We start from the raw sequence: 72,089 nt of genomic DNA, 5'->3' as shown, positions 1-72,089 counted from the left end.
CTCCGGTGACAAAGGATCAGCAGTGCAGTCGGTCCAACAAGTCAGATGCAACCGCTCCGGCCGCCACTCACAAGCCAGACATGTCAGCACTGACCAGTACAGAAGATCTCATCCGAGATCGACCTCCTGTTTCAGGTAACCCTCGGAACAGAAACTCTACAAGGAAGAAATCGATGATGCTCGAGCTCGGCTTCTCCAGAGAAAGATTGAAGTCCTAAAACTAAGGACTCGACTTCAAAAGGAAGACCACACTCGAGCAGGGGCACTGTTCATACCCTGGGTCGAGATGTTCGACCCGGGATGATTGACGACAAGCCAACCGACCTCTTCAGGTCAGGAACATCTGACCTCTTCTCCAAGAGCTCGGCCAAATCACTACAGAGGCCCAAGAAGGCCCAAACAGAGGAACACGACCCAAATCTAAAGGCAGCCCAGGCCTATAGAGATAAGGGCGGTTCCCTTGAAGATAAGATGACTTCACTCAAAAGATAAGATAAGATAAGATAAGATAACTATCTTATCTCCAATGAAGTTGCTCCGCACCATTATAAATACACTGGAGCACCCAGGTATAACTCATACTCTGATTCTACTAAAAACCTGCTTAATACCCTTGCTAACTTAAACATCGGAGTCCCTTGCAGGTACCACCACCCTCCGATTACAAAGGATTAGCATCACCACCAGTCCAACAAATCAGACGCGATAGCTCCAGCCACCACTTACAAGTCAGACACGTCAGCGCCGATTAGCACAGAAGATCTCGTTTGAGATCGACCTACAGTTTCAGGTAACCCTCAGAACAAATTGTCTTTGGCATCCTGGGGTCTTATATTCTACATCACTGGGCACTGTTACCATCTTGAGAACCTCTGATTCTCACACCATATCTTTGTTGTGTTTTTCAGAAGCAGGTCACAACTCACCTCGGTGAGTTGCTTTGGATGGTGACAGAAGTGGAGGATCTTGGATTCTTTTGGAGTCTTTTTGGTTTATCTTGTTTATACACCTCTCTTTTATATTTTGTCTTTGCCTAGAGGCTTGTTTTAGGAGAGAAAAACTTGTATAAGCTGTTTTCACTGTATGGTTCTGTATACCTGTATATGGCTAGCCGGCTTAAACTCCGCGAGTCGAGGCTAGTTTCCTATGATATTATATACTTATATTTTTTTGTATCTTATCTGTTTCTTGTGCCTTAAGCTAGTAGTTTCCTTAGTACGTTTTGCGCTTTTCAAATCCAAAATTTAAGCTATATCCTTCATCGGGCTTCTAGATTATACTATTCTTTCTATATATATAATATGTATGAGTTTAGAACTGTCGTAATCTCTGATTAACCTTTGCTTTACGATGCGAGGTAAAGCTTAGGCTAATTAGGGTGTTACACAGTGCAATGAGTGAATCCATGTTTATGGCTGCTACGTTTAACCCTCCTAAAACCCCTTTCAAAATCAACCTCACACCCACTCTTCCACCTCCCCCAACCTCCTGCGCGCTCACTTTCAAACCAAACAACAACTTCCCACACTCTCCGCCGCCGCACAACCACAACAACAAGAACACGCCGCTCTGCTCGACACTCTTCTCAATAGCACACGCAAGAACCAAGTGCTCCAATCCATCAGAACCACCTCCCCCTTTAACTGCCTCTCCGAAACAAATCTTCACCATACGGTTCCTGCCAACACCTCCAAAACCAGGGGAAAGGTGCATATTTCCTTCTTTAATCCCTCTCTAATTTATCTACTCATTAATACAAATGAATGGAAGTCGAGATTTCTAGTAAAATTGCAACAGTAATATAAAAGCAGAAAACATTGTACTAAAAAAATCATTTGAAAAATTGATGAATTTGGTTACTTGTGGTCTTATGACAGAGTGCATTTGATAGAGTCCTTGCCTCAATTCCCTTCAAGGGACAGGTTTTGTGTTCTTATTCTCTATCCTTGTTCTCTGTATGAACTGTTTACTTGGTGCTTAACCAGACAAGCTTGTGATGATTTGAGAGAACCCAGTATATAACTGCTAATGTCGTTGTGTCCACTCCTGATCCTAATGTTACCATAGCAAAGAAATGTTATGTTTTTCATGTTGAGTTTGTTGGTGAGTGTTTTGTTAATTGGTATTTCGGATTAGTGCTTGCATCCACATTTTATCAAATGATTTCAATGGTTATGAATTGGCATATATATTTGGTATAGGTTGTGGAGGAGGAGTTAGTTTGCTGGAAATCATAGCTTGAAAAGTACGATAAAAATAGAATATATTTTTTCGGAGTAACTGGGATAAAAGTAAATATTGCAGTTATCATTAAGTGCTCTAAGTTTATTCATGCTACCCAAACTTCAACATGCTATGCTCATTCTTTATTCATATTGTTCTCAATATTATCAAAATATTTTCTTTACAAAAGCAGATATGAGGATTCTAGAAACTGTTTGTTGCCACCTTATTACTGCTGTAGCTAGAGGGTTTATGATCGAAAGTACTATACTTCATTATGGACAGTCTACAATAAAGGCATCTGGAACTATTGTGGCAATGCCCTCCCGGATGGTGAGGTCCTTATATTTTTTGTTTTGCATTCTTACAATTGTTTGTCTCTTTATTTAATAGGCTATAATGTTATATAACACATCCCAGTTTTGGTAAAAAACCAAAAGCTGGCTGATGAGGTATTATTCCTTGTACTCTCATCTGCATCTATCTTTTTAATACAATTAAAGTTACAGTAAAAGACTAGATTTAGATACCCAAGGAATGAATAGACAGATCAAATAATGTTGCAGGAATAAGAAACAATAGGCAAATCTATCTTATTATGCTGTTTTTTTCTTTTTTTTTTTTAAGGCAGCGTCAATGTTTTTCTTCTTCAGGTGGATAATATTATTTTCTTAAGAGCCTAGTTCATATCATACCGTACAGTTGCTTCTTGATACTAGCGAGGATATGATTAATGGTGGATAATGTTTTTACTATTTTTTTATAGTTTTCTTTTATCTAGCTTTCTCAATTCTTTTTATGATCAATTTCCCTTGTAGATTATAGAAAGGGAATTAATGATAAGAGTTGATTATGAGGAAGTCAACAAAAAAGTTTTAAGTCTATTTAAATACGGTAAGGTAATTAAGCATTTTATATGTCATTTATAAATTTTGTGAAATGAAAAAAGTAATGATATGCCTTCTCAATGTATCCCAAGACGATAACAACACGCTCTCAGTGTATGTGCTATCTGTTATTTGGATTATAGAGATGAATAGATGGTGTAGACTTATTTTTTAGAATTGTCGGCCTGTTGCACTGGATCACTTCTAGTTCAATGAAAATCTCAAACTTGTCCTTGTATTCTTTTCAATAATGCCTTACTGGAACAAAAGTATAAATACCTGTGATGAGTAGGAAACTTATCGTTATTATTGTTGTGATGCAATTTGACTCTTTGACATTGGCTTGCTTTGATGAAATTCGAATTTCTCGCGTGTGGCTTCAGAACATGGCTTTATATTGGTTGACACAAAGTATGAATTTGGGAAGGCAGATGACGGTTCAATTATGTTGATTGATGAGGTTTATTAGAATCCTTTATGTTTATTAGATTCTGTTCATACCCTGGGTCGAGCTGTCCGACCCGGGATGTTTAGCGACAAGGCAACCGACCTCTTCAGGTCAAACTATCCGACCTCTTCTCAAAGAGCTCGGCCAAATTGCCAGGAAAGCCCAATAACGGGCCCAAATAGAGGAACATGACCCCAATCCAAAGGCAGCCCGAGCCTACAAAGATAAGGGCGGTTCCCTTAAAGATAAGATGACCTCACTCAAAGATAAGATAAGATAAGATAACTAACTTATCTTATCTAAAAGGTCACTCCACACCATTATAAATACACTAGAGCATCCAGGTATAACTCATACTCTGATTCTATAAAAAACCTGCTAATACCCTTGCTAACTTAAGCATCGGAGTCCCTTGCAGGTACCCCCACCCTCCGGTGATGAAGGATCAGTAGTGCAGCCAGTCCCACAAGTCGGACACGACAGCTCCGGCCACCATCCACCAGCCGGACACGTCATCTCCGACCAGTACAGAAGATCTCGTCCGAGATCGACCTATAGTTTCAGGTAACCCTCGGAACATTGGCGCCGTTGCCGGGGACCTGGAAGTCATCCCACCACCATGGCGGACGACCATGACAACGATCATGACTCGGATCTAGAAGATAGAACGCCGCACAAAAACACAGACTCTACACCAAAAGATACCCCACAACCTAACAAAGATAAAAATCCGCCAAACACGGAAGCCATGGAGGCACTTCAAAATCGCCTAAAATAACTCGAAAAAGAGGTGGAGCATCAACGAGAAGCTGAGAGAGACCTACAAAGGGAAGTTAAGCGACGCCGCGAGTTAGAAGACAAATTCCTAAAACTCGAAGTAGATCTCAAGGCCAAAAATACTCGATCCAAACATGAAGGCGACTCCCGTAAGGACCAAGACCCATTCACCAAAGAGATCATGAGGACCAAAATCCCAAAGGACTTCAAACTTCCCAACATGACTTTATACGATGGCACAGCAGATCCCGGCCATCATCTCAGTAATTTCAGAAGTAGAATATACCTCTCCGACGCGTCAGATGTAGTTCGCTGCAAAGCCTTCCTGACTACTTTAACAAAGACCGCAATTAAATGGTTCGACAATCTACCCCCTAGGTCTATCTCAAGTTTCGACGACTTAGCCAAGAAGTTTCTGGCCAGACTCTCCATCCAAAAATACAAAGCTAAGCACGCCCCAAGTCTATTAGGAATCAAGCAAGGAAATCAGGAAAGTCTCCGCAGCTACATGGAAAGATTCAACAAAGCTTGTCTAGACATACAAAGCCTACCAACAGAGGCCGCCATTATGGGTCTCATCAATGGCTTGCGAGAAGGACCTTTTAGCCAATCTATATCGAAAAAACATCCCACATCTCTGAACAAAGTGCAAGAACGAGCAGAGAAGTACATTAACATGGAGGAGAACTCTCGACTAGGAGAGACCTCAAAATCCGGATTTTCCTACTCCTCCCGAGATAAGGATAAAGAGTCCAAAAAGAAAGAAGATCAACATGGGGAAAAAATTAAAAAATACCACAATTACACCCCTCTTCGGGTGTTCCCTGTGGATGTCTACAGAGAAGTTTTTCATACTGAAAAAATACCCCCGGCTCGACCACTCAAAAGCAAGAAAGGGGGAGAAAATCGGACCGAATATTGTGAATACCATCGACTCCGTGCACATTCCACCAACAAATTCTTTGATTTAAAAAATGTTATAGAAAAACTGGTAAGAGAAGGAAAATTAGATCGGTACCTAGCCAGCCGAGTCGATGAGTAAAGAAAAAGAAGACGGGACGAAGATGTCGGACGAACTGAGCAATCACCTCGTACACCAGAGAGACACGTCCACATGATACACGAAGGATTTGTGGGAGGAGGAATCTCCAAATAATCTCGCAAAAGATATCTTAAAGAAGTATATCATGTCGAGGGAAAAGAGGAAGCACCCGACATCCCCACAATTACTTTTACCAAAGAGGACGCATCTGGTATCATCTCAAGACACGACGATCCCATGCTCATCACTATCATACTGGCAAACGCAAACCTCCACCGTACGCTGGTAGACCAAGGAAGCTCCACCGACATCTTGTTCAAAACTGCCTTCGACAAACTCAGCCTGGAAGAAAAAGAACTCAGAGCATATCCGAATAGCCTGTTCGGACTGAGAGACACTCCAGTTCAGCCACTTGGATACATCTCACTACACACGACCTTCGAAAAAGGAAACCAGTCAAGAATACTCAAGATAGACTACATCGTGGTCGACATGAGTTCAGCCTACAATGCCTTAATAGGTCAGACAACATTAAATGTGAAGTTCCCAACATCAGAGGGGATAGCTACAATAAAAGCAGACCAGAAGACGGTGCGCCGCTGTTACAACAAAAGTCTAAACCTCAGAGGCAGAGGAGAAGAATTCCACACCATCGAACTCGGTGAAGTTCAGAGGCGGGAAGAACTCCGCCTGCAACCGGAAGGTGAAGTAAAAAAATGTTCAGATTGGAGACATCCCGGACAAAACAACCAATATCGGTACAATCCTAAAAGGAGACACAAAAGAATCACTCGTATAGTTCTTATGAGATAACGTCGACCTCTTTGCATGGAAGGCTGCAGACATGCCAGGCATAGACCCCAAGTTAATATGCCACAAGCTAGCAATCTACCCAGGATCTCGGCCAGTACAACAGAGATGTAGAAAGCTTGGACCAGAACGATCCCAAGTTGTGAAGGAGCAGGTACAAGCTCTACTGGAGGCAGGATTTATAAGAGAAGTCAAGTACCCACTATGGCTAGCTAACGTCGTCTTGGTGAAGAAATCAAATGGGAAGTGGCGGATGTGCACCGACTACACTGATCTCAACAAAGCTTGCCCAAAAGATCCTTACCCACTCCCAAGTATCGACGCTCTAGTGGATGCCTCCTCCGAATATAAATACCTCTCGTTTATGGACGCATATTCAGGATACAATCAAATCCCAATGTACCCACCCGACCAAGAAAAAACTTCATTCTTAACCCCAAAAGCAAACTACTGCTACATCGTCATGCCTTTTGGACTTAAAAATGCAGGAGCTACTTACCAGAGGTTAATGAATAAGGTCTTTATGGATTACATCAGAAAAATCATGGAAGTCTATGTGGAAAATATGTTAATAAAGACACAAAGTAAAGAGACGTTATTGTCCGACCTCACCCAAGTATTCAACACTATAAGAAGGCATGGCATGCGACTTAATCCTGCAAAATGCACCTTCGCAGTAGAAGCTGGCAAATTCTTGGGTTTTATGCTTACATAAAGAGGAATCGAGGCGAATCCGGATAAATGCCAGGCCATACTCGATATGAAGAGCCCAACTTGCGTCAAAGAGGTACAACAGCTCAATGGAAGATTGGCAGCCTTGTCCAGATTTCTAGCGGGATCAGCGATAAGATCTCTCCCCTTCTATGCTACTCTAAGGAAGGGAAAGAGGTTTGAATGGACAACGGAGTGCGAACAGGCCTTCCAAGATTTCAAAAAATTCTTGGGACAACCTCCTATCCTAACTCGGCCACGGGAAGGAGAACCCCTTGTATTATACCTCGCAGTAGGAAGTCGGGCAGTGGCCTCAGTATTGGTCCGAGAAAATGACAGTGGGCAACAACCCGTATACTTCATCAGCAAGGCACTACAAGGATCCGAGCTGAACTACCAAAAAATAGAAAAATTCGCCTATGCTTTCATCTTAACATCTCGACGACTTCGCCCATATTTCCAAGCCCACACTATTAGGGTTCAGACCAACCAACCCATGAAAGGAATTTTACAGAAAACAGACTTAGCAGGCAGAATCTTGTAATGGGCAATCGAGTTGTCCGTATTCGACCTTCAATACGAAGCTCGGACAGCCATCAAATCGCAATATCTGGCCGACTTCATTGCAGAATTTACAGACACCCCGAAAATCCCTACAGAATAGAATCTCTATGTAGACGGTTCCTCAAATAAAACTGGAAGCGGTGCGAGTGTGATAATTGAAAGCGACCAGGGAACCCAAATCGAACTTTCCCTCAAATTTGGGTTCCCTGCCTCAAACAACCAAGCTGAATATGAGGCGCTACTAGCTGGTTTGAAGCTGGCTAGGGAGGTTGGAGCTCAAAAGCTTATCATCTTCAGCGATTCACAAGTAGTCACTTCACAAATAGCAGGGAGCTACCAAGCCAAGGATCCCACCATGAAAAAGTACTTGGACAAAACCAGGGAACAGCTCGCACAACTCGGGGAATACGAGGTCCACCACATACCCCGAGAACAGAACGCCAGAGCTGATGCACTCTCAAAACTAGCCAGCACCAAACCAGGGGGCAACAATAGAAGCCTTATCCAAGAAATGCTGCAGAACCCGTCAATCTCGGATGAAGAAAAAGTCCTAGCCATAACAGGTCTGGATCAAGGATGGATGACTCCCATAATTAACTACCTCAAAACAGAAACACTCCCCACAGATGAAAAGGAGGCAAAGAGGTTAAAACGGGAGGCACAGTACTACACTATCATAAACAATACTCTATACAAAAGAGGAATTTCAATACCATTGTTAAAATGTGTACCGACTTCCAACACAAAGGAAGTTTTAGAAGAAGTACACAGTGGCGTCTGTGGCAATCATCTCGGAGCACAAACACTTACCAAAAAAGTACTCCGAGCCAGATTTTATTGGCCAACTCTACAAAAAGAAGCCACAGAGTTCGTAAAGACGTGTCCACCATGTCAGAAACATGCCAGCTTTCACATCGCCCCGCCAGAGGAGCTCATCAGCGTAACCTCACCTTGGCCATTCACAAAATGGGGACTCGACCTTCTCGGACCTTTCCCTCAGGGATCAGGACAAGTCAAATTCCTCATAGTAGGGGTAGACTACTTCACAAAATGGATCGAGGCAGAACCTCTAGCTAAAGCCACTGCTCAAAGAAGTCAAAAATTCCTATATAGAAATATTATCACAAGGTTCGGGGTTCCATACTCCATCACCACAGACAATGGTACCCAATTCACAGATGCAGGCTTCAGAAAGTTAGTGGCCGACTTAAACATAAAACACCAATTCACTTCCGTAGAACATCCCCAAGCCAATGGACAAGCTGAAGCTGCCAACAAAGTCATATTGGCTGCGCTAAAATGGAGATTACAAGACGCAAAGGGAGCCTGGGTGGAAGAGCTCCCACAAGTCCTATGCGCATACCAAACAACGCCACATTCTACCACAAAGGAATCACCCTTCCGATTAGCGTATGGAATGGAGGCAATGATCCCAGTGGAGATTGAAGAAGGGTCGCCCAGAGTAATCCACTATAATGAAGAAGCCAACTCCCAACTTCAAAGGAAAGAACTCGACCTACTTCCAGAAATCCAAGAAAGAGCTCGGATCAGGGAAGAGGCATTGAAACGTCGAATGGCTTCGAGATACAATCAAAAGGTAGTACCGCAAAGTTTTGCCGAGAACGACCTCATCCTAATCCGAAATGATATCGGAAAAACTAGACCTGGAGAAGGAAAGATGGCAACAAATTGGAAAGGACCCTACCGAGTCATAGAAGTACTTGGAAAGGGCTACTACAGACTGTCCAAACTCGAAGGGCGAGAGCTCCCTAGGTCATGGCACGCCTGCAACCTAAGAAGGTATTATAGTTAGGGGTGATAAAGGATCTTAGGATAAGGCGCACTCTTTTTCCTGAAAAGGTTTTTTAATGAGGTGCCAAGCCAAGACCTACAAATTGCCCGACTTAGAAAAAAACTCCCACATGTATATATCTGCATTTTCTTTTGAATAAAAATTGTTTAGATTTTCTACAAATTCTCAAGACGCATTAAACTGAAATGCTAAAAATTCATCGCCCGATTATAAAGCTACAGATCGGTAGAAAGTGAAAATCAAATTCACTGCACGATCACGATAAAGACCAACAAAGATGAAAACCAAATTCATCAAAAGGTCGACCAAACGGGGGTTAAACCCAATTTCTACAAAATCAACAAAGATGAAAACAGAATAATGCAAGAAGTTATCGAAAGTGATCCATAGAAAGGACCTGACGAGGTCTTAATAAAATGGATTGCTAAAAAATAACTTAAAGACTGGCCGACGTAAAAGAAGTCGGACCAGTCACAATAACCAAAATTATAAAAAGTAAATCCCTGGAAAGAGGTCTGGCCAGCCCTATAAAAGAGGATTACTAAAATAACTTAGAAGGGCCCGACCTGTTGAAGTCGGCCCAGAACATAAAGTTATAAAAGTAATCCCTGAAAGAGACCTGAACAAGGTCCAAAAAAGAGGATTACTAAAATAACTTAGAAGGGCCCGACTGGATGAAGTCGGCCCAGAACATAAAGTTATAAAAGTAATCCCTGAAAGAGACCTGAACAAGGTCCAAAAAAGAGGATTACTAAAATAACTTAGAAGGGCCCGACCGGATGAAGTCGGCCCAGAACATAAAGTTATAAAAGTAATCCCTGAAAGAGACCTGAACAAGGTCCAAAAAAGAGGATTACTAAAATAATTTTGAAGGGCCCGACCGGATGAAGTCGGCCCAGAACATAAAGTTATAAAAGTAATCCCTGAAAAAGACCTGAACAAGGTCCAAAAAAGAGGATTACTAAAATAACTTAGAAGGGCCCGACCGGATGAAGTCGGCCCAGAACATAAAGTTATAAAAGTAATCCCTGAAAGAGACCTGAACAAGGTCCAAAAAAGAGGATTACTAAAATAACTAAGAAGGGCCCGACCGGATGAAGTCAGCCCAGAACATAAAGTTATAAAAGTAATCCCTGAAAGAGACCTGAACAAGGTCCAAAAAAAAGGAATACTAAAATAACTTAGAAAGGCCCGACATGATGAAGTCGGCCCAGAACATAAAGTTATAAAAAGAAATTCCTAACAGAGACCTAACAAAGGTCCACACAAAACGGATTACTAGAAATAACTTTAGGCCGAAGTGAGGAAGTCGACATACAAGTTGGACTCAAACATCCACAACCCCAAAAGAATCGAGCCACAAGTATGAAAATACAAAGGCAATCCAAAGAGGTCGGACAATAAGACTCCAACACTCCCAAACAGACGCAGACAGATGCAGACAAACATGTTATGAAAAAGCACAAGTTATAATAATAACAAACTCAAGAGGCTATCAAAAGTCAGCCCCAAGAGCTTGAGAAACCACTTTGTTTTTCAAAATAAAGTTTCTAAACAAGCAACTAAGAGAGTATCAAAAAGTCAGAGCTACCAATTACAAAATATAAAAGGTTCAAAACTCACAAGCCGGGCTATTTACACAAACATCCAGAATAATCATTGAGGATCTGAAGGCTTCTCAGCAGCATCAACATGGGGTGAAGGAGGGCGAGTCTGAAGAGGCACCGCATCCACTGTCCCACCATCCCAGTTCAAGATTTGGCAATCAGGGTCATCATCATCAGGGTCATCAGGGACAATCTTATTGTCCTTCACAACATTGTCCAAGCTGAAGAGAGTAAGGTCGAGCTCGGGTGTAAGAACCCGAACCTGCTCCTTCAGGTTTTCATAAGCAGCATTTACGCTGCCTACAAGGTGACCCTGGAGCTCAGCATAATCAGCTCGGGCAGACTCCAGATCATCCCTGAGACGCATCATTTCTCTATAGGTCGTGACATAACTCTCCTTGTGCCTCAACGCCGTGTCTTCAGCCAACTTCACAGGAGCCGCCAAGGCAACAGAACTAGTCTTCTCACCCTCCAACTCCTTCTCTAGCTTGGTCACCTTCACCTCGAGCTCCTCCTTCAAACCCTTCATCCGATCGAACTCCAACTTGGCCTCCTCCATAAAGGCCTTTGTAGCATGAAGGGGAAGATATTGGGCAGTCTGATATAAGGCCGCCCCCATGTGTGCCATCTTGATTTTGCTTCGAGTAATAAAATCCAGATGGCGAAGAAGAGTTACATCGTCAGTAAGGACGATACCATAAGGACCGATTTGCTGGTCCACAAACTCGACAGCATCGAAATCAGGGGCATCAAGGTTAAAAGGCTCGGCTGTTTTTTGCTTTTTTGGAGGAGGAGCGCCGGTAAGAGAAGAGTTAGCAGCAGAAGACTGAGGAGGATCAACTAAACGAGTTGGAGGGGTAGGGATTATTCTTCCCGGCCCTGAAGCAACTGAGACCGGTTTCTTAGGAAGAACCTGGGAAGATCCCTCGCCAGCAGCCTTGGACGAAGCAAGCTGAGCTGCGGTAGCCTTCTTGGCCTTCTTAAAGGCCTTCATGGAATCTGAAGTCTTGGCCATCTCTGAAACAAACAGAAGACCAACAAAGCCAAGTTACAAATCAGAAAAGAAGACAAATTAGAAAAGAAGTAAAAACAGATAGAAGAAAGAAGTCGACCACTACCCAGCTTGGTTCGGAGAAGCGAGGGGTCCCCTAGAAACCTCTTAGTGTCAAGATAAGGAGGTTGCCCCCAATTCTCCTCTAATACACTCACAAAGGCCTGCTCGACCTCATCCAATATCTCCCACGAATACCTCGACACAACAACATTCTTTTGCCACTCTAAAAGAAAGGTAGGTTCATCATTCTCATCCAGAAAAAAGGGCTGAGCTCCTTCAATAGCTCGGACCTTGAAAAAGTAGTTCTTAAAATCACAGAAAGATTCATCGTACATGGAAAAAACTTTCTTTCCCTGAGAAGCTCGGAAAGAAACCCAGGCGGCCTTCTTCTTAACCACCCCAGGTTTTGTTAAAACAAAAAGGTAAAAGAAGAGGGATTGGGAAGGATGGACACCTAGCTCACGACACAGCAATTGAAAGATCTTTATAAAGCCCCAGGAGTTGGGGTGGAGTTGGGATGGAGCTACATTACAAGACCATAACAGGTTGGTCTCAAAAGGAGTGAAATGAAGAGTAATATTCATCTGACTAAAAAAGAAGTCATACGCATAGAAAAGGGGACGGTCTCCAACGACCCGAGTAGAAAAGCAAACTCTCTCTTCAGAAGTAGGAGATACAAGCTCATAATTCTTTTCATCACTACTATTACTACAAACCCTGTGAAACTTCCTAAGCTGCTCACAAAATTCAGAATCAACCAGCGAAATACACAGAAGAACCATAGGATCCACCCAGTCGGCCATGCCATCAGGGACTTGGGAGGATGTCTCGACAATATTTTTACGAGAAGACATGAGGTCAACTAGTCCTACAAACAAGAAAAGAAAATGGATTACTAAAAAAACATCTCAGACGAAATCAGAACAGCTCAGACAAGCATGACACAAGGCAATACAAGCAACAAAAGGAAACCCCAGGACCCACACTAAAGATCCAGGGGCATCCTTTGGAGGCAAGTTATGGAACAAAGACTCAGAAAAACCTACAAGTCTACATATCTACACATCCTAACAGGAAGATAACACTCTGAAAAGAAAGCCACGAGCTACAAATCAAATAAAGTCATCAAAATAACTACCTCCTGTTCCGAGGGTTACCTGAAACTGTAGGTCGACCTCGGACGAGATCTTCTGTACTGGTCAGAGATGACGTGTCTGGCTGGTGGGTGGCGGCCAGAGCGGTCGTGTCCGACTTGTTGGACTGGCTGCACTGCTGATCCTTTGTCACTAGAGAGTGGTGGTACCTGCAAGGGACTCCGATGCTTAAGTTAGCAAGGGTATTAAGCAAGTTTTTTAGTAGAATCAGAGTATGAGTTATACCTGGGTGCTCCAGTGTATTTATAATGGTGTAGAGTGACCTTCTTAGATAAGATAAGTTAGTTATCTTATCTTATCTTATCTTATCTTTGAGTGAGGTCATCTTATCTTCAAGGGAACCGCCCTTATCTCTATAGGCTTGGGCTGCCTTTGGATTTGGGTCGTGGTCCTCCATTTGGACCCTTTTTGGGCTTTCCTGGTGATTTGGCCGATCTCTTTGAGAAGAAGTTAGATTGTCCTGACCTGAAGAGGTCGGTCGTCTTGTCGGTAGAACATCCCGGGTCGGACAGCTCGACCCAGGGTATGAACAGTGCCCCTGCTCGAGCTCATTCTTTCTTTTTGGAGGTCGAGTCTTAGTTTTAGGACTTTGATCCTTCTCTGGTGAAGCCAAACTCGAGCATTTTGTCGACTTCTTCTTTGTAGAGTCTTCTTCTTTTTTGAATGTGGAATGTTTTTCCTTTTCGTTTTTTTAAAAATGCGCGCTTTTGCATTAGCGCTCTAGCCTTGGGAATGTGCGAGGGTTTAATACCCTCATTAATTGGTTTTTAATGCTCCCTTTCTCTTGACCCTTTTATTTTGAATTTTACACAAAAAACGGTTTTCCTTTTCTCTGTAACTTCCCCTCCTTTTTCTCTCTGTCTTCTTGTTTCGCGTTTCCTTTGCGACGTTGTTGGTGCTTTCTTTGTTCTAAAAGGTGATTCCAGATTCTATCTTCTGTTTTCAACTTCTTTGAAGCTTTCTTCTTTTTCCAGGTTGGTTCTACTTTCTGCTTCTTTACTTCTTTCGTCGCTTTGCCTTCGGTTCTTTGGTAAAGCTTTGATTTTTCGTCTGAATGCATGCTGGAAAGTTTGAATCTTTTCGCGTTGTTATGCTCAATTGTTTGCTATGATGCATGTTTCTGGCATTTCTCATGATGATTGAGGTTTTTTAGGGCTTTGCATGTTTTGCTGCCTTTTTATTTGATTTTGTAGCTTTCCGGGGTAATGGCTTCATTTGATTCTTTTGAAAAAATGTTGCGTCTTTGATGTCCTTCGCTTGGCGTGTTTTGTTGTTTGCTTTCTGATTGAGCTGCTATTTTTGTTGCTCCTTTTTTACTTTGTTTTGACTTTATCTCTTTTTTCTCGGGATGTTGCCTTTTGAAAAAGGGTTTTTCTTTGCTGAGAGTTTTGTTGGGATGTTAGTTTTGTAAATTTTTCTGAGTCTTTACTTTGTTACTTCCTCCAAAGGATGCCCCTGGACCTTTTCTTGGGGTTTTCCTTTTATTTGTTTGTATGATTGAGTCATGCTCTGCTATGAGTTGATTTTGACTTTGCCCGAGATATTTTGGTTAGTAATCTATTTTCTTCTTTCTTACTGTAGGATTAGTTGACCTCATGTCTTCTCGCAAAAATATTGTTGAGACATCTTCCCAAGTCCCTGAGGGCATGGCTGATTGGGTGGATTCTATGGTTCTTCTGTGTGTTTCGTTGGTTGACTCCGAGTTTTGTCAGCAGCTTAGGAAATTTCATAGGATTTGTAGTAATGGTAGTGATAAAAAGAATTATGAGCTTGTATATCCCAATTCTGAAGAAAGGGTTTGTTTCTCTACCCGAATTGTTGGAGAACGTCCCTTTTTCTATGCATACGACTTCTTTTTAGTCAAATGAATATTACTCTTCCTTTTACCCCCTTTGAGACCAACCTATTGTGGTTTTGTAATGTAGCTCCATCCCAGCTTCACCCCAACTCCTGGGGTTTTATAAAAAATTTTCAGTTGTTGTGTCACGAACTAGGTATCCCTGCTTCGCAATCCCTCTTCTTTTATCTCTTTGTTTTGACAAAGCCTGGGGTGGTTAAGAAGAAGGCCGCCTGGGTTTCTTTTAGAGCTTCCCAGGGAAAGAAGGTTTTTTCCATGTTTGATGAATCTTTTCGCGACTTTAAGAATTACTTTTTCAGGGTCCGAACTGTTGAAGGAGCTCGACCCCTTTTTTCTGGATGAGAATGACGAGCCTGCCTTTCTTTTGGAATGGCAAAAGAATGTAGTGGTGTCTAAATATACGTGGGAGATGTTAGATGAGGCTGAGCAGGCCTTTGTGACTGTGCTGGAAGAAAACTGGGGGCAGCCTCCCCATCTTGATACGAAGAAATTCTTAGGAAATCCCTCTCTCCTCCGAGCAGAGCTGGGTAGTGGTTGATTTCTCTTTTGTTTTTTGCTTATTTTGTCGAGTTTATTTCTTTTTCTCTTAATTTGTAATAATATTTGTGTTTTTTCCAGAGATGGTGAAAAATAATGAATCTATGAAGGCCTTTAAGAAGGCAAGGAAAGCTACTGCAGCTCAGAACATCTCGGCCAAGATGGCCGGGGAGGGGTCCTCTCAGGTTCAATCGAAGCCATCCATACCGAGCTCTCCTGGACCGAGGAGGATGATCCCTACTCCTCGGGTTCGTTTGGTTGATCCTCCACAGGCTTCTGTCGCTACCTCTGGCGCTCCTCCACCGAAAAAGCAAAAAACAGCTAAGCTCTTTAACCTTGATGCCCCTGACTTCGATGCTGTCGAGTTTTTGGACCAGCAAATCGGTCCTCATGGTACCCTTCCTACTGATGATGTTTCTCTTCTTCGCCATCTGGATTTTATTACTCGAAGCAGCATCAAGATGGCACACATGGGGGTGGCCTTATATCGGACTGCCCAAGATCTTCCCCTTCATGCTACAAAGGCCTTTATGGAGGAGGCCAAGTTGGAGTTCGATCAGATGAAGGGTTTGAAGGAGGAGCTCGAGGTGAAGGTGACCAAGTTAAAGAAAGAGTTGCAGGGTGAAAAGGCTAGTTTTGTTGCCTTGGCGGCTTTTGTGAAGTTGGCTGAAGACACAGCGTTGAGGCACAAGGAGAGTTATGTCACGACCTATAAAGAGATGATGCGTCTCAGGGATGATTTGGAGTCTGCCCGGGCTGATTATGCCAAACTCCAGGGTCACCTTGTAGGCAGCATAACTGCTGCTTATGAGAACCTGAAGGAGCAGGTTCTGGTTCTTGCACCCGAGCTTGACCTTACTCTCTTCAGTTTGGACAACGTTGTGAAGGACGGTAAGATTGTCCCTGATGACCTTGATGATGATGATGATGTCAACCCTCCTTCAGTGCCTACCATCAAAGCCTTTGTTGTGCCAACTTCTTCAGCTACTTCAACTGAGGTTGGTCATCCCGAGTCAGAACCTGATTGTCAAATCTTGAACCAGGATGATGGGACAGTGGATGCGGTGCCTCTTCAGACTCGTCCTCCTTCACCCCGTGTTGATGCTACTGAGAAGTCTTCGGATCCTCAATGATTTATTATATATTTTTGTGTAGATAGCCCGGCTTGTGGGCTTTTGAACTTTTTATATTTTGTAAATGGTGGTTCTGATTTTTTGCTACTTTCTTAGTTGCTTGTTTAGCAACTTTATTTTGAAAAACAAAGTAGTTTTCAAGCTCTTGGGACTGATTTTGGTAGCCTCTTGAGTTTGTTATTATTATATTTTGTGCTTTTTATGACACGTTTGTCTGCATCTGTATGGTACCTTTTAGGTTTTTTGGGAGTGTTGGAGCCTTATTATTCGACCTCTTTGGATTGCCTTTGTATTTTCATACTTGCGGCTTGATTTGGGTCCAACTTGTATGTCGACTTCCTTACTTCGGCCTAAAGTTATTTCTAGTGATCCGTTTTGTTTGGACTTTTGTTAGGTCTCTGTTTAGGGATCACTTTTTATAACGTTTTGGTTTTTTGGGCCGACTTCTTATGCGGCGTTCTATCTTCTAGGTCCGAATCATGGTCGTTGTCATGGTCATCCGCCATGGTGATGGGATGACTTCCAGGTTCCCCGGCAACGGCGCCAATGTTCCGAGGGTTACCTGAAACTGTAGGTCGATCTCAGACGAGATCTTCTGTACTGGTCGGAGATGATGTGTCCGGCTGGTGGGTGGCGGCCGGAGCGGTCGTGTCTGACTTGTTGGACTGGCTGTGCTGCTGATCCTTTGTCACCGGAGGGTGGTGGTACCTGCAAGGGACTCCGATGCTTAAGTTAGCAAGGGTATTAAGCAGGTTTTTTAGTAGAATCAGAGTATGAGTTATACCTGGGTGCTCTAGTGTATTTATAATGGTGTAGAGTGACCTTCTTAGATAAGATAAGTTAGTTATCTTATCTTATCTTATCTTATCTTTGAGTGAGGTCATCTTATCTTCAAGGGAACCGCCCTTATCTCTATAGGCTTGGGCTGCCTTTGGATTTGGGTCGTGTTCTTCCATTTGGACCCTTTTTTGGGCTTTCCTGGTGATTTGGCCGATCTCTTTGAGAAGAGGTCGAATTGTCCTGACCTGAAGAGGTCGGTCGTCCTGTCGGTAGAACATCCCGGGTCGGACAGCTCGACCCAGGGTATGAACACCTCCCAAATTCACAGTCGCAGACGGAACTACCAAGCAACGAAAGTATCAAGAAGAAGTCATCAAAGACGCCACCTTTTTCAAAAAATAAACACCCAAACAAACAAACGACACGAAGAAAATCAAAACGAGCCACTAGAAAAAATCGTTACTTTCTACAAAGGTTCATCAGTAAAATCATCAACAATCAAAAGGAGCAACCTTTTGGGTAAAGTAAACAGGTTCATAAAAACCAGAAAAACATGCAGCACAGCGACAATCGAGCACGACGACGCAAAAAGGTTCAAGCTTTCCAAACATGCATTCAAGCAAAACCAAAACTTTACCAAGAACCGAAGGCAAAGCAAAAGAAATAAAAAAGCAAAAAGAAGAACCAACCTGGAAAAAGGAGAAAGCTTCGAAGGAAATCGAGGATGGAAAGATAGAATTCGGAATCGCCTTTTAGAACAAAGAAAGCACCAACAATCACCAAGCGACGTCACAGGGAGAAACGCGAAAATACAAATTTCAGACGAAAACAGAAAGTGAGAAAGAAAAGGAGGAAGTTACAGCAAAGAAATAGAGAAGAGAAACCGTTTTTGTGAAAAGTTCAAAATGAACGAAGAAACGGAGCATTAAAAAGAATTAATGAGGTTATTAACCCTCGCGCATTCCCAAAGCAAGGTGACTCGCGTTTTCAAAAGAATAAAAATTCAAAAGAAAACGTTCCGCATTCAAAGGAGAACTCTACAAAGAAGAAGTCGACAAAATGCTCAAGTTTGACTTCACCAGAGAAGGATCGAAGTCCTAAAACCAAGACTCGACCTCAAAAGAAAGACCGAGCTCGAGCAGGGGCACTGTTCATACCCTGGGTCGAGCTGTCCGACCCGGGATGTTTAGCAACAAGACGACCGACCTCTTCAGGTCAGACTATCCGACCTCTTCTCAAAGAGCTCCGCCAAATTGCCAAGAAAGCCCAATAAAGGGCCCAAATAGAGGAACACGACCCAAACCCAAAGGCAGCCCGAGCCTACAAAGATAAGGACGGTTCCCTTAAAGATAAGATGACCTCACTCAAAGATAAGATAAGATAAGATAAGATAACTAACTTATCTTATCTAAAAAGGTCACTCCACACCATTATAAATACACTGGAGCACCCAGGTATAACTTATACTCTGATTCTACAAAAAACCTGCTAATACCCTTGCTAACTTAAGCATCGGAGTCCCTTGCAGGTACCCCCCACCCTCCGGTAATGAAGGATCAGCAGTGCAGCCAGTCTCACAAGTCGGACACGACAGCTCCGGCCGCCACCCACCTGCTGGACACGTCATCTCCAACCAGTACAGAAGATCTCATCCGAGATCGACCTACAGTTTCAGATAACCCTCGGAACAGATTCTGAAATGTACTCTGCACAATTTAAGAATATAGAATAAAGTTTAGTTTTTGAAAATTGCAGGTGCACATTCCTGATTCAAGTAGAGGATTGCCAATTCTTATCTTGAGCACTTTCAAAATGGTTTAGAGCCAGAAAATGTTGATAAAGTGCTCTATATATATCAGTAACTTTATTTCCTATGTAGAGTGCATTATATTTTTTTTTTTGCTTAAAGGTTTAGGGATATGTTATTTTATTCCGAATAAGCTAACATATCCCTAAATCTTTAAGCAAAAAATAAAATATAATGCACTCTACATAGGAAATAAAGTTATTGATACAGATATAGCACATTATCAACATTTTCAGACTCCAAACCATTTTGAAAGCGCTCAAGATAAGAATTGGCAACCCAATATCTTCTAAAACGAAACTCTATTCTATATTCATAAATTGTGTGGAGTGCATTTTAGAATCTAATAAGCATCAGGGATTCCAATGAACTTTATCAATCAACATAATTGAACCATCTTCTGCCTTCCCAAATTCATACTTTGTGTCAACCAATATAAGGCTATGTTCTGAAGCCACTGGAAATTCAAATTTCATCAAAGCAACCCAAATTCATACTTTGTGTCAACCAATATAAGGCTATGTTATGAAGCCACTGGAAATTCAAATTTCATCAAAGCAAGCCAATGTCAAAAGTCAAATTGCATCATAGCAATAATAACGATAAGCTTTCCATTCATCATAGAGAAATGCTATTTATACTTTTGTTCCAGTAAGGCATTATTGAAAAGAATACATGGACAAGTTCGAGATTTTCATTGAACTAGAAGTGATCCAGTGCAACAGACCGACAAATCTGAAGAATAAGTCTACACCATCTATTCATCTCTTTAATCCAAATAACAGATAACACATACATTGAGAGTGTGTCGTTACTATCTCGGGATACATTGAGAAGGCATGCCATTACTTTTTTCATTTCACCAAATTTATAAATGACATGATAAAATGCTTAATTACCTGACGGTATTCAAAAGACTTAAAGCATTTCTGCTGACTTCCTCATAATCAGCTCTTGTCATTAATCCCCATTCTATAATCTGCAAGGGAAACAGATTATAAAAAGAATTGAAAAGGTTAGATAAAAGAAAACTTTTAAAAAATAGTAAAAATATTATCCATCATTAATCATATCCTCACTAGTATCAAGAAGCAATTGTACTGTATGATATGAACTAGGCTCTTAAGAAAATAATATTATCCAGAAAAACATTGACGCTGCCTTAAAAAAAGAAGAAGAAAAAACAGCATAATAAGATGAATCTGCCTATTGTTTCTTATTCTTGCAACATTATTTGATCTGCCTATTCATTCCTTGGGTCTCTAAATCTAGTCCTCTACTATAACTTCAATTGTATTGAAAAGATAGATGCAGATGAGAGTACAAGGAATAATACCTCATCTGGAAGTACAGGAACATCATGATCTGCAACTTTGGTTCTAGGCGTGAATATATTTTCAACCAGCTTTTGGTTTTTTACCGAACTTATTATGTGTTATATAACATTATAGCCTATAAAATAAAGAGACAAACAATTGTAAGAATGCAAAACAAAAAATATAGGGACCTCACCATCGGGAGGACATTGCCACAATAGTTCCGAATGCCTTTATTATAGACTGTTCATAGTGAAGTATCAGTCATTCTGGTCACAAACCCTCTAGCTACAAACCAGCCATAATAAGGTGTCAACAAATAGTTTCTAGAATCCTAATCTACACTTTTGTAAAGAAAATATTTTGATAATATTGACGGCAACATGAATAAAGAATGAGCATCGCATGTTGAAATTTGGGTAGCATGAATAAACTTAGAGCACTTAATGATGCAATGTTTACTTTTATCCTAGTTCCGGGGAAATATATTCTATTTCTATCATACTTTTCAAGCTATCATTTCTAGCAAACTAACTCCTCCTCCACAACCTATACCAAACATATATGCCAATTCATAACCATTGAAATCATTTGATAAAATGTGTATGCAAGCACCAATCCGAAATACCAATTAATAAAATACTCACCAACAAACTCAACAGAAAAATAGAACATTTCTTTGCTATGATAACATTAGGATCAGGAGTGGACACAACGGCATTAGCAGTTATATGTTGGGTTCTCTCAAACCACCACAAGCTTGTCTGGTTAACCACCTGCAAGTGGGAATAAAGAACATTGAGTGTGATCCATGATGAACCAAGTAAACAGTTCATACAGAGAACAAGGATAGAGAATAAGAACACAAAACCTGTCCCTTGAAGGGAATTGAGGCAAGGACTCTATCAACAATAGTAACTAGAACAAGGTACTCTCCATTATCATACGTTTCTAACCTGTACCATAAGACCACAAGTAAGCAAATTCATTAATTTTTCAGATGATTTTTTTAGTCAATGTTTTCTGCTTTTATATTACTGTTGCAATTTTACCAGAAATCTCGACTTCCATTCATTTGTATTAATGAGTAGATAAATTGGAGAGGGATCAAAGAGGGAAATATGCACCTTTTCCCTGGTTTTGGAGGTGAGGGCGGGAACTGTATGGTGAAGATTTGTTTCGGATAGGCAGTTGAAGGGGGAGGTGGTTCTAATGGATTGGAGCACTTGATTTTTGCGTGTGCTGTTGAGAAGAGTGTCAAGTAGAGCGGCATGTTTTTGTGGTTGTATGGTGGTGGAGAGTGTGGGGAAGTTGTTGTTTGGTTTAAAAGTGAGTGCGGTGGAGGTTGGGGGAGGCGGAAAAGCAGGTGTGAGGTTGAGTTTGAAAGGGGGTTTTGGGAGGGTTTAACACAGCAGCCATAAACATGGATTCACTCATCGCATTGCAAACTTTTTAAGAGTATTGACCTACTTTCCAAGATTGCAAGAACCGAACCGGTTATTGAACTGATCGAGTGATAGGTTCAATGGTTCAACTGGGATCGAACCGTGATTGAACTGATTTACTTAAATATACAATAAATTATTAAAAATTCAATATATAATTTCAGTTATTCAAATTTAATAATTTCTAAACTAATTTCAAAATGTCCATAATTTATCATTAAAAGTTCACAAAATAAATCTTTTTAATTAATTTCTAAGTTTCAATCAAGTAATCAACAATAACTTCTAATAATCAAGTAATCAATAACTTTTAATAAGAGTATCATTTCCATCTCACATAAAAGAACTGAACAGTAAAAATCCTCTAATCAAGAATCATACATTCGTAACACAAAATAAAGTTCAATTCAATTACAAATTCTTAAATCTGTTGAATATAACAGAGCCAAAGCATATAATCATATTTAGTTTTTGGGATTCTAATCCATTAATCAGCAACATGGTTCTGACTTCTAAATCCAAACTAAACAGCAACAAAAACTAAATTGAATCTAATTCCAAACTCAGAATTCAAATTAAATTAAATTCAGAATCACTCCAGCATTCAACAAATTCAATAAATTAACCATTAATAAAATTAACTCACGAAATCATAAAATCAAAATCCAGCAACAATATTATTTCAGGAAATTAGCAACATTATTTCAAAAAAATCAGCAACACAGAATAAGCAAAAATTAACAAAATCAATAATGCAGTGTTTGCCGGCGGCGATGGAGGAATGGAAGTGGCGGCGGCGGAGGAATGAGAAGTGACGGCGACGGATTTGAGCTCGAACAAAGAGAGCGAGAGAGAGCTCGAAGAGGGACGTTGAGCTCGGACAGAGAGTGAGAGAGAACGATGAGACCTCAACACAGAGAGAGAGAGAGAGCACAATGAGACCTCAACGCGACGAGCTCAATACGGAGTCGCAGACCTTCGTGCGACGGCGATGAGACTACAAGAAAAATATCCATTCAGCCACATTTTTTTAAGCTACATTTGAAAAGCATAGCTTATTTATAGAATAGGCTACGCTTTTCTCCGTGTTGCCTTTTTATAAGAGAAAAGGAAACACAATTGTGGCATCGTTTAGAAAGTGTAGCCTTAGGTATTATAGAAATCACTTATAAAACGTAGTCGTATGTTGATATCTTTGGGTACACTTTTCGTATCAAATAGTGCGCTTTTAGAGAGTAATTTATTTGTTAAATTTTGGGTGTACTTCAAAAGTAATGCCTAGTGTATCTAGGGACGCGATTAGGTACTCCAAAGATAAATGGAATTTTAAAACTCCATGAATAAAAGAAGGAGTAAAGTTTGCATTTAATTTTAAAAGCTCTTAAATGCGAAGAGAGAGAAACAAATTTTTTATTGGTTTTTGTTTTATTTTAAACTAAATTCAGTTATGTTTTAATATTGGGTCACTAAAATTTATTTTACGTTTATTTTTGTCTCAAATTCATTTTAAGTTATAATTAATTTTTTTATTTAAAATTGTAGTGAGTTAAAATTAAAAACTATAGCAATAAAAAAATAATTTTATAATTTTTTATTTAAAATTTGTTTGGATTAAAATTTTTTTATTTTATTATTTTTGTTTTGGGCTATATTATTTTGAAATGATATTGAACTATCATAATAAAAACAAAAATAAAAGGTAAAAAAAACTAATAAAATAAGAATATCTTTTTACTGTTAATTTTAAAAAATTAAAATATAATTTAAAATTAAAATGATTTAATTTGAATTAAAAATATGATTTAATTTTAAAAAAGTAACCTATAATATTAGTTAATTTTTAAAATACAAAAATGTTCTTTTAAAATTAAAGTTGTTTGATTATTTTAAATATAAAAAATTTATATTTGAATTTAGAATGTTAAAATTACTACTTTTGAGGATTAATTTTAAAATATATATTTAAAGATTAATTAAAAACACGCGTCTTTCTCTTTTTTGTTTTATTTTTTTATTATTTGAACTAAAATACAAAAGTTGAATTTTTATTTTTATTTATTTTAATTTTTTTATATTTTATTTGAATCTAAATGTGAGTATGTTTTATTGATATTTATGTTTTAAAATTAATAATAAATAAATAAATAATTAACTTAAGAGTAAGAAATGTCAATAATCTATACCAATAATAAATTAAATTAGGCTTATTCAATTTACTATTGGTACAGTATATACATAGTAAATCAAATAAAATTACACCAATATCCTAAACTGAATTGGAATATATAGTATAAATTTAACAGAAAAACTATAAGCTGTTGTAAAATAAATAAAACATATACTACATATAAAATAGAGATGTGTAAATAGAAGACTCTAGTATTAATATATTTAGCTCAATAAAATTATTCTTATATTTATATGCAGTAATAAAAGAAAGAGAAAGAAAACTATTAGTAGTGACTCAAGAGAGAAAAGAGTGTTTTATTATTTCTGTGTATATTCCCTTTGCCTCAGTACATGTATTTATAGGCACATAAAGTTTACGTTTCAAACTTCTTCATTCTAAGAATTTATTTCCTTAACATAGGGAAAATGTGCTTCTCATAAATGGGCATCCATCATCCTTATCTATCCATGTCACAACACTCCCCCTTGGATGACCATTTAGGGTTATTGCCTCATTAAAACCTTTCTAAAGAAAAATCCAACGGGAAAAAAACTTTAGTGAAGGAAAAAGAGTACAATATCCTTTGTGATGGAGACTGCCTCATTAAAAACCTTGTCAAAAAAAACCTAATGGGAAAAAAAATCTGACCAAGGAAAAAAGAGTACAGTCTCCCCCTCTTGCCGACATCATTTAATGTCTCGAAATCGGCGCATCCCAATCTCATGTACCAATCTTTTAAAGGAGAATTTTGGGAGTGACTTTGTAAATAAATCTACCAGATTGTCACTTGAATGGATCTGTTGGACATCAATTGTCCCTTGAGTTTGAAGATAATGAGTGAAGAAGAATTTGGGAGAAATATGCTTTGTTCTATCACCTTTGATGTATCCGCCTTTAAGTTGAGCAATGCATGCTATATTATCTTCAAACAAGACAGTTGGAGCTATCTTATGATCAATCAGTCTACATGATGACAGAATATATTGGATCAAATTCCTGAGCCAAAAACACTCGCGACTTGCTTCATGAATCGCTATTATTTCGGCATGATTAGAAGATGTTGCAGTAATCGTCTGTTTCGTGGATCACCAAGATATAGCCATTCCACCATATGTGAACAGGTATCCTATTTGAGATCTCCCTTTATGTGGATCAGACAAGTATCAAGTATCTGCATAGCCAACTAATTGTGACTTGGATCCATAGGGATAAAACAATCCCCTATCAACTGTTCCATGAAGATATCAAAATATTTGCTTGATTCCACTCCAATGTCTTCTGGTTGGAGAGGAACTATACCTTACTAGTAAATTCACAGCAAATGATATATCGGGACGTGTATTAATAGCAAGATACATTAGTGCTCCAATTGCACTAAGATATGGTACTTCAGGACCAAGAATATCTTCATTCTCTTCTTTAGGACGGAATTGATCATTTTTCACATCCAAAGATCTTACGATCATTAGAGTACTTAATAGATGTGACTTATCCATATAAAATCTCTTCAAGATCTTCTCTGTGTATGTCGCTTGATGAATAAAGATCCCATTTTTTGTATGCTCGATCTGCAGGCCTAGACAAAATTTAGTTCTTCCAAGATCTTTCATCTCAAACTCTTCTTTTAGAGCTTTTATAATTGTTGGAATCTCTTCAGGAGTCCCAATGATATTTAAATCATCAACGTACACAGCAATTATAATGAATCCAGATGCAGTTTTCTTTATGAAAACACATGGACAGATATCATCATTCTTGAATCCATTTTTGGCCAGATACTCAGTAAGACAATTATACCACATTCGTCCAGATTGCTTCAGACCATATAAAGATCTTTGCAATTTGATTGAGTATAACCCTTGTGAATATTCATTGGATGGTTTAGATATCTTTAGTCCTTCAGGGACTTTCATATAGATATCCCGATCTAATGAGCCGTATAAATAGGCTGTTACCACATCCATTAAATGCATATGCAGTTTATGATATGCAGATAAACTGACCAAATAACGCAATATTATCGCATCCACTACAGGAGAATACGTTTCTTCATAATCTATACCGGGCCTTTGTGAAAACCCTTGTGCCACGAGTCGGGATTTGTAGCGTACAACTTCATTTTTCTTATTTCGTTTTCTTACAAATACCCATCGGTACCCAACAGGTTTTACATCTTTTGGTGTACGGACTACAGGTCCAAAAACTTCACGTTTTGCAAGTGAGTCTAATTCAGCCTTCATGGCTTCTTTCTATTTTGGCCAATCATTTCTTTGTTGACATTCTTCGACTGATCTTGGCTCCAGATCCTTACTTTCATGCATGATATTTAATGCCACATTATATGCAAATATTTCATTGACAATTGTCTTATTTCGGTCTCATTTTTTTCCTGTAAAGACATAATTTATCGAGATCTCGTCATTTTCACAATTTTCAGGTACCTAAACGTCTTCTGGCGTTAAAATTATATTAGAATTTTGGACAACTGTAGGTGTCTTTACTATGTCTTTTTCTACAAGAATAGTATTAACCTCTTTTCTCTTTCGAAGATTTTTGTCTTTGGAACCGACATGCCTACCACGCTTCTGGCATGAATTTGCTTCAGTGGCTACTTGTCCTACTGGGACATCAATTCGAATTGGGGCATTTTCCGCTGGTATATAAGATTTGGTTATCCTCTTTGTATCGAAAAATGAATCAGGCAATTCATTTGCTATTCTTTGCAAATGTATAATCTTTTGAACTTCTAGTTCATATTGCCCTGATCGAGGATCTAAATGCATCAACGATGATGCATTCCAATTAAGTTTCTTTTCAGGAAGCTTATTCTCTCCCCCTAATGTTGGAAATTTTGATTCATCAAAATGACAATCCTCAAATCGAACTTTAAATACATCTCCCATTTGTATCTCAAGATACCTCACTATAGAGGGAGAATCATATCCAACATATATCCCCAATTTTCTTTGGGGTCCCATTTTGGTGCGATTAGGTGGTGCAATGGGAACATATATTGCACACCCAAATATTCTTAAATAGGAAACATTTGGCTGGTGGCCAAATGCTAATTGCATAGGAGAGAACTGATGGTAACTCGTTGGCCTCAAACGAATAAGTGCTGCGGCATGTAAAATAGCATGCCCCCAAACCGAGGTTGGGAGATTTGTTCTCATAAGCAAGGGTCTATGATAAACCCATATTTTATGAGATATTTTGTGCTTAGTTTGAGTGATTTATTCAATCCTTCACCCACTTATTCATATTAATTGCATGGTTTTACTTTCCATTCCTTATTATGTGATATATGTGAAAAACATGTTTCCTATGCTTTAAAATTAATTATTTTAATTACCTTTAATTCCATTCGATGTCGTGATTAGTGTGTTGAGTCGTTTCAGATTCTCTAAGGCAGAATGACTTAAAGGATGGAAAAGGAAACGTACAAGAATGGAAGGAAAGTGCGAAACGGAGTTCTGAAGAAACGGCACCCACGCGATCGCATGGACGACGCGATCGCGTGCCAAGAGCGAAGAAGCAACGATGCGGCCGCATGACTGACGCGACCGCGCGACTTGAGCGAATCGCATACGACACGGACGTGTGACCGACGCGACTGTGTCACAAGGAAAACTCCAAGACGACGCGACCGCGTGACCCACGCGGACGCGTGACAGGGGCCACGCACCAGAAATTGCAGAAAACATTTGCAGCGTATTCTGAAGCCCTTTTGGCCTAGATCCAAGTACAGACAGCGCAGATTAGAGGTTATAAACTGGAGGAATGCATCCATTCAGGGAGAGCTCGCCCATTTAGTTTAGTTTTCATAATTTAGATTTAGTTTAGAGAGAGATTCTCTCTCTCTTTAGGATTAGGATTTAGAACTTCTCTCTTTAGGAGTAACTCTCGATCCCAGGTTTTAATATTCCTCTACTTTAAATTTCCCTTTTTCTTTTATTCATTACTTCAGTTGATTGTTTACTTTTATAATTTAATTTATGAATACTCCCATGTTACAGATTTCTATTTTGAATTTATGTTATTTGAGGTATTTCAGTTTAATATTGCTTTCTTTTATTTATGTTATTGTCATTCCCAATCTGAAGATATTTTTATTCCGGTAGATTTATTTTTCCCCTTTTTGGTCTTGGTTAAGAATTCAGTAACTCAGGAGTTATCAACCTCAAACGTGCTTGACAATTATTATCTTGGTTAATTTGAGCTTCAATAATCCCAATCTTTTCTTAGAAAACAAATAGGATTCGAAGATCAATTAATTAATCCCTTGACCTTCCTTCACTTTAGTAAAGGTTAACAAAGCGGAGTTAAGATTCAATTATCATCATCTTTGATAAGGATAGCTAGGATAGGACCTCTAATTTCTCATACCTTGCCAAAAGCCCATTTACAGTCATTTATTTAATTTACTTGCTATTTAAATTACTTGTTCTTCATTTAATTTATTTGTCATTTAAATCACTTGCTTCTCATCTTCTAAACCCCAATTTACAATCTCTATAGCCAATAATAAGAACATACTTCCCTGCAGTTCCTTGAGAAGACGACCCGAGGTTTGAATACTTCGGTTATCAATTTATTTAGGGGTTTGTTACTTGTGACAACCAAAACGTTTGTACGAAGGGATTTCTGTCGGTTTAGAGACTATATCTACAACGCGACTGTTTTTATGAACTTCTTTACTGGCAAAAACCACAACGTCAAAATGGCGCCGTTGCCGGGGAATTGCTAACGTGTGCCTTATTATTGGTTATTGTAAATATTTTTCTTTTGCTTGTTTATTTATTTTTGTTTTTCCTTTTTATTTTTATTTGCTACCATGAACTCTCACCCCTCTCGCTTTGAGTTTTGTTCTAACTTTGTTGAAGGAAATAAAAGTTACAGCAGGAATATGCATCAAGGTCAAACCAATCAAGGATGGATGGAGCCAAGAGGATCTAATCAACCCTTTAGGCAATAACACCCTCCGAGATATCATGGACAAGGACCATTCTACAATGCATACCCGGCTGTAAGATATGGTGGACAACCTTGTAACTACCAACAAGCCCACGCCGTGCATATAGACCATCCTTTCAACATAACCTCGAACCACTACACTCACAAGCTTCTCTTCGCCATTCGCCACCATATGATCCTTCCTTACCCCAGTACCAATCCAATCACTCCCAATCACCACCACTTTCCTATGTATCATGTCCAAATCCAGCACCCCGAGAATCAGAGGTTCACCTAAAGGAAACAGTAAATAAACTTCAAACAACCATTCGACAACTGGAGCAAGCAGTAATGCAATGGGTTTCTAGACGCTCAAACATTCAAGGACCAACCACAGCCCCATGTGGACAATCTAACGAAGAGCGTAGCATGAAAGAAATACTAGAGACTCCAGTGGACAAGACAGAGTATGAATTCGTACTAGAACAAGTAGAAGAAGCTGCCATTGTTCAAGAAGAAGAGTTGGTTGAAGATCTAGGAGATGCTGAACCTCCATGGGAATCCAGAGTTAAGGAGAACTCCGTCAGGGACGTTACAGTTGATGCTAAGGAGGATAGTGCACAATCCCCAAGGCAAGTCGTTTATGAAGAATCAGACGGAATAACCCAGGACACAAATTCCCTTGATGATGATAGTCACAAGTCTAGTTCTCTTAGTAATGAACTTGCATCCGCAAGTGAATTCTCAGAGATTGAAGAATCTTCCCCAAGTGAATACGAAGATGATGCAGAGGTAGATTTCTCTCAACCTCTAATCTATGATTCGAGTGATGAGGAAGACATAGAAGATTTTGACCAGGATGATGATGCATTTGAAGACCCTTGCAAAGAAGTGGAGGAATTCACAGAAGATTACCAGGGAGTAGAACTTACAGAACCATTGGAATCACCTACCCCAAGGCCATTACCACCTAATACAAGCTTCAAGTGGGTACAATCTTTGACCTATAGCTTTACTTATTCACTTGAATATGGTTTGCTTGAAACAGATGGCCAGCTTAGAGCTCTCTGCGGCTTTAAGAGTAAAAGGGAAATGGCTCATGCTCAGAGCTGGTGCACAAGGTTCAATAAGGTTCCACACTTCAACTTGAAGTGCACGGATTGGTCTCATGTTCAATTGAAGGGATCACAGAGAACGTTTGGTCACCATGGTGAGAATTTACTTTTTAAACCGCCCGGAAGGAAATGTGTAAATCAAGACGGAGGCGGATTTAAAAGCAAGGCTTGGGATTATAGATTCCATTCTGACATTTGTCACCCCGGGAGCCTAACAATCTGTTTGAAGCTGCTCAAAAGCTTTACATGCCTAGTTTGGGACTCCGGAGGCTATTGGCATTCCAAGCATTGGTGGAGATTTTTGGACGAATTTAAACATAAGCCGCCATAGCAGGAAGCTCCTCCAATGTCCAACTTAAGGACTTTAACTAAAAGTGCTAGGTGGGAGACAACCCACCATGGTATGATCGTTCATTTTTCAATTTTTATTTCGTTTTATTTGTTTTCAAGTTTTATTTTAGTTTATTATATTGAACCTGGAATTTTGCATCTCATTCATCATTGCATTCTGCATTTCTCATGCATATAAAAAAAAGAAAAAAAAAGGGTGCACGACGCGACCGCATACCCTAGGCGATCGCGTCATATTGCAAAAACACAACCCACGCGACCGCGTGCCCCACGCGGCCGCGTGACCTGGAGATCGGCGTAAATATCCAACGTCTAGAAAGTTAGGCTGGAATCGCGCGGCCCTTGTGCGTTTTGCACAAATTGGCCCACGCGATCGCATGCCCCAGGCGATCGCGTCACTTGCACAATACCAATCCCACGCGACCGCATCGCATGGATTGCACATCATCCCAGAAGGAGACAGAGAGTTGCGCTGAAACGGTGCTGGAATCGTGCGTTTAGCACAATTTCCAGCGACGCGATCGCGCAACGCACGCGATCACGTCATCCCCTCTTCTACCCCTTTTATGCGATCGCGCGACCCACGCGATCGCGTCATCCCCTCTTCCACCCCTTTTATGCAATCGCACGACCCACGTGATCGCGTCACCCCATTATCACCCCCACCACGCGACCGCGTCCCCCACGCGATCGGGTGGATTTGAAAATATAACCCCCCAGCCACGCGAACCCTATCAGTCACGCAGCCCCCCAACCCCCTTCTCCCTCTCTTCTTCTTCTCCTCTCAACCACATGCCCACCACCGCCAACCGCCGCGTCGACCACCGGAGGCCACCATCACCACCACCCAACCACCTTCTTGCCTACTTTCATTATTCAGCCTTCCAGGTTCCACAACACGCAACCCCTTTTATCCGTTCGTAGTTATTCTTATTTTTTCTGTTTCTGTTCATAATTAGGATAGATAGATATGCATGCTGTAGTAGATTTTTAGGTTGTTAGGTAGCCTAGGATGTGGTTAGTGGCTCTAGGTCTGTTTATTTGCACTGTTCTTGTTTCTGTTTTATCCAATTCGCAAATCTGCTGTTACTGTAATCTTATTCATATGCTGTGTTTCTTGTGTATTGCTGCTATTTACATTGAATTTTCATGTTTATATTATCTATATGTACCTACAGCTTGACTTTTTAATTCATATGAACTGCTTTGCTTGCTGTTTATTTTCCGGGATAATCCAATTTTAGTCGGAATGCTGCCCAAATTTCTATAAGAATTTCATTCATATTTCAGTTTGGTAATTTGAACTCTGTTTTCCACTGCTTTAACCAAACCATTTCATGAATGCCAGGGCATGCTTTCTTACCCTTTTTGATTTCCTGGTTCATAAACTGCATTTGTGATGTTTTGATTCTAATTTTTGCTTTCTTTCTATCTATTTGAATCAACATCACCCTGTTTTTCTTGTTTGGTTATGAGTTACTATAGTTCCTACCTGTGAATCCTTGTTACATAGAATATTTTCTTTATGCCACTTACCTTAACCCCCTTTTTACTGACTCACTAATTTTAATTTACTGACTTCTTTTTCAAATTCTCACCATACTAACCTTTTAAAATATCCTTTCTGATTTTTCACTTTCCTCTAACTTTCTAACCATGGCATACTGAGAATTTTTCCATTTAACTTAATTCTGATACATTTTGGATTGTAAATTCTTCCTTTCAAACTTTTAAACTACTATACAATCCTTAATGCACATTTACTTAACTCATTTACCTCATTCTAATTCTCCCTTGCCACTTTGTGTTTTCTTTGACTATATGCCTACTTGCTTTCCTATTTTTATATATCCTGGTTTTCCATTTTTCAGGATGTCTGCCTCACAGAGGAAAGGAAAGGGCAAGGCTACTGGCAAGCGCAAAAGAGGAGATTCCTCCCAGTCCATCATTGACCTCATGCATGATTCCTCATGGCGGGAGAAGAACTTCACCCCGCAGGAAAAAGCTGACCAGCTGCTCCCTGCAAATGATTCTATAAAATTTGCAAACCGGTACTATGAACTGAAATATCCGGTATTTGCAACCTCCAGGAACCTATACTTAGAGAGAACTCTGAAGATTCCAGAAGCACTCCAACAGTACACCACTGAGCAAATCAAGCAAAGAGGCTGGTTCTTTCTGGAAAGAGCACTGACAGAGGTCAATGCATCTTGGGTACGAGAATTCTACTGCAACTACTATATCACTACCCTAGATGCAGTGAACCTGAGAGGAAAACCGATTCTGGTCACTGAGGAGGCCATAGAACACATTCTCCAGCTCCTGGCCAAGTCCGATCAGCCTGATGGTTATCAAAAGGCTGAAGAGGACATGAGCCTGATGCGGTTTGATTGGGATGCTGTGAAGGCACGGATTGCTCTCGACCCGACTGTTCCTTGGGAGATGGGTCAGGACACCACCATGCCTAGAGGGATCAAGAGGGTGTACTTAAATGATGAGGCTCGGTTATGGCACCAGATCTTGAGCAACTATGTGATGCCGAGTACTCATGAGACGAAGATCCCGGCTGCCATGATCACCCTCCTATGGTGTGTGATGGAGGGTAAGGACCTTTATCTGCCACGCTTTATCCGGCACTATATGGCCAGGGTCCACGTCCGAGGCACCCTCCCTTTTCCGTATCTGGTTACACAGCTAGGCCGTTGAGCTGACGTGCCATGGGAGGATGCCGATGAGAGACCACCAGCGGCAGACTGTAGGAAGATCATTCCTCACAGCAGGAACTTCCTAGCTTTGGGCTACAGACCACCACCCTTCACTGCTACTGATGAGACAGCTCCACCGTCTGCTGGCCCCTCTTCATCCACAGCTGCCCTTGCTGCCACCACTGCACCTCTACCTGCCTCTGAGCCCGTATACCGCCTCGTGCACTGCCTATTCCGACAGCTTGATCAGATGAAGTGCCGTAACCGACGCCGGTATGAAAGATTGGAGCGTCGCAGCAGGAAACGCTATTCACATCTGAAACTGATGATCCGACAGGGCGCTAACATCCCCTTCGAGAATGAGAATGAGCATGGGGAAGATAATGGAAATGATGAGAATAACTTGGGGCATCTCGAAAGACCTATGACCCTTGCGACTTTTCTGAAGGTTAAACCGCCTAAGTTTAAAGGTACACTCATTGCGACTGATGCTGACAACTGGTTTTGAGCTATCGAATGATCACTGCGAGCGCAGCATGTTCCGGAAGGCCAACACGTGGAGTTTGCTACTTATATGCTGGAAGGAGAAGCTGAGCATTGGTGGCAGGGGATACAGCGACTGTTGCAACAAGATGAAGGTGATATTCCTTGGAATACTTTTAAGGATGAATTTTATAAGAAGTATTTTCCGAGGGAAGCTCGTGACGCTAAGGAGATGGAACTTATGCAGCTGAAACAGGGTAATACAACTATTGCAGAATATGCCCAAAAGTTTGATGACTTGTGCCGTTTTTCCAAGATCTGCCAAGGGAATCCTGCTGACTTTGAGGAATGGAAGTGTTTGAAATTTGAAGGAGGACTCCGAGAAGAACTAATGAACTCCGTTGTTCCGCTAGAGATAAGAAATTTTGCTGAACTAGTGAATAAAAGTAAACTAGTGGAAGAATGTTCGAAGAAGGTGGCGATAGCTCGAGAAAATCGTAGGGAGGCCTCAAGAAGAGACTTTATTCATGATCTAGCCCCTAAAGGTCGTAACTTTAAAATTAATGGTCAGTTCCAGCGCCAAAATGGAAATAAACGGAATGGTAACTTTCTTGCTCATAACAATGGCAACCACGACAACTATAATTTGGGAGAGGAAGAAGGAGGTCAATCTCAGCAAACTCAGGATATTTCAGTATGCTCAAGGTGTGGGAAGGATCATGGTAATAGAGCTTGTAGATTTGGGACACACACTTGTTTCTCTTGCGGAGAGTATGGACATATATTGAGGAATTGCCCAAAAAGGTTTGTTCGAAATCCAGCTAGGCCACAACAACAAGGAAGGGTTTTTACCGTAACTGCTGGCAACACTAATGCACCTAATTCTTCCACTCGAGGTGAGTACCACACTATGGTTTTGTTTGTGCTAGATAATACTATAACTTCTTATGCGTATGTTAAATTTTGAGGGCAAAATTTTCTTTTAGGAGGGTAGAATGTAACAACCCTGATTTTCGAGTATACGAGATCTTTTCCGAAGGCACGGAATCCTTCGGAAGATCAGTAAGGGGAGAACCTCTGATATATCATCAAGTATCTCAATCCTTATTGTCATTATGTCATCTTTAAGATAGAAATTTTCTGAGGCACGCTCGATAATGTAGTCACAAAAAACCCAGTTTTTGAACCGTATCGGTTAAGAGTTTTGATTCTGTTTTTCGTAAATAGTCTCAGTTTGACGAACCGGACTCGATTCATGAGAGGAGAGAGATAATAGTATAATATTATCATTATATTAGTATTAGAAAATGCTTGAATGATATTATAAGGTTACCTGGTCTGTTTTTGTTAAAAACAGAAAATCGATTTAACCGGGTTTACGGTTCACTGGTGCAGCTTAGCACCAGCACTCTCTGATGACTTTAGCAATTCTAAGGCCTCATTATACATGTTCTATTCTCATAATAAATATGTTACTAGTGTCATTTATGCTAGTAGCTCAGAAAATAATTTTTAGAGATGTTTTTACAAGTGTTCCGATACATCTAGTTTTAGTAGTTATACACCTGAGATATTTTAATATTATTTTAATCCACCTCCAAGCCAACCAATCACAACTCACCCTACACCCCCAAAACCCTCAAGGCTGGCTCATTTTCACTTTGTGGCCGAAAATAGGTAGAGAGAAAAAGAGAGAAAAGTTCTTAGTTCCAAATCTTCAAAGCTTGATTTCTGCTGAACTAAAACTCAAATCAAAATTCCAATCCGACCAAAATGATCCTCTCTTCTTTCTCTACATGATCATATGACTTATCAAGGCTGGAATCAAGGTGAGTTGGCTGCACCATCTCTCTTTTGATTCGGTTTCAAGGAAACATGGTTAAATATGTGTTTTCTTGATGTGATTTAGGAGGAAAAAGTGCTTAAGGACCACCTGAAAGTTTAATTGAATTAGGAGCAGCAAAACCAGGTAGGGTGTCACGAAATTAACCTTGATTATTTGTGTTTGAGATGTGTGAATGTTGTATTTTTTGGCTGTGCTAAAAATTGGTTGCATATATGATTGATTCTTGGTGAAAATTTGGTGAAATTTTGATGAAATTTGATGAAATTTAAGCTATGAATGTGTGTTCTTGGAGCAGCTGGAAAACAAAACCCTAGGCCCTAAATTGGGGTTTAATTTGTGTTAAAATCATGTAGAAAAGATGGGGTTTTAGTGGCTGGGAATTTATTTTGAATTATGGTAAAAATCGGTTGCTGAAAAGACTGAAAAACGGGTAAAAACAAAGAAAGAATCTGAAGAATTTATGAAGAACACAAAGAACACTTTGAGTGTGGTGAAGAACATTGAAGAACACCTTTTAGATCTTAGAAAGGGCAAAGAAGTAAATATTTTGGTGTTTGAGGGGTTATTTGGTAATTTCTGAAAGTTAGGGTGGTAAAAGTAGAAATATTAAAAGTTACGGGTGGTAAAAAGTAAATTTTAAAGGTTAAAAGTAAAAGATAAGTTAATTTTCGAAAATATATTAATAAAATAATATTTTAATAAAAATAATAAAATAATGCGAAAAAGGCAGTTTTCTGTAAAAGCTTTAGAAAGACAACTTTAAGCACAGAATCTCATAAATACTTTCATAAAACACTTAGGGAGTGGTAAAAACATATTAGTGAGGCAAAGATAAATAAAAGATAAAAAGTTGAAGAAAAGGTAAAAATCGAAGAAAAAGTCTGTAAAGTTTTAATGACAGAAAAACAGACAGAGATTAGTGAACGAACTAGGGCAACTTAGTTAGTACTTGAGTTGCGACTAGGGTTAGGTATTATATGAAAAGTTAAACTGTTTCAGTATAGACTTAATGAACCTATACTTGGGACAGACTAACTATTCATACCGAAATTTACATAAGCTTTAAATACATACGTTAAACAGAGAAATCAGAGCAAAGTAAAGAAACACAGAGAACAGTGTAACCAGAGCAGAATAAAGAGATACAAAGAGAAAAGAGTAATATGATAAAGAGAAATGGTTTGAGCCAAGATATTGTAAAAGTGAAAGATGTAAAGTTTGTATAGTATGATTGAACAGAGAAAGAAAGAGGTACTGCATAAGAATTTGAAAGTGATGATGAATGATGATAATGAGAATGATTATGTAAGAATCTGCTGCAGAGAGGCAGTCAGATAGATGGTGGTACGACCACTGAGAACGCTTTCCTGGGATACCTTGCTATAATGCTTTGCTGTAAGACAGAGGTTGCTTACAGTGAGTGTGTTGTTGCTCCTGTAAGACAGAGGTTGCTTACAGTGAGTGTGTTGTTGCTCCTGTAAGACAGAGGTTGCTTACAGTGAGTGTGTTGGGCGTATATCGGCTAATAAGTGCTGCCCTGCAAGACAAAGGTTGCTTGCAGTGGGTATTGCCAACAGGAAAGCCTTATCCAGACAGAGGTTGCTGGGTAACGTCGGGAGCGGGTATGTAACCGACAAATGAGCTCATTACCTGCGCTAGGGCTAGACATGCATCATACTTGGTTGCACATTTCCTTGGTTATGATTGTGGTATGAATGTATGCTTTCCTTATTTGTATTCTATTCTCTGTGTTTGTGTTATTTTCTTGTATTCTTTTGTTTGTGTTCTGCTATCTGTTTTCTCTATCTTCTCTACTTATTTGTGTTTTCTAATTATTGCTTCCTTTTATTCTACTAATAGTCTGCAAAACAACATAGAATTAATGAATGTAACTAATAACCTCGGCCCTACTAAGAACTCCCCAGTTCTTACCCCTTCTCTCTCCCTTCCCCCTTCAGATGGAAGCGTGAGTACCCTTCCGTAATTCACTGACGATCGTTCGCAAAGAGGATTCCACTCTAGGTAGTCTTCTGAGTCTAGGGTGAATCTCGTTCTCTATTTATATGTATATACTGTGAGACCAGCCAACGTCTGCACCCCATTTGTACGTGAACCTTAACCTAAGTCCTCTGTACGATGTTGCTGTTATGTGGCCACTCGATGAAGTACTTGAGAGACGCTCTTTGATGAGATATGATCGTGTAGAGGATTAGTAGACGACCTTCCACCTTTTGATGACGATCCACCTGACTTGAGTTTTGACGACCTAGAACGTACTTTCCCTCGCTTTAGTAGTTTAGAGGGACTAGGTGAGTATAGGGTCTAGGCTAGCCTGGGTGCCAGCTTAGGGACTTCTTGAACAGGTCAGGACCTGGGATATTGTATGTATATATATGTATATAGTTATTATTTAGCTATATCTAGGGGTGTTCTAACTAAAGATCTTTACTCTAATAAAGGCTGAATCACCGAATGTTGTCAACTGCTTGTGATGTATTTATGTGTGGTTGTTTATAACTGTATTATCTGTTATCATTTGTGACTTGATTATTAATGATTCTGTTTATTAATCCAAATGTTTTTAGAAAAAAAAAAGTACCTCATAAAATAATTACGCTTTTAACAACGAATCAGGCTCACATAATAAATAATAGATAATAATTAGGAAGACAAGTTAGTAACGCTCAGTTTCTAGTATGATCATGACGTACCAGAAATTGGGTCGTTACAATTTGGTATCAGAGCAGTTCGTTCCCAGTAGAGCCTGGGGAGTGGACTGACTATGCTTCATTGCATACTCTGCTTGTGTGTCTCATGCTTATAGGATATCTTGATGATATGTGTTGCATGATTGTCTCTGTGTTTTCATTTTGGGAATGTTCACACTTGACTTGAAGTGTTAAGACTGATCACCTTAATAATGATTGTTTGGTGTGAACAGGACTACAATGGGTTCACAGAGACGAGGCGTACGGGAAGGAATTCCTAATGTTAACTACGAGAGGGAACAGGAAACGTTTATGACTACCATGAATGCTGTGGCTGAGGCAGTGTGTGAGGCTGCAGTAGCAGCGGCTAGGGCTGTTGACCGTCTTGGAGTGAGAAACGAGAATGAGAATGAGCATGGGGAAGATAGTGGAAATGATGAGAATAACTTGGGGCATCTCGAAAGACCTATGACCCTTGCGACTTTTCTGAAGGTTAAACCGCCTAAGTTTAAAGGTACACTCATTGCGACTGATGCTGACAACTGGTTTCGAGCTATCGAACGAGCACTGCGAGCGCAGCATGTTCCGGAAGGCCAACACGTGGAGTTTGCTACTTATATGCTGGAAGGAGAAGCTGAGCATTGGTGGCAGGGGATACAGCGACTGTTGCAACAAGATGAAGGCGATATTCCTTGGAATACTTTTAAGGATGAATTTTATAAGAAGTATTTTCCGAGGGCAGCTCGTGACGCTAAGGAGATGGAACTTATGCAGCTGAAACAGGGTAATACAACTATTGCAGAATATGCCCAAAAGTTTGATGATTTGTGCCGTTTTTCCAAGATCTGCCAAGGGAATCCTGCTGACTTTGAGGAATGGAAGTATTTAAAATTTGAAGGAGGACTCCGAGAAGAACTAATGAACTCCGTTGTTCCGCTAGAGATAAGAAATTTTGCTGAACTAGTGAATAAAAGTAAACTAGTGGAAGAATGTTCGAAGAAGGTGGCGATAGCTCGAGAAAATTGTAGGGAGGCCTCAAGAAGAGACTTTATTCATGATCTAGCCCCTAAAGGTCGTAACTTTAAGGTCAATGGTCAGTTCTAGCGCCAAAATGGAAATAAATGGAATGGTAACTTTCTTGCTCATAACAATGCCAACCACGACAACTATAATTTGGGAGAGGAAGAAGGAGGTCAATCTCAGCAAACTCAGGATATTTCAGTATGCTCAAGGTGTGGGAAGGATCATGGTAATAGAGCTTGTAGATTTGGGACACACACTTGTTTCTCTTGCGGAGAGTATGGACATATATCGAGGAATTGCCCAAAAAGGTTTGTTCGAAATCCAGCTAGGCCACAACAACAAGGAAGGGTTTTTACCGTAACTGCTAGCAACACTAATGCACCTAATTCTTCCACTCGAGGTGAGTACCACACTATGGTTTTGTTTGTGCTAGATAATACTATAACTTCTTATGCGTATGTTAAATTTTGAGGGCAAAATTTTCTTTTAGGAGGGTAGAATGTAACAACCCTGATTTTCGAGTATACGAGATCTTTTCCGAAGGCATGGAATCCTTCGGAAGATCAGTAAGGGGAGAACCTCTGATATATCATCAAGTATCTCAATCCTCATTGTCATTATGTAATCTTTAAGATAGAACTTTTCTGAGGCACGCTCGATAATGTAGTCACAAAAAACCCAGTTTTTGAACCGTATCGGTTAAGAGTTTTGATTCTGTTTTTCGTAAATAGTCTCAGTTTGACGAACCGGACTCGATTCATGAGAGGAGAGAGATAATAGTATAATATTATCATTATATTAGTATTAGAAAATGCTTGAATGATATTATAAGGTTACCTGGTCTGTTTTTGTTAAAAACAGAAAATCGGTTTAACCGGGTTTACGGTTCACTGGTGCAGCTTAGCACCAGCACTCTCTGATGACTTTAGCAATTCTAAGGCCTCATTATACATGTTCTATTCTCATAATAAATATGTTACTAGTGTCATTTATGCTAGTAGCTCAGAAAATAATTTTTAGAGATATTTTTACAAGTGTTCCGATACATCTAGTTTTAGTAGTTATACACTTGAGATATTTTAATATTATTTTAATCCACCTCCAAGCCAACCAATCACAACTCACCCTACACCCCCAAAACCCTCAAGGCTGGCTCATTTTCACTTTGTGGCCGAAAATAGGTAGAGAGAAAAAGAGAGAAAAGTTCTTAGTTCCAAATCTTCAAAGCTTGATTTCTGCTGAACTAAAACTCAAATCAAAATTCCAATCCGACCAAAATGATCCTCTCTTCTTTCTCTACATGATCATATGACTTATCAAGGCTGGAATCAAGGTGAGTTGGCTGCACCATCTCTCTTTTGATTCGGTTTCAAGGAAACATGGTTAAATATGTGTTTTCTTGATGTGATTTAGGAGGAAAAAGTGCTTAAGGACCACCTGAAAGTTTAATTGAATTAGGAGCAGCAAAACCAGGTAGGGTGTCACGAAATTAACCTTGATTATTTGTGTTTGAGATGTGTGAATGTTGTATTTTTTGGCTGTGCTAAAAATTGGTTGCATATATGATTGATTCTTGGTGAAAATTTGGTGAAATTTTGATGAAATTTGATGAAATTCAAGCTATGAATGTGTGTTCTTGGAGCAGCTGGAAAACGAAACCCTAGGCCCTAAATTGGGGTTCAATTTGTGTTAAAATCATGTAGAAAAGATGGGGTTTTAGTGGCTGGGAATTTATTTTGAATTATGGTAAAAATCGGTTGCTGAAAAGACTGAAAAATGGGTAAAAACAAAGAAAGAATCTGAAGAATTTATGAAGAACATGAAGAACACTTTGAGTGTGGTGAAGAACATTGAAGAACACCTTTTAGATCTTAGAAAGGGCAAGGAAGTAAATATTTTGGTGTTTGAGGGGTTATTTGGTAATTTCTGAAAGTTAGGGTGGTAAAAGTAGAAATATTAAAAGTTACGGGTGGTAAAAAGTAAAGTTTAAAGGTTAAAAGTAAAAGATAAGTTAATTTTCGAAAATATATTAATAAAGTAATATTTTAATAAAAATAATAAAATAATGCGAAAAAGGCAGTTTTCTGTAAAAGCTTTAGAAAGACAACTTTAAGCACAGAATCTCATAAATACTTTCATAAAACACTTAGGGAGTGGTAAAAACATATTAGTGAGGCAAAGATAAATAAAAGATAAAAAGTTGAAGAAAAGATAAAAATCGAAGAAAAAGTCTGTAAAGTTTTAATGACAGAAAAACAGACAGAGATTAGTGAACGAACTAGGGCAACTTAGTTAGTACTTGAGTTGCGACTAGGGTTAGGTATTATATGAAAAGTTAAACTGTTTCAGTATAGACTTAATGAACCTATACTTGGGACAGACTAACTATTCATACCGAAATTTACATAAGCTTTAAATACATACGTTAAACAGAGAAATCAGAGCAAAGTAAAGAAACACAGAGAACAGTGTAACCAGAGCAGAATAAAGAGATACAAAGAGAAAAGAGTAATATGATAAAGAGAAATGGTTTGAGCCAAGATATTGTAAAAGTGAAAGATGTAAAGTTTGTATAGTATGATTGAACAGAGAAAGAAAGAGGTACTGCATAAGAATTTGAAAGTGATGATGAATGATGATAATGAGAATGATTATGTAAGAATCTGCTGCAGAGAGGCAGTCAGATAGATGGTGGTACGACCACTGAGAACGCTTTCCTGGGATACCTTGCTATAATGCTTTGCTGTAAGACAGAGGTTACTTACAGAGGTATCAAGATCAGTGCGCTCCTGTAAGACAGAGGTTGCTTACAGTGAGTGTGTTGTTGCTCCTGTAAGACAGAGGTTGCTTACAGTGAGTGTGTTGTTGCTCCTGTAAGACAGAGGTTGCTTACAGTGAGTGTGTTGGGCGTATATCGGCTAATAAGTGCTGCCCTGCAAGACAAAGGTTGCTTGCAGTGGGTATTGCCAACAGGAAAGCCTTATCCAGACAGAGGTTGCTGGGTAACGTCGGGAGCGGGTATGTAACCGACAAATGAGCTCATTACCTGCGCTAGGGCTAGACATGCATCATACTTGGTTGCACATTTCCTTTGTTATGATTGTGGTATGAATGTATGCTTTCCTTGTTTGTATTCTATTCTCTGTGTTTGTGTTATTTTCTTGTATTCTTTTGTTTGTGTTCTGCTATCTGTTTTCTCTATCTTCTCTACTTATCTGTGTTTTCTAATTATTGCTTCCTTTTATTCTACTAATAGTCTGCAAAACAACATAGAATTAATGAATGTAACTAATAACCCCGGCCCTACTAAGAACTCCCCAGTTCTTACCCCTTCTCTCTCCCTTCCCCCTTCAGATGGAAGCGTGAGTACCCTTCCGTAATTCACTGACGATCGTTCGCAAAGAGGATTCCACTCTAGGTAGTCTTCTGAGTCTAGGGTGAATCTCGTTCTCTATTTATATGTATATACTGTGAGACTAGCCAACGTCTGCACCCCGTTTGTACGTGAACCTTAACCTAAGTCCTCCGTACGATGTTGCTGTTATGTGGCCACTCGATGAAGTACTTGAGAGACGCTCTTTGATGACATATGATCGTGCAGAGGATTAGTAGACGACCTTCCACCTTTTGATGACGATCCACCTGACTTGAGTTTTGACGACCTAGAACGTACTTTCCCTCGCTTTAGTAGTTTAGAGGGACTAGGTGAGTATAGGGTCTAGGCTAGCCTAGGTGCCAGCTTAGGGACTTCTTGAACAGGTCAGGACCTGGGATATTGTATGTATATATATGTATATAGTTATTATTTAGCTATATCTAGGGGTGTTCTAACTAAAGATCTTTACTCTAATAAAGGCTGAATCACCGAATGTTGTCAACTGCTTGTGATGTATTTATGTGTGGTTGTTTATAACTGTATTATCTGTTATCATTTATGACTTGATTATTAATGATTCTGTTTATTAATCCAAACGTTTTTAGAAAAAAAAAGTACCTCGTAAAATAACTACGCTTTTAACAACGAATCAGGCTCACATAATAAATAATAGATAATAATTAGGAAGACAAGTTAGTAACGCTCAGTTTCTAGTATGATCATGACGTACCAGAAATTGGGTCGTTAGATTCTCTCTCTCTTTAGGATTAGGATTTAGAACTTCTCTCTTTAGGAGTAACTCTCGATCCCAGGTTTTAATATTCCTTTACTTTAAATTTCCCTTTTTCTTTTATTCATTACTTCAGTTGATTGTTTACTTTTATAATTTAATTTATGAATACTCCCATGTTACAGATTTCTATTTTGAATTTATGTTATTTGAGGTATATCAGTTTAATATTGCTTTCTTTTATTTATGTTATTGTCATTCCCAATCTGAAGATATTTTTATTCCGGTAGATTTATTTTTCTCCTTTTTGGTCTTGGTTAAGAATTCAGTAACTCAGGAGTTATCAACCTCAAACGTGCTTGACAATTGTTATCTTGGTTAATTTGAGTTTCAATAATTCCAATCTTTTCTTAGGAAACAAATAGGATTCGAAGATCAATTAATTAATCCCTTGACCTTCCTTCACTTTAGTAAAGGTTAACAAAGCGGAGTTAAGATTCAATTATCATCATCTTTGATAAGGATAGCTAGGATAGGACCTCTAATTTCTCATACCTTGCCAAAAGCCCATTTACAGTCATTTATTTAATTTACTTGCTATTTAAATTACTTGTTCTTCATTTACTTTATTTGTCATTTAAATCACTTGCTTCTCATCTTCTAAACCCCAATTTACAATCTCTATAGCCAATAATAAGAACATACTTCCCTGCAGTTCCTTGAGAAGACGACCCAAGGTTTGAATACTTCGGTTATCAATTTATTTAGGGGTTTGTTACTTGTGACAACCAAAACGTTTGTACGAAGGGATTTCTGTCGGTTTAGAGACTATATCTACAACGCGACTGTTTTTATGAACTTCTTTACTGGAAAAAACCCCAACGTCAGTCTAGCAATTAATTGGAGGCGTTTAATAAGTGATTCTGCTAACCCATTTTGTGTGTGAACATAAGCTACTGGATGTTCAACACTTATTTCATTAGCCATACAATAAGCATCAAAGGCTTGGGAAGTAAATTCACCAGCATTATCAAGACGAATTGCTTTGATTGGATTTTCTGGAAATTGTGCTTTTGATCGAATAATTTGAGCCAGTAATCTCGCAAACGCCAGGTTGCGAGAAGATAATAAGCACACATGTGACCATCTCGAAGATGCGTCTATCAGGACTATAAAATATCTGAAAGATCCACATGGTGGATGAATAGGTCCACATATATCACCTTGAATCCTTTCTAGGAATTTAGGGGACTCAAATCTAATCTTTACTGGTGATGGCCTTAAAATTAACTTTTCCTAAGAACATGCAGCACGACAAAATTCACTAGATTTAAGAATCTTCTGGTTCTTTAGTGAATGACCATGGGAGTTTTCAATAATTCTCTGCATCATAGTTGTTCCCGGATGACCCAATCGGTCATGCCAAGTTATAAATTCATTTGGGCTAGCAAACTTCTGGTTTACAGTGGCATGTGATTCAATTGCACTAATCTTGGTATAATATAACCCAGATAAAAGTGAGGGTAACTTTTCTAGTATAACTTTTTTATTTAAATCATGAGTTGTGATACATAAATACTCATGACTTCCCTCATTCATAGTCTCAATATGATATCCATTTCGGTGAATATCTTTGAAACTTAACAAGTTCCTCAGTGTAAGACCCGGTTAATTAACGACTAATTAACCCATAAATGAGAATTTAATCTAGAAAGCCAAAAACGTGATTTTTATGGCTAAATGTGATAGAGGAGATTGAGACGAGAATTTCGGTACCAATTTTATAGAAATCAGACCAAGATTGGATCGAACGAGCCAAACCGGACCAACCGGACCCAAAGTGGGCCCTTGACCCAACTAAACTAAACCAAAACCCTAGTTTTCAGCACTCTCTCTCCTCACTTATCACTCAAACATGCTGAAATGGAGTAAGGGAGGGGAAGAACACTCTCTCAAACTTCTATATCTCACTTGATCTTCAAACTACCATAACTTTTGATCTAGAGCTCCGATTGCCGCACCATTTACGGCCACACGTTCACCGCGGAGAGCTCTACAAAACCTATACAACCAATCTTGAGGTAAGCCATGTTTTGCTCTTTGAAATTCCAACCTTTACTTTCGAGTTTCATGAGCAAAAATGTTGAGATTTTGGGCTCTTTGATGTTATAGGACCTAACTCTCTTGAAGGAGAAGGTTAATCTTGTCTCCTTGGACCTTGGGTATGGTAAGATTCTCAACCCTAGTGTAATTTGTTGTTCTATGATGTTTGGGTATTGAGATGTTGTGTATGGGTATGATGATTGTGGCTTAGGTTGTGTATACGTGAAAATTAGAGCTTGATTGGTGATTTTGGAAAGCTTGGAAGAGGGTTTTGTGTGATAAAATCAGTTCTTGGAGGTGTTGAGACCTAGAGGACTTGTGGACAAGTAATTTGGAAGTGCTCCGGTTGAGTTTGGGAAATCGGCTAAGGTATGGTCTCGGTTTCTCGTATCTAATATGTAATGTGGTAGGAAATACTTAGGCTAGATGGCCCTAAGATAGGCATTGAATTGTTGATATTGTCGAATGGTTGAGATATATGATGTGGTCATATATGTGATGATGATTATTAATGCATTGATGGTATGATGTATGAGAAATATGCATGTTGTGATATATGCTTGATAATTGATTAAGGTTGAATTGTGAGTGGTACCATGTTGATGGTGAGTATGATGATGATTATGTATAATGATGGTTGATTGGAAATAGTATTATTGGAAATTGGGATGAAGAAGGATGTATGACATGATATTGTGTTTGTCCTTTAGCCACTTGATTGAGAAGTGTTAAAATGGTTGGATGGTGGTTTTGGGAATTTTGGTAAAGTGTCAATGTGTGAGTTGAGGATGGCTTGATATTGATTTTGGTACATTTTGATTGATTTCAAAAAGGGTTGAAATTGGCATGTTTTGGGTTGATTTTGAAAAGAGTTGAAAATGGTTTGTTTTGAAAATGGCACCTTGTGGTTTTTTATGAAAATATGGTTTTTGGGCATGTTTTGACAGGACATAACTTGGACTACATTTCCCCGTTTTGTACCAAACTTATTTAGAAATGAAATTGGATCCGGGATGTCCATGCCGTTCGAAGAACGGGCGAAAAGCGATTTAAAACGAGAAAGTTATGTCCATCGGAAGATTGGGGGTTGAATCTGTGAATTCTGCAGCTTTTAACTTAGAAAATTTTTAGCAGAATGACCCCCGCGCGTAGGCGCACTTGGCGCGTACGCGCCGTTCTTCGAGAAAGCACCATCTACGCGTGCGCGTGGTGTGCGCGAGCGCGCCGATGCGCTGCACCAAGTGCCCAGCCATTTTCCAGAGAGTTGTGCCAGAGTTGTGCCAGTTTTGTGCCTGGGGCGCAAGAGCACCCACGCGTACGCGTGGCTGACGCTTGCGCGCCGTTTGGCTATTTTTCAACCCGCGCGTCCGCGCGTCGATGAGGTTTGTGGCCATCCACGCGTGCGCGTGGAGTGCGCGTACGCGTGGCCCTATTTTCATCCCAAAGTTGATTTTTGAGTTTTAAATGCCAAATTTCATACTTCTAAGCCTCTGATCTCACCATTTATGTCTTAAATCATTATGATATGCCTAGCAATGAGACAAGAAGCTAGTGAATGTGGTAACTTGCGAGTGAAGCAAGAAAAAAATGAATGATCAATGAGGATCAAAGATGATTATGTGAGATGCAGAGGATGGCGGTGGAAGTGCTTGTTATGCCATGGGCCGAAGGGCCCTAATTGTTAATGAATTGGCTGGTTATGGATTTAACCGTGAGTCGGATGGCTGGATTATTGCCGTGTTACGGCGGAGCCATGATTATGGCTAAGTATAAATGCATATATGCTGTTGAATGAATTGTGAATGTTTGCACTTCCACTATCGGAGATGAGGGTTTCCCTGGGAGGAAGCAGTGGCTAGCCACCACGTGCTCCAGGTTGAGACTCGAAGCTCTTTTGACCCTATGTCGTCAGGGTAGCCGGGCACTGTGAAAGCCCCAGAGGAGCTCACCCCCATAAATATTCACCAATGAGGGTGATGGATATGGATCATGATTATGATCAAATTTATATTGAGTATAACTCGAGTTAGGGAGACACGATAGAGGGACAGTCCAATGGTTAGCTACCAAGACTTGTCGGGTTGGCTCTATAACCGACAGATGATATCATCAGCCACTAGGGACAGGCATTCATCATATGCATACTATATGAATTATTTGAGATTGCCTATTTGACTATATATTACTTGCTAACTGTCTAAATGCCTTATCTGTTCCTAATTGTAAATCTTTTGTCTGATATAACTATGTTTGCTATATATTACTCCTGCTGGTGGTTGAGAGGTCTGAAGGAATTGGAAAGGAAAGTATTAGTTAGACTGAAGGATCTTTAGTCAGTTGTCACTTACGGTTTAGCTTGCTTATAAGCTTTGATATTATTTGGAGGAAGTTCTAGGATTGCCTTCGGCTTTCCTCTATTATTATGTATTATATATGTGGAAGCTGTTACCATGCTGGGGACCTCTGGTTCTCACCCATGCGGATTTTATGGTTTTCAAATGCAGGACGCGAGGCTTCTCGTTGAGGCATGCTGGAGACTTCTGGATTAGCGAAGATCCTTTGTTCTTGGGACTCTGTCTTGGTTTATATGTTTTGCTTAGATACTTTTATCTCCATTACATAATACAAACTGTAATGACTCCTCTTATAGGAGATTTTGGAGAATAGGTTCTCTGTTTTTATGTCCCTTTGGGTTTCCTTTGGGGTTTTTCTTATTTTATTATATGTATATATTGCTATGCTCGGACCGGTTATCTTCGCAACTGAATTTTGAGTTTTGATATTCCCGTTTTTGACACCCTTTCGTATATATATATATCTCGCTTTGGTTATTCTTGTTCGCTACGTTATCGATCGGAGTGTTGCACTTTTCGAGTTACGATTTTTGTTTACCCCTTTTTCTTCAAAGGCTCCTAGTTATAAGCATCATTCATACTACTATTCGTACTAAATTTTTTTATTTTAGAGGTCGTAATACCTTGCCATCTCTGAATTATGACTTAAGCATAAGACTCCGTATGGTAGGGTGTTACACTCAGAGACTTGGTAGATAATAGTGCATTGTTTATTATAAATTTTGTTCCTCCAGGAAACAAAATTATAGCTCTTCCAGAGCCTTCTATCACATTGTCTGAGCCAATAATAGTATTAACACATTCTTCTTTTGGTACCAGATGGGTAAAATATATATCACTTTTGAGAATAGTGTGCGAACTTGCACTATCCGCAAGGCATACCACATCTTCATTATATATCCTTGCCATTTTCTTCAAAGACAAATAATCATAAAATGAGTAGTATGCACAGTTAAATTGAATACTTGATCGAAATTATTTTTTGTAAGAAATACAGTACATAAAAATAATGTCATATACTAAAACTTTGTTTTTTAAACATGACACATTTAATGATTTCAAAAATCATAAACATTAATATTTCATTATTTATATACATCACATTTGAAACTTAAATACACAGAAAATAAAACTTAACAATAAGTTCTTTACATTATTTATTTGCATGGATACTTAACAATCTCACATATTAAACTATTCCATCATTGATCAAATGACCAATATTTCCTTCAGGATCTTCAAAGAAATCAGATACATCATAATGAGTGGTGGAATTTTTAGCATCATTTGAAACAAAATTTGTTTCCTTTCCTTTGTCATCCTTTTTCAAAGATGCCTGGTAAAGATCGACTAGGTGCCTTGGGGTACGACAGGTATGTGACCAATGACCCTTTCCACCACAACGGAAACACTTATCATCTGTTGATTTATTTTGCCCAATATTTCTTTCTTTATCCCACTTCTGGTGAGATCCTCTCTTTTGAACATAATTCCTTTTCCTTCCATAATTTTTCTTGTTATTAAAAGATTGCCATTTACCTCTTCTGGGGTAATTTGCCGCATTTATTTCAGGAAATGGGGCGGCGCCAGCTGGGCGCGCTTCATGATTTTTCAAGAGCAACTCATTGTTGCGTTCAACAACAAGAAGGCAAGAAATTAACTTGGAATATTTTTTAAATCCTTTTTCTCGATACTGCTGCTGCAGGAGCACATTCGAGGCATGGAAGGTTGAGAAAGTTTTCTCCAACATATCATGATCAGTTATCTTTTCCCCACATAATTTCATTCGTGAGGTGATTCGAAACATTGCAAAATTATATTCATTTATGGATTTAAAATCCTGTAGACGCAAGTACGTCCATTCATATCGGGCTTGAGGAAGTATCACCGTTTTTTTATGATTATACCTTTCTTCAAGGTCTTTCCAAAGATCTGTAAGATCTTTTAATGTGAGATATTCATTTTTCAATCCTTCGTCAAGATGACGACGAAGAAAAATTATGGCCTTGGCTTTATTCTTCTGGAATGCATTATTTTCAGCCTTAATGGTATCTCCAAGATCCATTGAATCAAGATGGATTTCAGCATCTAATATCCATGATAAATAATGGTTTCCAGAAATATCAAGAGCATTGAATTCAAGATGAGAGAGCTTCGACATAATGAAAATTTGTTACCTGAGTCTTCCTAAATTTTGATCAGAGTCTCATGCTGATAACGTGTTGTAAAATAAATAAAAGATATACTACATATAAAATAGAGATGTGTAAATAGAAGACTCTAGTATTAATATAATTAGCTCAATAAAATTATTCTTTTATTTATATGCAGTAATAAAAGAAAGAGAGAGAAAACTATTAGTAGTGACTCAAGAGAGAAAATAGTGTTTTATTATTTCTGTGTATATTCCCTTTGCCTCAGTACATGTATTTATAGGCACATAAAGTTTACGTTTCAAACTTCTTCATTCTAAGAATTTATTTCCTTCAACATAGGAAAAATGTGTTTCTCAGTTCTCATGAATGGACATCCATCATTCTTATCTATCCATGTCACAACATAAGCTATTGTTTAAATTTAAACAATATTTTTTTCTATGTATCAATTATTTTCTAGATATCTATATGTATAAACATTTTATTAACATTATTTTTGAGAAAATTTCTTAGAAATATGAGGTTTATACATTTAGATATATTAAACTATTAACGTATTAAAATTTTAAAATAAAAATAAATTTCATTTTAGAACGTAGAATAATAATTTTTCATTTTTCCCTTTTGGGAAATATTGTCAAACACCCATCTACTAAAATTAATATTCATTTCAAGATGTCTCTTTTAAAAATAATTTTTTAGATTCAAATTTTGTAATTTTTATAATTAATTTTATTTACTAATATTAGAAATTCAAAATTTAAATTTAATTATAAAAGACTAATATATGAAAAAAATATTTAAATGAATTAAAGTAATTTTTTAATTTTCAAAACAAATAAAAACATCTTTAATTACATGAATCCATTTTTCTTTTGTTAGGACACAGATCATTCAAAATTTTGGTAATTTGTTAGACTATTTTTTTATTCCTCTATTTTACACTATATTTATTTTCACTCCTTTTTTCATACCATATTTAAATGTTACTATAAAAAATATTAATGAATATAATAAAATAATTATTCAATAATATTTTTTATAATACTTACTAATATGTTTTATTGTACTTATTAATAATTTTTATAGTATAAATAAAAATATGATATAAAATAAAAAAATAAAATATTGTGTATGTTAAAAGTATAATAAAAGTATTAACGAGTTCTATAAAAATTTATTAATAAGTATTTATAATTTAAATATAAATATTTTTTTATAGTTTTACAAGAATAATATATTAATTGCTTAATAATTTTATCAATATGCATTAAAAATTCTATTAATATAATGTCTTCTAAAATACTGTGCCAATATATATTATAATAATATTAATAAAAAGAAATTTTAAAATTCCAAACAACAGTGGAGTATTGTAACATCTACTCTAGAGGCAAAAACTTGACGCTTCGTAAATTTTTTTCCTCTTTTTACGTGAAAGCACACAACTCACACACTCGGTGAAATCTTTTTCCTTTCCCTCCAAAGCTCATCACTCACCTCCAAAGCCCGAAGAAAACACTTTCAAAGAGCTCACCATCGCGAAGATCGAAAACCCTCTCGCTATCGCCATTGACCGTCTTCGCCCCCCACTCACCACATCGCTGCACGCACTCACCACATCGCTGCACACACTCACCACTCGACCGTCGCTCCTTCTCGACCCTCCTGCACTGATTGTTGCTGCGCCGCCCTCACCATCGTCGATCTCTGCGCTTCTCATCGTCCTCTCTGTGCTCACGTCGTTGATTAGGTATGTATTAATTTCTATTTGGTTCTGAAATCTGACGGGGTTTAGGGTTCCGATTTTAGAAACCGGTTTCTGCTCGGTAATCACAAACACAACAACTATGCTCTTATTTGTTTCTTATATTTCAATTAGAATGTTGAAATTTGAGAGTAAACCAAGTTGATGCATGAGCCAGATACCCTTGGAGCTGAACCCCTCGAAGAAGAGTTAGGTGTGACACTTCCAAAGGATGCATTCGAACTGATTTTTGTTTTTATCCAAGAGTGGTAAGTGGTGTCTGCTCTCTGCTGCATTACTTTAGTTTTGTCTCCGTATTGAATCTGTTTTTATTTTTTTATTTTTTTAAGTTGATACGTTTATAAGCATGATTAGGATGATTAAGATAATGAAACTTTGCCTCCTTTTGTTTGCCTATTTTTGCCATTGTTTTTAGGTAAAACTGCAAGCATGATATAAAATTAAAATGAGGCGTCATTTGTGTTACTGTCGTGAAAGCATATCAGCTGAATATGAAAACAGGAAAAAAACCTAAGAATTCTCTTTATCTTCTAATTAAAGACTTAAATAAGCATCATCTCTAATGATATCTCTTAGGATCAATTAGTCGGAATAGTAAAAAGATTTCACTCCCTATCTAATATTTGAAGATGTTGGTAATAGGTTTTAGCTAAGATCACCATTACACACAGATAGATCATAGATGCTTTGAATTTTAGTGATAATAGCCAATTAAAATGTGTCAAAAAAATAACAGCAAATGGGAAAAAGGGAAAAACTTGGTCCTAGAATGTATAATACTGTTATTTGATGAAGCACAGTGGAAATAGGAGTTTTATTAACCAAGTTTTGAGTTACATATGGATAAAAATAGCTGTATAAATTCTTATGTAGCTTCTCATTCTTGTTGCAATTAAACGGCCATTCCTTAGAAAAAGAATTGTAATGTGTTATTATTTAATTACGCATCCAGTGAAAATAATAATTGTGCAGAAATTTCGTTAAAATTAAAGGGTTACTATAAAACTAATGAGAGTGAATGAATAAAGTAGGAAGAATTGGACGGAAATATTTATCTGTGCTGCTGCGGTCTCCAGCCTGTTATCCGCTCTCCTAAAATTATTTGATTCTGAGTACTCAGCCCCCTACTAATTAATAACATGGTAGGGTAGGGCTCCGCTGTAACTTTCCTCTTATTTCCCCCTGTATTGTCGTTTCTTTTAAATACTATATATAGTTAGTTAGTCCTTTATGGAAGACATGCATAACTTCCTCCAAAGCTTCCAGAAATTTGATTCCTTGCCTACTACTACTACTATAGTACTAATTGTCAAGCATTTTTTGTGTTTTTGTTAATTTCTTTTTCTCCAAAGCGAATTCAATGCAGCTGCCACTAAGCTGTAGAAGGTTTATAAGAGTTACCATACCAGAAGATACTGGGCAGATTGTGCTATGGTGGTGGAGGAACTATGGTTAGTTTTTCATGAAAACATGCCTTTTTTTTGTTGGTGCGCGCTAGGTGTTTGATTAAATTTCTATCTTATACATGTAAATAATTGAATGTTTTTGAATGATGAAGGTGGAAGGCATTGGATTTTGCTGCTCTTAAAAGTAGTTCAGTTTCATTCTTTGATGTGGAGAAACAAGAATCTGCTGTGTCAAGGTGGGCAAGGGCAAGAACAAGAGCAGCTAAGGTATGTTTTTTTTCAATTCATCATGATTAAATTCCAATATAAAAACCAGGCTGCAGCTAACCCAACCAACAACACTAACTTCATCTAGTTCTCTTCTTAATCTTAATTAATTTGATGTGATGTTTGAGAAGTGCATCGAGATTGCTCAGAAGTGTCTTGATGATGTACATGATGTTGTCCTTGATAGTTATTCAGATGATTTAGGTGTCAACATAACAAGAACTTGCTAGGTGTTAAAAATAAGGATTAAAGAGTGAGACAACACAAAAACATTTGTTCATATAGTATTTTTCTTAAGTTATATGACTAGCACTAAGATTTATTCATATATCTTATAACAATTTTATTTTAATAAATCCTCCACCCGAGGAGAAGGGTTTGGTGATGAATTTGAGCTCTGAAATAGAATGGTGGCTGAATATTGAAGAGGGTTTAGGGTTGGGTTTTTGAGTTCTTTACTTCTTTTCTAGTTTTCAGAGCGAGAAAGGGCCAAAGGGTATCATTCTGAATGTTTTTTTTAAATGAAAAAATAAAAATGACGGCGTTTGGGGGACTTTGGTTCTGAACCAGTAACACTCCAAAAATCGGACTGGTCTAACAATTGTTAATTATTGGTTCGACCGGTTTGTATACCATTTTTTACCAGACAGTTTTTATCCTTACCGGACCGGTAAAAAAATCAGTTAATCCGATCAAATCGTCCAGTCTGATTTTTTAGAACCATGCTATTTTTGTCTCCAACAAATTTTAGATTAGACATTTAAATCCCCAAATAAATTTAATTAGCTTATTAATCCCCAACAATTCATTTGGTAAGTCACATTGGTCTCTAACCCATTTTGCTCCGTCAACTCTTAACAGAACTATCTTATTTATCACGGTAAGTTATTGTGTCAGACGTTAAATATCACGCATACATAAAAGACAAATTAGTTTCTACGCCTATTTGTGCACAAATGACACTCTGTTTCCTTCAATATTGCTCCTATTCTCCATGATCCTAACCATTATTTTGAAACAAATTCTTTTCCCAATTTAGGTATGTGATTGGTGAACATTGCGACCCTTGAAAGCTCGTCAACTCCATGTCGCCTACGAGAAAAAAAGTGTTAGTGATGATTAAAGCATTAATTGTGTATCAAATGGAGGAAGAAATTGAAAGGCTAAAGAAGAAAACTTAAAACGTCATTGTGGAGCATATACCATTGTCATAGAGTCTAGCATACAAAGAACCCAAAAAGATCATTCTTTAGTTGTCCTTAATTCAAGGTAATAATGTTATTGATTGAATTGAACCTTTCGTTAGTTGAATTGAAGTGATATTCAAGTCTTGGAGAACCTGATATTGTTTTAATTACTTGCAGCCTTATTGGGAAAAAAATTGCACATTGTGACTTCTTCACTATCATCCTCCTTAAAACTTAAAAGTGGAGGCCTATATTTCATGAGAAATTGCAACATTAGAAAATTCCATATCTCCAGTTGTACTATTGTTTTCTTCTTCACTACTACTTAAGATCACATTATTTAAAATATAATGATCGAAAAATAAATAAAGCTCATCTCTATCCTTGTTCTCCTTCTTGTTGTCACACATTTTTTTAATCTCCTTGTCTCCATAGATAGTGTGAAATCCGGAATTCAAGGTAAATAGCTTTCGGGTTAAATCAGTATATTTGTTTGTATGCATGATAACTAATATCTTTAAAAAATTTCTTCAAATAAAAAAAATTCACCAAGTTAACATCTAGGAAAAAAAAAACTTAACACTGTCATTTATGTAATGTAGTATCTTTTTATTGTCATTCACAAAATTCTCTCCATATTAAAAAAGAGGAACCACGAGCTTAGTCATGAAAAATGGTAAATATCAATATCACAAGGTCAAACGCAGCTCATAAATAATAGTTTTTTCTTTTTTAATACTTTTAGATAGCGTTTGTTTCCTAAAACTGGGATTGAGATTGGGGACTGAGTATTGTGTTTGGTGACTAGAGATTAGAAATAAAATTTCAGTTCCGACACAAAATTTCAGTCCCTTTAATACCTCCAGAAAGTTGGGACATACGGGACTAAAATTTCCGGGGACGAAGATTGAAACTTTTATAACATTTCTTTTCAAAAATATTCTCATTTAACTTTTTAAATTACAAATCTACTATTCAGCCTTTATATTTATCTTAAACTAAACATGATATTGATAACACGTTTTGAGTAAACTCAGAGAAAAGTAAAGAACTGAATATCAATTGCACTAGATGCAGAGAATTAACGTGTTTACAAGGCCAAGTACTTCTGCATTATATGCAGAGCTGTGTACAATAATAATGTGTACTTGGCTTCGTTTGGTTAGTGGGTGGAGATAAATAAGACACAGACACAAATATACAAAATGACATAGACACAATGACACATGAAATTTGAGAACTTGTTTGGTACTCAAGGACATAACACTATATGTAATTTATGATTCTAACAAAATGACAATGTTATCCCTACCACAAACCATCAACACCACTTCTTTACCATTATTTCAATTCAAATTACTACCATTAAAATCACCATAACCACCTCTCTACCACCATTTCAAAACAAATTATAACTATTAATAATAACAAATACAGAATAAATAAAAAATTCAGATCCAATCTAATTTAATATATAAACACAATTTTAAATCAACATTTAAATAAAAAAAATAATATATGAATTAAAAAAAACAGAGAACTAAATAGATCTGACAACGAGAAAGAGAGGCGGAGGAATTGTAGAAGAGAACCGGAGGCGAAATTGGAAGAGCAATATTCCCTGAGACTTCATGTGAAGAGAGAGAGTATAAGAAGAAAGAAAGATCCAGAGCAATGTGACATAAGTTAATGAAATATTCATCATTCATTATTCAGTAACAATGTGTGCCAAAGACATCGGTTTGGTTGATAAGTATACAAGTTAAATACATGGCGCAATTGGCAAAGACCAAACATGATTTCTATGAGTTAAATGTTCATCTGTCTTTTGGTTTTAAGCTTTATTTATATAATTTTTTTATTTAAAAAAACACTTCTTGGTAGAATTTTTGCTGCTTGTAAGTTTTAAATATATCCTCAGAAAGGGGTCTATAGAATACAGAATTGAAAAAGTCCCAACATTCCCAGTCTACTTCAAAGATGCCAGTGCAGATGCAACATTTCGTGATATTCGCTCATGTATTGGCTCCTGCAAAAGGAAATGGAGTTATATTCCTATGACTTTATCAGATAATAGATAGCCAAAATGAAATGTTGAAACATATGGATTACCTCAGACGACAGCACCTCAAACTTTGATTTGTTATAGTCTCATACAAGAAAATATATCTGTCCAACAGAATTAGTATAACGACAAGATTACACGTTGGTTTGGAGAAATAAAGCAGCAGGTAGATCTATTTGAATGAGGATTAGACATGACAGACGTGCCATGCAACCAAAACCATGGTTGAAGCATCTTTGTGTAAAAATTGAATGATTAATTCAAGCAATCCTGATTCTCAAAACCAGTAAACAAATAATTCTATGGGCAATTTATTTGTGTATTTATCACAAAGAAGCACATATCAAGTGGAAAAAAAAGGAGAAAATTTTAGAGAAATACCGCCAAGACAATCGCAAACAAGATCTTCAGGAGCTTCAGGAAGAACCTGAACAAGATTCATTAGTGTGATTTGAAACCTTATTAAAGCATGCAATCTAGTTAATTACAAGTATAAAATAACAATTGTTAGACCAGCCCGATTTTTAGAGTGTTACCAGTTCAAAACGAAAGGCCTCCAAATGCCGTCGTTTTTATTTTTTCATTAAAAAACAAAAACAGATTCAAAAATCAAAATTCCCTCTTCGATAGATACCCTTTGGCCCTTTCTCCCTCTGAAAACTTGGAAAGAAGTATAAAACTCAAAAACCCAGCCCTAAACCCTCTTCGATACCCAGCCACCACCCCACTTTCATCGCCGAACCCTTGCCGGCGGGTGGAACTGTCGTTGTCGCCATCACTTCTCATTCTTTCATCGCCGCCACTTCCCTTCCTCCCTCGCCGCCGGTAAGCATTGCTGCTTTAATATATTTTTGCTTGTTTTGTAATAATGCCGATTCTAAGTTGCTGAGATAATGATACTGAATTACTGATTTTGTTAATTTTTGCTTATTCTGAGTTGCTTATTTTCTGAAATAATATTGTTGCTGGATTTCTGATTTTCTGATTTCATGAGTTAATTTTATTGATGGTTAATTTATTTAATTTGTTGAATGCTGGTGCGATTCTGAATTCAATTTAATTTTCATTCTGAGTTTGGAATTAGATTCAATTTAGTTTTTGTTGCTTATGTGTGGAAAAAGTGAAGTTATTCTTTACAATAAATGGTACCTGAAGCCTGTAGTGTGTAAGAACCGCAATTAATCAACCGGTTAATTAAACAATTAATATTGCTTAAATTAGATTCCGAAAAGTTAGAGAGAGAATTTGAGGATTTAAAGGTGATTTTTGGACTTAGTGGATTTTTCTGAGTCAGAAAATGTGTCTTCTACGAAAAATCGTAAAAAATTGCGAACCAACAGTTGAACCGGTTCAACTCTGCCCGGTATTGCATGAGAAAAAGTGAAAACTGTCAAAAACCTTAGAAAAACATTAGAAATGGAAAACCAGGCATTAATTTTAAAAGTTTGGTCCGAAGTTGGGCCAAACGGGCTAAAAACGCTAATGGGTTGGACCGGAACCAAGTTGGGCCCAAGCCCGACATATATAAGTCCTTTAAGTGAACCCTTTTCATCCATAAACCACTCACACAACATAAACACCAGCTGCATGAGAAGAGAGAAAAGAGAAGGGGGAAAATACTATTCACTTCTCACTTCAAGTCGCGATATCTCGAGCTACGGTGCTCCAATTCGCGTGCCGTCAGCGGCTACGCGAAGCTCTCGCCGAGCCCGTCATTTCTATCTAGGCCATGTGGTAAGTTTCTCGAGATTCTCTGCCCAGTTTTCGTGCCCTTGTGAAATTCGAATTTTTTGGTTTGGTTTTGAGTGAAATCTTGTGTTTTGGATGTTTAGGTTTGCTCTAAGCCTTGCTTAGCATTGGGTTTTGACATCCAAATCTGTTGGAATAGGTAAGAGCCATTAAACCCTTGTGAATTTATATTTAATTGGAACCCTAGGTTGATTGAGGTGATTTATATGTATATAGTTTGATTATTCTGGCTTTGGGAGCTTTTGGAACTTAATTGTGCTTATTGGAGTGGAAGTGAAAGTTTGGATTTTGGTTAAAAGCTCTCTAGTGCTCAATTTTGAGTTTTGGACATATAGGGGATCGCCCAAGGTATGATTTTAGTTTCCTCTATGTAGTATATAATATTCATGGACACTTAGGCTAGTGACCCATAGGATAGGATTGGATTTGAATGGTTGATGAGTTGTTGGATGCTATTGTATGATGATGTATGATAAAATGATGATTTTTGAGTTAGATATTGATAATTGATAGTGGTATGATGAGGATGAATGATTTTTGAAGTTGGGGAGTGAATTATGTTGATAAATGTGATATTGATGTTAATTGATTGGGAATATATTAATGAGGTTTGATTATATGTGATATATCAATATGGAGATTGAGGACGAGGTAAAGTGAAGAAATATGTGGTAAGCTTGGTGTAATATGCCATAGGGTGTTGATTTTGATGAGAATTGGAGTTTGGAATGGTTTGGTTTGGTCTTGGTTGTGTTTTATAAAGGAATTGTGGAAATTGTAATTTTGGGTAAAAGTTAGTTCTTGATGAACTTTGTTCGATCATAACTTTTGCCTCGGTTTTCAAAATTAATTGAAAATTGTTTAGAATTAAAGATCTTTGAAAACCTTTTAAATCGATATAAATTTTTTGAAAATTGAAATTTTGAAGAGGAAGTTATGATCATTCAAAGTTGGTGTTAAAAATCTGAAATTCTGCGAAGTTGCATAATTTCATGATTTCTGATATGTGCGAGCGCACACTCTCGTGCGGACGCACACCCTGCGAAAAATTTTGACCTGTGCGGATGCACACACCTGTGCGCATGCACAGGCAGGGAACTGCGTTCTGTTTGCAGTGCTAGCACAGCTTGTGCGCGTGCATATCTAAAGAATAATTTCAACCTGTGCGGACGCACAGGCCTGTGCGGACACACACGTCGGGAAGGCCAGTCTGTTGGGGGCACTGACACAGGTTGTGCATGTGAATAGACCTTTTTAGTTTTGACACCTGTGCGTATGCACACTTTTAAAAATTTCCTGGGCATGTGCACGCACAGACCCCTGTGCGGACGCACACATCCTGTTTCTCAAATTTTTCTTGTTTTTCAACTATTCTACCTTCCTAACAAGGTTGTAAGCCTCTATAACACCATTTTAGGACTTTTGGGCCTAGTTTTGAGTAATAGAACATGGGATATAACTTAAGGGTTCTAGTACATGATGTTATGATAAATTAGAAAACGGAGGCCTAGGTTTCTGACGTGCTGAGAATGGTTTGACATTAGGTGAAGGATGATTGATGTATGTGATGAGGAATGATGAACTTTTGATATTTGGAAATTGAGTTATGAATGGACAGTGGTTGAGATGAGTTGAGGACTCGGATTGAGATGATGAATCTCTGTATACTGAAATTTTTTTTTTGAAAACCACTAAAATAATGTTTTTACTGAGATTATGAGACGCTATGCGCCCAGCAGGGACGGTGGTTAATCCCGCCTGTCGAGGTAGCGGCGGCGGCGTAAGGACGGTGGTTAATCCCGCTTACGTTGAGATGTGAGGTCTGAGGCAAGAGTATTCTACTCGCATCCCTTCAGATCAATAGAGCGTGCAGGCGCAAAACCCTGGACAATGATTCGAGCACTATATCTCGGGGGTTCCCATTGATAATTCTGAAGGGCGACGTCTCCATGGAGATGTGTCGGGTTGGCAGTTGAACCGACAATGTGATATCATAGCCAGTAGGGCAGGCATTCATCGTATGCATTTTCTATCTGTTTGTTTGCTTTGCCGACTTGTAATTGTATGCCTAATTAAATAACATGCCTATTTGCTTACTTGATCTACTTGCTTCGTATGCTTTTACTTGTGAATTACTTGCATTGTTATTAATTGTGCTTTCTACTGGGATTGAGGAGGTTCGGAAGGCGATGGCGATGGGATCGCATGGAGGATAGGTTGGCGAAGGCTGTGGGACAGCGGTGTTTGGTTAGAGTAGAAATTCCCTAAGCATAGACAAAAACACCATGGCGGACGACCATGACAATGACCACAACTCTGGTTTGGTGGGTAGAACGCCAAACAAAAACACGGATGCCACCTCCAAAGACACACCTCAAAATGGGGGAGATAAGCAACCCCCAAACACAAAAATTTTGGAAGCTATCCATGAGCAACAGAATCACCTTAAACAGCTAGAACAAGAAGCTGAACATGAACATGAAGCCGAAAGAGACCTTCGGAGAGAAACAAGACGACGTCGAAAGCTAGAGGACAAGCTCTTAAGGCTAGAAGCCGATCTCGAAACTAAGACCGCTCGATCCAGTCATGAAGATAGCCCCCACAAAGATCAAGACCCATTCACCAAAGAGATCATGAAAGCTAAAGTCCCAAAGGACTTCAAAGCTCCCGACATGACCCCGTACGACGGCACATCGGATCCAAGCCATCACCTCAACAATTTCAGAAGCAGAATGTATCTCACTAATGCCTCGGATGCTATTTGTTGCAAAGCCTTCCCGACTACCCTAATGAAGACAACAATAAAGTGGTTCGACAGTTTGCCTCCAAGATCCATCACAAGTTTTGACGACCTTTGATGAGCGGATAATTTATACGCTTTTTGGCATTGTTTTTAGTATGTTTTTAGTAGGATTTAGTCATTACTAGGGATGTTTTCATTAGTTTTTATGCTAAATTCACATTTCTGGACTTTACTATGAGTTTGTGTGTTTTTCTGTGATTTCAGGTATTTTCTGGCTGAAATTGAGGGACTTGAGCAGAAATCAGATTCAGAGGTTGAAGAAGGACTGCTGATGCTGTTGGATTCTGACCTCCCTGCACTCAAAGTGGATTTTCTGGAGCTACAGAACTCGAAATGGCGCGCTTCCAATTGCGTTGGAAAGTAGACATCCAGGGCTTTCCAGCAATATATAATAGTCCATACTTTGGCTAAGTTTAGATGATGTAAACCGGCGTTCAACGCCAGCTCTCTGCTCAATTCTGGAGTCCAGCGCCAGAAAGGAGCCAAAACCAGAGTTGAACGCCCAAACTGGCACTAAAACTGGCGTTCAACTCCACAAATGGCCTCTGCACGTGTAACACTTAAAGCTCAGCCCAGGCACACACCAAGTGGGCCCCAGAAGTGGATTTATGCACCAATTACTTACTCATGTAAACCCTAGTAGCTAGTTTATTATAAATAGGACATTTTACTATTGTATTAGACATCTTTGGATTACCTTTTGATCCTTTGATCATCTTTGAGCGCATTGTTCTTAGATCAGAGGGGCTGGCCATCTCGGCCATGCCTGGACCTTCACTTATGTATTTTCATACGGTAGAGTTTCTACACTCCATAGATTAAGGTGTGGAGCTCTGCTGTTCCTCAAAGATTAATGCAAGTACTACTGTTTCTATTCAATTCATCTTGTTTCGCTTCTAAGATATTCATTCGCACTTCAACCTGAATGTGATGAATGTGACAATCATCATCATTCCCTATGAACGCGTGCCTGACAACCACTTCCGTTCTACATTAGACTGAATGATTATCTCTTAGATCTCCTAACCAGAATCTTCGTGGCGTAAGCTAGAATGATGGCGGCATTCAAGAGAATCCGGAAGGTCTAAACCTTGTCTGTGGTATTCCGAGTAGGATTCAATGAATGAATGACTGTGACGAGCTTCAAACTTGCGAGTGTGGGGCGTTAGTGACAGACGCAAAAGAATCAATGGATTCTATTCCGACATGATCGAGAACCGACGGATGAATAGCCATGCTGTGACAGAGCATGTTTGCATAGTATTCACAGAGAGGACAAGATGCAACCATTGACAAGGGTGATGCCTCCAGACGATTAGCCGTGCCGTGACAGGGCACTGGATCATTTTCCCGAGAGATGACCGAAAGTAGCCATTGACAATGGGATGCATTACATAAAGCCAGCCATGGAAAGGAGCAAGACTGATTGGATGAAGACAGCAGGAAAGCAGAGGTTCAGAGGAACGAAAGCATCTCCATACGCTTATCTGAAACTCTCACCAATGATTTACATAAGTACCTCTATCCCTATTCTATTATTTAAAATTCGAAAACATCATTATCCATTTATATCTGCCTGACTGAGAATTGCAAGGTGACTATAGCTTGCTTCATACCAACAATCTCTGTGGGATTCGACCCTTACTCACGTAAGGTATTACTTGGACGACCCAGTGCACTTGCTGGTTAGTTGTATCGAAGTTGTGACAATTATGTATTGAGATCAGAGCACCAAGTCTTTGGAGCCTTTAGACATCACAATTTCGTGCACCAAGTTTTTGGCGCCGTTGCCGGGGATTGTTCGAGTTTTCGGCAAGCTTTTGGTCCGGTAACATCAGTGCCAAGTTCGATCCGGCAACAGCACCAAGTTTTTGGCGCCGTTGCCGGGGATTGTTCGAGTTTGGACAACTAACGGTTCATCTTGTTGCTCAGATTAGGTAATTTTTTTTTTATTTTCAAAAATTTTTCAAAAATATTTCTAAAATTTTCTCATCTGCTTTCGAAAAAAAAAAATAAAAATGTTTTCAAAAAAAAAAAAAATTTATTCAAAATTTTTAAGAATGAATTCTAGTGTTTCATGAAGCATGTTGAAGCCTGGCTGGTTGTAAAGCCATGTCTAAATTCTCTTGGACTGAGGCTTCCACATGACAAAAAAGAAAACTTATATGCCTGATTTTTTACATGCTGAAGCTTGGCTGGCCATTGGCCATGTCTAGTGTTTTGGACTGGAGCTTTCATTGAAAGCTTGGCTGGCTAGTGAGCCATGTCTAATTCCTGGACTGAAGCTTTAGACTAACATGGCAAGATTCCTGGAATTCATATTAAAAATTTTGGAATCCTTATTTTTCTTTTTCATATAATTTTCGAAAAAAATCCAAAAAAATTAGAAAATCATAAAAATAAAAAATATTTCATGTTTCTTGTTTGAGTCTTGAGTCATGTTATAAGTTTGGTGTCACTTGCATATGCATCTTGCATTTTTCGAAAATTTCATGCATTCATAGTGTTCTTCATGATCTTCAAGTTGTTCTTGGTAAGTCCTCTTGTTTGATCTTGATGATTTTTTGTTTGGTGTCTTTTCATGTTTTTCATATGCATTATTGAAATCTTAGTGTCTATACATGAAAGATTTCTAAGTTTGGTGTCTTGCATGTTTTCTTTGCATCAAAATTTTTCAAAATTTTGTTCTTGATGTTCATCTTGACATTCATAGTGTTCTTGGTGTTCATCTTGACATTCATAGCATTCTTGCATGCATCACATGTTTTGATCTAAAAATTTCATGCATTGCATCTTTTTAGTGTTTTTCTCTTGCATCATAAAAATTCAAAAATAAAAAAAAAAATATTTTTCCCTTTTTCTCTCATCAAATTCGAAAATTTGAGTTGACTTTTTCAAAAATTTTTAAAATCAAGTTGTTTCTTATGAGTCAAATCAAATTTTCAATTTGAAAATCTCATCTTTTTCAAAATCTTTTTCAAAAATCAAATCTTTTTCAAAATTCTTAGTTATTTTCGAAAATTCCAAAAATATTTTTCAAAAATCTTTTTCCTATTTTTATATAAAATTTTCGAAAATAACTTAATCAATTAATGTTTTGATTCAAAAATTTGAAGTTTGTTACTTGCTTGTTAAGAAAGATTCAAACTTTAAGTTCTAGAATCATATCTTGTGATTTCTTATGAATCAAGTCATTAATTGAGATTTTTAAAATCAAATCTTTTTCAAAACTAATTTCAATCATATCTTTTAAAAAAAAAATATCTTCTTATCTTATCTTTTTCAAAAATTTGATTTCAAAATATCTTTTCTAACTTCCTAACTTCTCACCCTTTCAAAATTTGTTTCAATTAACTAACTAACTTTTTGTTTGTTTCTTATCTTTTTCAAAACCACCTAACTAACTCTCTCTCTCTAATTTTCGAAAACATCCTTCCCCTTTTTCAAAATTTCTTTTTAATTAACTAATTATTTTATCTTTTTATTTGAATTTTCGAAAAACTACTAACCTTTTTCAAAAACAATTTTCAAAAATCACTAACTCTTTTTTTTTCAAAAATATTTTTCGAAAATTCTCTCTCCCTCTCATCTCCTTCTTATTATTTATCCATCTACTAACATCTCTTCCTCACATCATCAAATTCGAACCCCCTCTTCTATCTGTGTTCGAATTTCTTCTTTTCTTCTACTAACAATAAGGAACCTCTTTACTGTGACATAGAGGATTCCTCTTCTTTTCTTTTTCTCTCCTCTTTCTTATGAGCAGGGACAGAGAAAAAGGCATTCTTGTTGAAGCTGATCCAGAACCTGAAAGGACTCTGAAGAGAAAATTAAGAGAAGCTAAATTACAACAATCCAGAGACAACTTGATTGAAAATTTCGAACAAGTAAAGGAGATGGCAGCCGAACCCAACAATAATGCAAGGAGAATGCTTGGTGACTTTACTGCACCTAATTCCAATCTTTATGGAAGAAGCATCTCCATTCCTGCCATTGGAGCAAACAACTTTGAGCTGAAACCTCAATTAGTTTCTCTGATGCAGCAAAACTGCAAGTTTCATGGACTTCCATCTGAAGATCCCTTTCAGTTCTTAACTGAATTCTTGCAGATATGTGATACTGTTAAGACTAATGGAGTAGATCCTGAAGTCTACAGGCTCATGCTTTTCCCTTTTGCTGTAAGAGACAGAGCTAGAATATGGTTGGATTCTCAACCTAAAGACAGCCTGGACTCTTGGGATAAGCTGGTCAAGGCTTTCTTAGCCAAGTTCTTTCCTCCTCAAAAGCTTAGTAAGCTTAGAGTGGATGTTCAAACCTTCAAACAGAAGGATGGTGAATCCCTCTATGAAGCTTGGGAGAGATACAAAGGACTGACCAAAAAGTGTCCCTCTGACATGCTTTCAGAATGGACCATCCTGAACATATTCTATGATGGTCTGTCTGACTTATCAAAGATGTCATTGGACACCTCTGCAGGTGGATCCATTCACCTAAAGAAAACGCCTGCAGAAGCTCAAGAACTCATTGACATGGTTGCTAATAACCAGTTCATGTACACTTCTGAAAGGAATCCTGTGAGTAATGGGACGCCTATGAAGAAGGGAGTTCTTGAGATTGATACTCTGAATGCCATATTGGCTCAGAATAAAATATTGACTCAACAAGTCAATATGATTTCTCAGAGTCTGAATGGAATGCAAACTGCATCCAACAGTACTCAAGAGGCACCTTCTGAAGAAGAAGCCTATGATCCTGAGAACCCTGCAATAGCAGAGGTAAATTACTTAGGTGAACCTTATGGGAACACCTATAACTCATCATGGAGAAATCATCCAAATTTCTCATGGAAGGATCAAAAGCCTCAACAAGGCTTTAATAATGGTGGAAGAAACAGGTTTAACAATAATAAACCTTTTCCATCATCCACTCAGCAACAGACAGAGAACTCTGAACAAAATTCTTCTAATTTAGCAAACTTAGTCTCTGATCTATCTAAGGCCATTATAAGTTTCATGAATGAAACAAGGTCTTCCATTAGAAATCTGGAAGCACAAGTGGGCCAGCTGAGTAAAAGGATCACTGAAATCCCTCCCAGTACTCTCCCAAGCAATACAGAAGAGAACCCAAAAGGAGAGTGCAAGGCCATTGACATAAGCAAAATGGCCGAACCTACAAGGGGAGTGGAGGACGTGAATCCCCAAGAGGAAGACCTCCTGGGATGTCCAGTGATCCATAAGGAGCTTCCCTCTGAGGAACCAAAGGAATCTGAGGCTCATCTAGAGACCATAGAGATTCCATTGAACCTCCTTATGCCCTTCATGAGCTCTGATGAGTATTCCTCTTCTGAAGAGAATGAGGATGTCACTGAAGAGCAAACTGCCAAGTTTCTTGGTGCAATCATGAAGCTGAATGCCAAATTATTTGGTATTGAGACTTGGGAAGATGAACCTCCCCTGTTCACCAGTGAACTGAGTGATCTGGATCAACTGAGATTGCCTCAGAAGAAACAGGATCCTGGAAAGTTCCTAATACCTTGTACCATAGGCACCATGACATTCAGAGCATTGTGTGACCTTGGTTCAGGGATAAACCTCATGCCCCTCTCTGTAATAGAGAAACTGGGAATCTATGGGGTGCAAGCTGTTAAAATCTCATTAGAGATGACAGACAATTCAAGAAAACAGGCTTATGGACAAGTAGAGGACATATTAGTAAAGGTTGAGGGCCTTTACATCCCTGCTGATTTCATAGTCCTGGACACTGGAAAGGAAGAGGATGAATCCATCATCCTAGGAAGACCTTTCCTGGCCACAGCAAGAGCTGTGATTGATGTTGACAGAGGTGAAATAGTCCTTCAATGGAATGAGAACTCCCTTGTGCTTAAAACTCAAGGATCTCCCTCTGCCATCATGGAGAGGAAGCAGAAAAAGCTTCTCTCAAAGCAGAGTCAACCAGAGCCCCCACAGTCAAACTCTAAGTTTGGTGTTGGGCGGCCATATCCAAACTCTAAGTTTGGTGTTGAACTCCCATATCCAAACTCCAAGTTTGGTGTTGGAGAGTCTCAACAAAGCTCTGCACATCTGTGAGGCTCCATGAGAGCCCACTGTCAAGCTATTGACATTAAAGAAGCGCTTGTTGGGAGGCAACCCAATTTTTATTTATCTAACTATATCTTTCTAAGTTTTATGTCTTTATAGGTTCATGATCATGTGGAGCCACAAAATAAACAAAAAAAAATCAAAAATGGAATCAAAAACAGCAGAAGAAAAAAATCACACCCTGGAGGAGCATCTGTCTGGCGTTCAGCGCCAGAACAGAGCATGGTTCTGGCGCTGAACGCCCAAAATGGCAACATTCTGGCGCTGAACGCCCAGAACAAGCATGGTTCTGGCGTTCAACGCCAGAAATGGCACACAAATGGGCGCTGAACGCCCAAAATGGGCACCAACCTGGCGCTGAACGCCCAGAGTTGGGTGCAAAGGCATTTTTACATGCCTAAAGGGTGTAAGGTTGAAATCCTTGAACACCTCAGGATCTGTGGACCCCACAGGATCCACACCTACCTCCACTCACTTCTTCTCACCCTTCTTTCACACAACCCCATAAACACTCTTTCCCATAAACCCTTCACCAATCACCTCAATCTCTCCTCCCCATCACCTCTTCACCACTCACATCCATCCACTCTTCCCCATAAACCTACCTCATAAACCCCACCTACCTTCAAAATTCAAAACCAATTTCCCACCCAAACCCACCCATATGGCCGAACTTTAAACCCCCTCCCTTCCCTATATAAAGCTCTCCATTCTCCACCAAATTCACACAACACACTCCTCTTGGCCGAAACCATATCCCCCTCTCCCTCTCCTTCTTTCTTCTTCTTCTTCTTCTATTCTTTTGTTTATTGCTCGAGGGTGAGCAATATTCTAAGTTTGGTGTGGTAAAAGCATAGCTTTTTTTTGTTTCTCCATTACCATTGATGGCACCTAAGACCGGAGAATCCTCTAGAAGAGGGAAAGGGAAGACAAAAGCTTCCACATCCGAGTTATGGGAGATGGAAAGGTTCATCTCTAAAGCCCATCAAGACCACTTCTATGATGTTGTGGCCAAGAAGAAGGTGATCCCCGAGGTCCCCTTCCAACTCAAAAGAAATGAGTATCCGGAGATCCGACATGAGATTCAAAGAAGAGGTTGGGAAGTTCTAACAAAACCCATCCAACAAGTCGGCATCCTAATGGTTCAAGAGTTCTATGCCAATGCATGGATCACCAAGAACCATGATCAAAGTAAGAACCCGGATCCAAAGAACTATGTAACAATGGTTCGGGGAAAATACTTAGATTTTAGTCCGGAAAATGTGAGGTTGGCATTTAACTTGCCTATGATGCAAGGAGATGAACGCCCCTACACAAGAAGGGTCAACTTTGATCAAAGGTTGGACCAAGTCCTTATGGACATATGTGAGGAAAGAGCTCAATGGAAGATTGACTCCAAAGGCAAGCCGGTTCAACTGAGAAGATTGGACCTCAAGCCTGTAGCTAGAGGATGGTTGGAGTTCATTCAGTGCTCAATCATTCCCACTAGCAACCGGTCTGAAGTTACTATAGACCGGGCCATCATGATCCATAGTATCATGATTGGAGAAGAGGTGGAAGTTCATGAGATTATACCTCACGAACTCTACAAAATAGCTGACAAGTCCTCTCCCATGGCAAGGCTAGCTTTTCCTCATCTTATTTGCCATCTATGTTACTCAGCTGGAGCATTCATAGAAGGGGACATTCCTATTAAGGAAGACAAGCCCATCACTAAGAAAAAGATGGAGCAAGCAAGAGAGCCCACTCATGGAGCTCAAGAGGCGCAGGAAGCTCATCACCATGAGATCCCGGAGATGCCTCAAATGCATTTTCCTCCACAAAACTATTGGGAGCAAATCAATACCTCCCTAGAAGAATTGAGTTCCAACATGGGACAATTAAGGGTGGAACAGCAAGAGCACTCCGTCATCCTTCATGAAATAAGAGAAGATCAAAAAGCAATGAAGGAGGAGCAACAAAGACAAGGAAGAGACATAGAAGAGCTCAAGGACATCCTTGGTGCCTCAAGAAGGAAACGCCATCATCACTAAGGTGGACTCATTCCTTGTTCTTATTTCTTCTGTTTTTCGTTTTTTTTATGTTATGTGCTTATCTATGTTTGTGTTTTCATTACATGATCATTAGTAGTTAGTAACTATGTCTTAAAGTTATGAATGTCCTATGAATCCATCACCTCTCTTAAATGAAAAATGTTTTAATTCAAAAGAACAAGAAGTACATGAGTTTCGAATTTATCCTTGAACTTAGTTTAATTATATTGATGTGGTGACAATGCTTCTTGTTTTCTGAATGTATGCTTGAACAGTGCATATGTCTTTTGAAGTTGTTGTTTAAGAATGTTAAATATGTTGGCTCTTGAAAGAATGATGACTAGGAGACATGTTATTTGATAATCTGAAAAATCACAAAAAAATGATTCTTGAAGCAAGAAAAAGCAGCAAAGAACAAAGCTTGTATTCAAAAAAAAAAAAAAATAGGCGAAAAAAAATAGAAAGAAAAAGAAAAAGCAAGCAGAAAAAGCCAATATCCCTTAAAACCAAAAGGCAAGGGCAAAGCAAAAAAAAAAGAGTGTGCTTAAGAACCCTGGACACCTCTAATTGGGGACTTTGGCAAAGCTAAGTCACAATCTGAAAAGGTTCACCCAATTATGTGTCTGTGGCATTTATGTATCCGGTGGTAATACTGGAAAACAAAGTGCTTAGGGCCACGGCCAAGACTCATAAAATAAGCTGTGTTCAAGAATCATCATACTGAACTAGGAGAATCAATAACACTATCTGAACTCTGAGTTCCTATAGAAGCCAATCATTCTGAACTTCAATGGATAAAGTGAGATGCCAAAACTATTCAAGAGGCAAAAAGCTATAAGTCCCGCTCATCTGATTGAAGCTCTGTTTCATTGATAGTTTGGAATTTATAGTATATTCTCTTCTTTTTATCCTATTTGATTTCTAGTTGCTTGGGGACAAGCAACAATTTAAGTTTGGTGTTGTGATGAGCGGATAATTTATACGCTTTTTGGCATTGTTTTTAGTATGTTTTTAGTAGGATTTAGTCATTACTAGGGATGTTTTCATTAGTTTTTATGCTAAATTCACATTTCTGGACTTTACTATGAGTTTGTGTGTTTTTCTGTGATTTCAGTTATTTTCTGGCTGAAATTGAGGGACTTGAGCAGAAATCAGATTCAGAGGTTGAAGAAGGACTGCTGATGCTGTTGGATTCTGACCTCCCTGCACTCAAAGTGGATTTTCTGGAGCTACAGAACTCGAAATGGTGCTCTTCCAATTGCGTTGGAAAGTAGACATCCAGGGCTTTCCAGCAATATATAATAGTCCATACTTTGCCTAAGTTTAGACGACGTAAACCGGCGTTCAACGCCAGCTCTCTGCTCAATTCTGGAGTCCAGCGCCAGAAAGGAGCCAAAACCAGAGTTGAACGCCCAAACTGGCACTAAAACTGGCGTTCAACTCCACAAATGGCCTCTGCACGTGCAACACTTAAAGCTCAGCCCAGGCACACACCAAGTGGGCCCCAGAAGTGGATTTATGCACCAATTACTTACTCATGTAAACCCTAGTAGCTAGTTTGTTATAAATAGGACATTTTACTATTGTATTAGACATCTTTGGATTACCTTTTGATCCTTTGATCATCTTTGAGCGCATTGTTCTTAGATCAGAGGGGCTAGCCATCTCGGCCATGCCTGGACCTTCACTTATGTATTTTCATACGGTAGAGTTTCTACACTCCATAGATTAAGGTGTGGAGCTCTGCTGTTCCTCAAAGATTAATGCAAGTACTACTGTTTCTATTCAATTCATCTTGTTTCGCTTCTAAGATATTCATTCGCAGTTCAACCTGAATGTGATGAATGTGACAATCATCATCATTCCCTATGAACGCGTGCCTGACAGCCACTTCCGTTCTACATTAGACTGAATGATTATCTCTTAGATCTCCTAACCAGAATCTTCGTGGCGTAAGCTAGAATGATGGCGGCATTCAAGAGAATCCGGAAGGTCTAAACCTTGTCTGTGGTATTCCGAGTAGGATTCAATGAATGAATGACTGTGACGAGCTTCAAACTCGCGAGTGTGGGGCGTTAGTGACAGACGCAAAAGAATCAATGGATTCTATTCCGACATGATCGAGAACCGACGGATGAATAGCCATGCTGTGACAGAGCATGTTTGCATAGTATTCACAGAGAGGACAAGATGCAACCATTGACAAGGGTGATGCCTCCAGACGATTAGCCGTGCCGTGACAGGGCACTGGATCATTTTCCCGAGAGATGACCGAAAGTAGCCATTGACAATGGGATGCATTACATAAAGCCAGCCATGGAAAGGAGCAAGACTGATTGGATGAAGACAGCAGGAAAGCAGAGGTTCAGAGGAACGAAAGCATCTCCATACGCTTATCTGAAACTCTCACCAATGATTTACATAAGTACCTCTATCCCTATTCTATTATTTAAAATTCGAAAACATCATTATCCATTTATATCTGCCTGACTGAGAATTGCAAGGTGACTATTGCTTGCTTCATACCAACAATCTCCGTGGGATTCGACCCTTACTCACGTAAGGTATTACTTGGACGACCCAGTGCACTTGCTGGTTAGTTGTATCGAAGTTGTGACAATTATGTATTGAGATCAGAGCACCAAGTCTTTGGAGCCTTTAGACATCACAATTT

The 72,089-nt window shown here is 38.6% G+C and overlaps 1 protein-coding gene, 1 long non-coding RNA gene, 1 other non-coding gene and 1 pseudogene across 4 annotated transcripts; 2 read left to right on the top strand and 2 right to left on the bottom strand.

Annotated features, from left to right (window-relative positions):
• Positions 1–19,403: 19,403 nt before the first annotated feature.
• LOC107624683 (phosphoribosylaminoimidazole-succinocarboxamide synthase, chloroplastic-like) lies at positions 19,404–21,795 on the bottom strand (annotated as a pseudogene).
• A 16,823-nt stretch (positions 21,796–38,618) lies between these two features.
• On the top strand, positions 38,619–39,401 carry LOC148578660 (uncharacterized). Its single transcript, XM_088503143.1, has 3 exons — positions 38,619–38,687; positions 38,790–38,879; positions 38,949–39,401. Exons 1-3 carry the CDS (start codon positions 38,619–38,621, stop codon positions 39,399–39,401), a joined length of 612 nt encoding a protein of 203 aa, XP_088359269.1.
• Positions 39,402–51,468: 12,067 nt separating this feature from the next.
• Positions 51,469–55,059, top strand: LOC107636129 (uncharacterized). 2 transcript variants are annotated; one of them, XR_015902538.1, is made up of 6 exons: positions 51,469–51,792; positions 51,922–52,055; positions 53,160–53,258; positions 53,366–53,480; positions 54,520–54,749; positions 54,845–55,059. It is a non-coding gene; the product is annotated as an uncharacterized LOC107636129 (long non-coding RNA). The 2 variants fall into 2 exon arrangements; XR_015902537.1 differs by having other exon boundaries at positions 54,520–55,059.
• Positions 55,060–65,576: 10,517 nt separating this feature from the next.
• LOC148578659 (small nucleolar RNA R71) lies at positions 65,577–65,684 on the bottom strand. Its single transcript, XR_015903909.1, has one exon. It is a non-coding gene; the product is annotated as a small nucleolar RNA R71 (small nucleolar RNA).
• Positions 65,685–72,089: the final 6,405 nt, after the last annotated feature.

The sequence above is a fragment of the Arachis ipaensis genome, chromosome B1 (assembly GCF_059453495.1).
Source record: "Arachis ipaensis isolate K30076 ecotype BB chromosome B1, ASM5945349v1, whole genome shotgun sequence".
Classification (NCBI taxonomy): Eukaryota; Viridiplantae; Streptophyta; class Magnoliopsida; order Fabales; family Fabaceae; genus Arachis; species Arachis ipaensis.
The sequence above is the reverse complement of the archived record's forward strand: the minus strand, read 5'-3'. Positions and strand labels throughout refer to the sequence as shown.

What these genes read in the sequence shown, in the direction of transcription:
- LOC148578660 (XM_088503143.1), top strand. Translation starts at nt 38,619, where the DNA reads ATGAATGCTGTGGCTGAGGCAGTGTGTGAGGCTGCAGTAGCAGCGGCT. An exon ending in GGGCTGTTGACCGTCTTGGA is followed by an intron (nt 38,688 to 38,789) that starts GTGAGAAACGAG and finishes ACTTTTCTGAAG; the next exon opens with GTTAAACCGCCTAAGTTTAA. An exon ending in GAGCACTGCGAGCGCAGCAT is followed by an intron (nt 38,880 to 38,948) that starts GTTCCGGAAGGC and finishes CATTGGTGGCAG; the next exon opens with GGGATACAGCGACTGTTGCA.